The sequence below is a fragment of the Dendropsophus ebraccatus genome, chromosome 14 (assembly GCF_027789765.1).
Source record: "Dendropsophus ebraccatus isolate aDenEbr1 chromosome 14, aDenEbr1.pat, whole genome shotgun sequence".
Classification (NCBI taxonomy): Eukaryota; Metazoa; Chordata; class Amphibia; order Anura; family Hylidae; genus Dendropsophus; species Dendropsophus ebraccatus.
The window spans coordinates 28,996,551-29,068,639 of record NC_091467.1 but is presented as its reverse complement, the minus strand read 5'-3'; the positions used below and the strand labels follow the sequence as shown (position 1 = coordinate 29,068,639).

At 41.7% G+C, this 72,089-nt stretch overlaps 2 protein-coding genes and 2 long non-coding RNA genes across 7 annotated transcripts; 3 read left to right on the top strand and 1 right to left on the bottom strand.

Moving 5' to 3' along the window:
- Positions 1-5: 5 nt before the first annotated feature.
- Positions 6-5,423, bottom strand: LOC138772304 (uncharacterized). The gene is made up of 3 exons (XR_011359740.1): positions 5,353-5,423; positions 5,172-5,219; positions 6-150 (listed from the first exon to the last, which is right to left on the bottom strand). It is a non-coding gene; the product is annotated as an uncharacterized lncRNA (long non-coding RNA).
- LOC138772947 (uncharacterized) lies at positions 2,190-4,874 on the top strand. The gene is made up of 4 exons (XR_011359853.1): positions 2,190-2,208; positions 3,170-3,336; positions 4,429-4,490; positions 4,710-4,874. It is a non-coding gene; the product is annotated as an uncharacterized lncRNA (long non-coding RNA).
- An 11,954-nt stretch (positions 5,424-17,377) lies between the features above and the next one.
- On the top strand, positions 17,378-36,145 carry MPP2 (MAGUK p55 scaffold protein 2). Of its 4 annotated transcripts, none has more exons than XM_069953160.1 (13): positions 17,378-17,463; positions 22,113-22,236; positions 26,129-26,217; positions 26,324-26,476; positions 26,700-26,849; positions 26,929-27,156; positions 28,766-28,897; positions 29,819-29,903; positions 30,066-30,134; positions 30,693-30,854; positions 31,299-31,501; positions 32,194-32,322; positions 32,913-36,145. In XM_069953160.1, exons 2-13 carry the CDS (start codon positions 22,200-22,202, stop codon positions 33,087-33,089), a joined length of 1,614 nt encoding a protein of 537 aa, XP_069809261.1. In that variant the 5' UTR covers positions 17,378-17,463; positions 22,113-22,199; the 3' UTR covers positions 33,090-36,145. The 4 variants fall into 4 exon arrangements, with proteins under 4 accessions (XP_069809261.1, XP_069809258.1, XP_069809259.1 ...); XM_069953157.1 differs by having other exon boundaries at positions 29,819-29,924; XM_069953158.1 differs by having other exon boundaries at positions 17,384-17,463; positions 22,186-22,236; positions 29,819-29,924.
- A 2,939-nt stretch (positions 36,146-39,084) lies between these two features.
- Positions 39,085-52,984, top strand: LOC138772632 (all-trans-retinol 13,14-reductase-like). Its single transcript, XM_069953156.1, has 11 exons — positions 39,085-39,484; positions 42,019-42,201; positions 42,280-42,509; positions 42,640-42,835; positions 47,901-48,095; positions 48,342-48,461; positions 48,907-49,045; positions 49,741-49,850; positions 50,842-51,008; positions 51,271-51,430; positions 52,518-52,984. Exons 1-11 carry the CDS (start codon positions 39,322-39,324, stop codon positions 52,661-52,663), a joined length of 1,809 nt encoding a protein of 602 aa, XP_069809257.1. The 5' UTR covers positions 39,085-39,321; the 3' UTR covers positions 52,664-52,984.
- The last annotated feature ends 19,105 nt before the right edge of the window (positions 52,985-72,089 follow it).

The following is a 72,089-nucleotide window of genomic DNA, read 5'->3' as shown; positions in this document are numbered from 1 at the left end:
TTTTAGGTGAAGAGATGCACAAAGGGAAGCATTACTGTATGGGGGTATGAATTGTTTGTATTACTAAACTATGGGCAGGCAGAGTGCTAGAAAATTCTGGAGCCTAAGATGCCAAGATGCTGGAAGTCATCACGACAGTCTGGGACAGATCTAGAAGAAAAAAATAAAAAGGGATGACTCTGATCAGTGAAGACATCACCTATGCGTCACTGTACTGTAATCACTATAGACAGGTCAATCGTATAGATCAATTCAGTGCATTCATCTATTTAAGCAATCCAATGATTGGTTATATAAGTCCCCTAGGGGGAACTAGTATAAACAGTATAAAAAAATGATAAATATTTTTTAATGATTATTTCCATTCACACTACAAATAACTACAAATACATGTCTAGTATAAGAGTACCTGATTTTATATTAGCATTTCTCTATAGTCGTTATTTGGCTTTCAGAAAATAACACAATGCCAGGAAGATCAGGTTTTTACACGCCTGTATGTGATGGTCGCCCTCTGGAGGTTAACCCTGTTATAACACTGTCGCAATTTTCTATGCTATAGAATAGTAATATCTAACTGCTGGGGCTCCATTTGTTGCAAAAACACCAGTACTGATGAAAGTACTGATATAGCAGCACCTACTATCAATTGGGATTCTACCATTGCCCTTCTGAACCAAGTATAGTAGGGTGGAGTTTATCTGTCTATAGTCCTATATCTGGAATCTCTGTCCACACCATAACATCATAGCACCCCAAATTCCACTATGTCTGACACTTACATTAGGGAGTGCACTGGGAGAACCAAGACCATCACCAATAGTGCTCCCCCCAGGGGGCTGAACCAACCCAGAGAGCATGGGATGGCCTGCGGAGCCCTTCAAGCCTGTCTGCCTCTGAACCGGTGTGATACTAAAAGCCACAGCCAGTCTGCTGGTTTTGTTCTTTAAAAGAGTCTAATTCTGGTTCCTTCAAGCCTGCAGCCTATGAGTTACCAAAATAGGATCCAGTGTAGGCTGTAAGCCCTCGTGAAGGATCCTATGTGGCATCTCATAGGCTACAAAGAGGAGTATCAGGGGAATAAGGTAAAGTGAGTATTAGTTTTTTTTTTGCTACAGCGCAGGGGGGTCAGTATTACTAAAAAGTTGTCAATAAGGGGGCACTATTACTAAGTTAGGCGCAACATTACTAAGTGGGACCAATGAGGGGACATGCATTGTAAATGAGGTACACTAAGGGGCATCATTACTGAGTGAGAGCACTAATAGGGTAAAGTACTGAATACCATGCACACAGGGGCAATATTATTTAGTGGGCAGATACTAAAGGGGTATTATTATTGAGTGGGGACACTATAACTAAGCAGGGGCTCTGATATGTAGTGGGCACTAAGTTGGCACCAATTCTAGAGGAAACACTTCTATATGTTTGGATGAACTATTAGTGTGGGTTGAATTAAAGGGGGCCCAATACTGTGGTTGGCACTAATACTGTGAAGGACACAAAGGGGGCACTACTACTGTGGGAGAGGCAGCACAGAGCCATACTTTTGTGTGCACTAAGTGGTGGCCAGGAGAAGTCTTCATGGCGGTCTAGGCTGGATGGAGAGGAAAAGGATAGAGAATAACCATTTATACACATTAGTGTTTGCCATGGGGTAAATTATTTGGGGACAAGACCGATGTACCAAGAATTCCAATTCCCTAAAAGTTGTTTTATTGCTTTATAACTATGCTGTCTTTTAGATTTTTGATTGACATATGATTTATGTCTTAGGGCTCATGCTCCTGATCTTTATAGATCCTAGTTACATCCCTGCTATATGGTCTTGCCGATATACTGTAGGTAAGTATTGCACACATATATTTTTTATAGATTAATAAAAACATGGAAACGTAAGGTTGCGGTACCATTAAATCATTGCAAAGTAGTTTAGGAAGTGTCAGGGTGGTCATGGAAAATCCTGCATCTCTCCTAATAATTGCCAAGTCAAGAGGCGCCCAAGCGTGAATGTCCAGTTGGTTGTGGAAGTGAATGTAAAGCCATTGACTTGGAAAGGTGACATGTTAGCATTGAGTAATGGAGGGGGCGAACATGGAAACAAGGGGGAAGGATGAACTGATGACGACAGGTGGGGAGGGGGATGGAATGTAGATAAAATCTACGCCCGAAATTCAGGGTCAGCTAGACACCACCCGACTCGCCAAGGTAAGATAACATCCTCCATATCCCGTATCTCCATTTTTTTAGTCCTTGGAAAAAGTTATAGCAGGATCATTAAAAGGCTATTTCTTCAGCCTGGTGACAGGAGAGGGCAGGTGGCGGAGGCACAAAGGGGACCTGTGTTCTTCAGACCTAAGACTAATGTATTGTATATAGCAATGACTGGTATAGGATGAATTCTTATTATAACCTGTTACTCTGATTGATACTAAGGATGTATTGGGATATATATAAGATACATACGTCTCATACATATGTTTCATACTTCTAGACCACAGGTGTTAAACTCAGGCCCTCCAGCTGTTACAAAACTACAATTCCCATCCTGCCTGGACAGCCAAAGCTAAAGCTTCAAGCTGCCCAGGCATGATGGGAATTGTAGTTTTGCAACAGCTGGAAGCCTTGAGTTTGACACCCCTGTTCTAGACACTCGTTTTACTCTGCTAGTACTTATTCACGTTCTCTTAAAGGAGCCATGATTAATATGAGGAGTCTATTTTCAAACAGATTCCACCACATCCCTATAGATCCCATTGACTTATAATGGGTCTAACAGTTTTTTTCGATCAAGGCTTGACAGGAGTAGCTCTATAGATTGCATTATTCAGGCTATGGAATATGGCCTCTATTTTTTTGGTTGGGATAGAAGTTTATGAAACATAAAGAAAAGTGGTAAAGGGAACAGGACAAGAAAACGCAGATAATAGAGGCATGACCTATAATGCTCCATAGGCCAATTTGGTCTCTAAGTCAACACATTATTCCCTCACACCCATGAGTTCTCTAGTCACTTTCTATATGGCCTATTTGGGGAGCACATAGGACCTTCCTTTTATGAACCAGAGCCAAGAGGTAACATTGAGCGCCCACATGGACACTCACGTCATTCATGGTGGAAACAGTCTCTTTCCATACTTTATGTTTACAGTGTTGCTCTTCTATACAGATGCTCAGATTCCTCTCCGCTGTCTTCTTCATCCTTCTGGCTCTGAGCTACATGTCTTCAGCCGCTCCCAGTGAACCTCAACATCCAGGAGATCAGGCATCTCCGGAGCAGCTGGCCCAGTATTACTCAGACCTGTGGCAATATATCACCTTCGTCACTCGTCCCAGGTAAGAGTTACCAAGCTAAAGGTGGCCATACCCATTAGAAAGAAGTAGGTCGATGGTTGAACAACTGTTTATCGAGCAATTGTCTGATTGCAGATACAACCATACACATTTTAGTCTATATTGTCCATAGTTGTTCAAACAAAACATACATGATCAATGACACTGGGCGACAAAGGAACAATCTTTTTGGGAATTTTCTAGAAAAGTTCTTTCCCGAATAATGATTAGTGAAAGAAAGATCCTTCATGAACTAAAGGTTGTAAGACCAACTTTAATAAATTAGGTATATGGGCTCTAGAGATGAGCGAACTTGCAGAAAGTTCAAGTTCGCATAAACCCAACTGATCGGTATTTGTATCTCGCTGCCTGGATAAGGTGGATGTAGACCGAGGACTGCCTAGAAAACCATAAGCTCTATCTTCTTCCAATGCCGATCATCGAACTTTCGGCAAGTTTGCTTATCTGTAAACAAGATGCCAGGTGTATTTAAAGGGACAAGTATTGATATAAGAGAGATTACCACCAGTGAAATATTTCTATTAACCCTGGCTTATTTCATTGTTAAGTTTTCTTAAACATTTTTGGTGTTTTCCAAGTTGATATTCAATACTATCTGGCAAATCCAATTGGTGGGGTCTTGTCCATATTGTAAATGTTTCTAGGTAGGGTGGAAGGATTTCTTATGGATTTCTTATGAAGTTCAAGTTATGCCTCTGAATAATATTTTATATTCATGTACCCTACACTAGTAAATGGTGCTTTTGCTTAGTGCCATGCTTGGTCTGATAATGGGATTTTAAGATTTGTAGGTAATATACTGTATGCTAGAGATGAGCGCCAATTGAGCATGCTCGAGTCTAATCTTTTGCCATTTGATTACCAGTGGCTTGGATGTTGCCCTAAGAAGTCCTGGAAAACTTGGATACAGCCATAGGTTATATATGCCTGACATGAGAATTGTACAGTGGTGGCAGGCTATGTAATGTTTCATCTATGAGTTATATATAAGGAACTGTATTGTTACAATAACAGAAAATATAGTAGTAATGGTTAGAAATGTTAATTGTACTATTACTGATTTGGTTTCTATAGATTTGGAAAGAGATGGTCTGAAGTCGGAGTGGAAGACGTCCCCAGTTACTAAAACCTTTAAAGTAAGTCATATATTTTAGGGACATTAAAGAGAAGAATTAAATAAGTCAAATGAAGCCGTCCATTTTTGCTCCCTCTCTTTCTCCACATCTAATCTGCAGTGGAGATAAAGAAGACGGAAGGGTTTCCTATTTAGTCCTAGTTAGACCCCAGCTAAGGGGTCAGAGAGCTGATGGACTTAAGTACTATTCTCTATCTAATTACATGTTATTTCTCCTCAGGTCCGGGACTAAATCTAGGAGACATGGGCAATGAAGGGTCACCCTGAAGACTATTAAGACTATCTATATTATATGTTTTATCATAATCCATATCTTATGTTTCAGTCATATGATGTAACAGAAAACCTCAATCATTAGTTGAATAAAACTTTGTTACTAACTTCACCTGACTGAAACTTTTTGTGAGTACTGAGTGAGTACACGTGTAGCTTTGTCCTATGGTGAGATACTATCGGAGTTGTAATTTTGGCAATTCACGGATATCATTGGTTTACGAAGATTTGTCCTTGAAGAATCTGAACATACTGTAACCACTAAGGATAAGTGAACTCAACAAGGTTTCTTTTAAATGGGGTTGTCATAGTCATTTCAGATTTAATGTTGGCTCAGATTGGGCTCCACACTGCCTGGGCTAGGTGGACCTGACAAATAGAGTGTGAGGAGCTAAGCATGGCCACTTACCTCTATGGGCAATGTAGTAAAAAGCCAAGCATAGTGCATTACAGTTTACTGTAAAAAAAAAAAAAGCAAGGACTTCTGTTAAAATGAAAGGTGTGCCTGCTCTCTAGATAGGCCATAGGCCATAGAAACTATATACTGAGCAGAAGTCCTGTGCCTTTCCTTGTGGTGGAATAATACTCACCAGCTCATGCGGTGGTCTGATCCACATCAGGGTTTTCCTTTGTGACTGCCAGTGACCCCAAGAAAACACTGGTCCAGACCTGGCCACAGACAGAAGCAGAGAGTATTTAATTACGAATATTCTATATTTCGGTCAGAAGGTACAAGAACAGGGACTCCTGTCTCTGACTATCTCCCTGTGGTTATATAGCCTGTGGCAAGATGAATTTTTTGGGACATTACACTAGTTGTAGTTTGCAACAGCTGGAGATCCAAAGGGTAAGGGCCCTATTACACAGAGCGACAATTTGCCAAATCAGGCCACCCACCACATATTGCTACTAGAGATGAGCGAAAAGTGAAATATTAGATTATTTGAAATTCGATTCGAATGGCTCCCGATATTCGTATATTCAAACCAATATCGAATCCCATTATAGTCTATGGGAGAAAAATACTTGGGATCTGGAAATCAATATTCGACCACTAGGAGGTCACCAAGTGCCCAATGACACCTCAGTAAATGATGCCACGACCTCTGGATGCATATGGGACAGCAGGGGAAGCATGCCTGGCTGCATCTAACACTAGTGATGAGCGAACATCCCAATTTTCCCAAGTGTACGCCGAAGATTCACGAACAAATTCTGTATGTAAGTGTACGTTTCGGTCTAGCAGTACACACTTGCATATGTATCAGGTCAGGTGCAGTGTAAAATACGTAATAACGAAAATTAATGATAACTACAAATCAGTAGTAGCAAGAAAACAGGTATTATCCTGCAATCACAGTATACAGCTGTATACCAGACATATAATTGGTTGTTAAAATAATAAAATTAAGGGGCTGGTCAATGCCTTTACAGGATGCAGACTGCGCACATCAGTAGTAGCAAGATAACAGGTGTTATGCCACACTCACAGTATACAGCTGTATACACTATCATTAGATGTCTAAACACACTGCCTGTCTCACAACAGCTTCTAAATATATGGTTTTTACACGTTTAGCCTTAACATCACCTAAAAGCACTCTCTCCCTTTACTGCATTGGCGTTCAAATATTCAAAAGCATTCGAATAGCGTAGTATTCGCTCATCACTAATTGCTACGTGCAATAGCAATGTGCGGCCAATGGCTGATGAAACTGTAACAAAAATAAACGTATTCATATCTCTGCGCTCCCTGATGTCCTGCTAGCTTTGGCCCATTCCCCACAGTGTCTGAAATGGCAAGCCGCTTAGCCAATCACTGGCTGCGGCACTGTCCCGGTGATTGGCTGAGCGTCTTGTCACTTCAGACACTTCCAGGGGCAGGCAAAAGCTAGCAGGTCATCAGGGAGTGTGAACAGGTATTTTACACTTATTAGGCAAGGGCTGCACCAATGTCACTAACAATGTCTGTGCAGCCCTTACTGCACGATTATCCGCCCCCGTGTATGGGCTCATTAGATCTAGCAGATTAGTGCTTGCTTCAATCAAGTCATCGGGCCATGTAATACGGTCCTAAGGAGATTTACAGTGGTCACTCATTGTATACCTAGATTGTTGCTAGGCAACAGCCCTGACACATTCTTCATAAACCTACAAGACACAGCAGTGACACATATTAAACTATGAATTTTACGATAGCTTCCCTCTACATTTTCCAAGGTTACTTATCCCCACTATATTTTAGAATTGTATGAACGTCTAATATCGTCCTTTGGGTTCTTCTGTCGCTTGGAGCCATCACTGACACAAAATACCCTAAAACACCATGGTTACCATAAAAGCCCCCAAACTGAACATCGTGGCTATAGGCTCTTGTCCAGCCATTTCCATGCGGCACGTGTCATGAAGCATCATAACGGCATGCAGATCGGGCTACTTTGAAGTTTGGCTGCATTAAAATCAGGCAGGAAAGTTTTTAGGGCGAAACGCGTCTGACCTTGGACGTGAGACACAATTGGAGCTCTGTAATTGATTATATGGCATCTGTGGCCACAATTTCTGATTAATTCAGGGCTTATTTGTTTAGGAGGCACTTTAAGATAAGAGCCCTCCATCCGTGTACTGGGAATAAGGGAACAGCTGTTTCTAAAAAGTAGTTTTGGCCGGGATGTGGTTATATTTTAGAGGAGCGCTTTATGAATAGTCTAATAATTCGGTTCTATTATACTTAGGATGCAGTTATATGTTTAACAGATGTGGTTTCCGCTGGATTGTTGTACATTTTTATTTTCAATAATTTAAAGGGGAACTATCACCACCGTAGCACATAGAGACCTTGTATTCTGGTGTGGTGATAGCTGCAAGGGCCTTATATGCAAATTAGTTCATTTGGTGCACCGAAAGCAGTCCCAAGCCCCCTAGTGCACCACTACTCCTGCCCACTATGCCCGACTCCTCATAAATATGCAGGAAAGGCTCTGACGCTAACATTGGTCCTTAATCAGCCAAATTCAACATGTGTGCAACAGGCAGGAGTAGCATTGCATCCAGGGCTTGGGACCACCTTCAGTGCACCAAACAATCTGATTTGCACATATGGTTTTTACAGCATAACTTGTAAATGGAGCAGCGGATTAAAATACCCAAAACATTGATATGTATTCAGGAACCCAGCAGCTATCACACCATATGGCAAGGTCTGGATGTGCCATGGTGGTAATAAACTCCCTTCAATTCTTGTACCTCTACGTAGAATTTATAAAGGGAAGAGAAGCTGGCACATAAAATACCTATGACTCGAAGTGAAGGGGTTAAGTGCTAGAAAAAAATATTACTATAGAGAACAATGGAGTGTGGGGGCAATCAGGACAATATTGGGGTATGATGGGTAGACTGGATCAAGATGGACTGGAATCTATAGGGGTTGTAGAGATGTCCATTACATGCAGGTCCAGGTGTCACAGGTGCAATAGCTTAATTCCACTAAAAATACCTTATGACTTGTGATGAGCGAACGAGCTCGTCCGAGCTTGGTACTCGTTCGAGTATTAGGGTACTCGATGGTACTCGTTACTTGGACGATACTCGAGAAAATCTCATCATCCGTTTCCTGTAAGTTTCAGTGCTTTTTCTCAGCCAATAAACATGCAGGAGACTCTTTGGTACATCCTGCGATGACGTGGGACCCATACATGTCAATAGCAGCGATTGGTTGGCCAGATCAGATGACCCTGCCATATAAAAATCTCGGCTGCCGAGGCTCGGCTCACATGCATGCTGAAAGAGATTAGGGACAGAGCTGCTGCTGGTCAGGGAGAGCGTTAGGGAGGGAATTAGCGTTCCAGTAGGCAGGGAATACTAGCGAAAGAACCAAACAGCCCTTGTAAGGGCTTTAAATCGTTTTAAAATTGTATTACTACAGACTGCTGGCTGGGACTTGCAGTGCAGCTACCACGATTTCAGCAGCACACTGTGGTGATCGGCTGCTGGCAGAAAGGGGACATTAGGTGTTGCACACAGACCCCTAAGAAGTGCTCAGTACTATTTTTTTGAGCCCTCTACTATATTTTCTGATTTCTGTATTCCTTACGCAAAGGCATATCTAAGTTCACTACTGCTTGTTCAGAGTAAAGGGGGTGTCACAGAGTGTGTATAGGTGCAGCCACCAACAGATTGTATCCCACAGCTGTTGCCCAGAATTTGGCGTAATGGTGCGATTAGGCAGCCTTATAGGCATGCATACATGCTGCCCCTGCTGTTTCCTGTCCATTTCCGTGGTGTTTCCATCATTTTCTGAGGTTGACAGGTTTTCACACGACCTTCCCTCTACCAAACTTGGGTCCCCTCGAAAAATTCTCGAGTTTCCCATTGATTTCAATGGGGGTCGTTACGAGAAACGAGCACTCGAGTATCGGGAGATATTCGTCTGGAGTAATGAGCACCCGAGCATTTTAGCACTTGCTCATCACTACTTATGACCTATTAACTTTTTTTGCCAGTTTTAATGGAGTAAAATATTAAGTATGAAGTTGTCACCCAATGTACAGTGAATTTGCACCTCCTCTTCAATGCACTTTTTTGACATGTGGTTTGTACGCCACCTATTGGAAAGTATTTATCAATGCTTGCATGGCCATTTTCCTGGCCATATTCACACATTTCTGTGCAGGGGAATTGTTTAAGTTTTCAAACATTTTTTTTCGACACAATTATTGTATTAAACTTTTTAAAAGTCACTAAACTTCTATGCCACATGACACAAAAGGGGTAATACGCATCACATGACAAAAAAGTGCATTGAAAAAAATGTTCTAATGGCTGTCAATCACTGATACGTACCTCCTAGTTGACTACCTAGTCCAGAATGAGCAGAGATTTATATTATTAAATTTATTAAAGTTATTCTGGTGCTTTCCCCATAAATCTACATATTAGTCTGCTTATCAAATCCTGCTAGTGACGTTGGCAGATTGTACTTTAACCCTTAGGGGACACAGCCAGTTTTCATTTTTGCGCTTTCGTTTTTCCCTCCTCGTGTATATAAGGCCATAGCGCCTGCATTTTTCCACCTAGAGACCCAAATGAGCCCTAATTTTTTGCACAACTAATTGTACTTTGCTATGGCAGATGTAATTTTTGCCTAAAATGTGCCGGGAAACCAGAAAAAAATCATATGTGTGGTGAAATTGAAATAAAAAATGTTTTTTTATTTTATTTGGGGGGGGTTGTTTTTACTCCGCTTGCCCTAGGGTAAAACTGACTTGTTATATATGTTCCTTAAGTTGTTATGATTACAACGATATGTAACATGTATAACTTTTATTTGATTTGATGGCTTGTAAAAAATTAAAACCTTTTAAAGAAAATATATGTTCCTTAAAATCGCTCCATTCCCAGGCTTATAGCGCTTTTATCCTTTGGTCTATGGGGCTGTGTGAGGTGTCATTTTTTGCGCCATGTTGTGATCTTTCTATCGGTACCTTGATTGCGCATATACAACTTTTTGATCGCTTTTTATTACAATTATTCTGGATTTGATGCGACCAAAAATGCACAATTTTGCACTTTGGGATTTTTTGCGCTTACACCGTTTACCGTGTGAGATCAGGAATGTTATTAATTAATAGTTCGGGCGATAAAGCACGCGGCAATACAAAACATGTTTGTTTATTTATTTATTTATTTTTATTTATAAAATGGGGAAAGGGGGGTGATTCAGACTTTTATTAGGGGAGGGGATTTTGTGTTATTAAAAATAAATTTTTCTTTTACTTTACACATATACTAGAAGCCGCCCTGGGGGACTTCTAGTATATGCACTCTGATCTCTCATAGAGATCCATGCAGTATAGTTATACAGCATGAATCCATGAGATCGGTGTTCTATTGCTTTTGGCTGCTCCAGCCAAAAGCAATAGAATGCCGAGCTGGGATCAGCGCCATTACGGCACAGACCCCTGCCCGGGATGGATGCAGGGATCGCCCCCCCCCCCCCCCCTGCATCCCTGATGGAGATGAACAAGTATTTAGAAGCAGCTGTCAACTTTGAGTGTATGGAGCACGGGTGGTCTACCTGAGTGGGCTTTCCTGTGCTCCAGGAAGGAATGGTTGGTGGGAAGGGCTCTGTTGGGCAGAACGGCTCCAGAGATGGGGCGGTTCGGCCAGAGAGGGTACCCTGAATGGATGGAATTACCAGGTGGATAAAGAACAGAAGTATATATCTGTAATCTTGTAATTTCGTTTATTTTTATTTTACTTAATTATCTTTTTTTTTTTTTTCCTTTTCTCTTTCCCCTTCTTTGGGGGGTGAAATGTAGACAAGGGGAGCGGAGCTCTGCTGAGGGACAACCGAGTCTGCTGGCTAAATGTTGACTTTATAATTTTTTTTATAAGTTAGTTTGTTGTGCTCTCCCGACGGTGTCGGGATTCTGCGGTTAGTATAGTGGTAAGATATAGTGGTGGTGTTAGTAAACTGGGATATACTGTTGGTAAGGGGAAGAGTTTAGATCAGTACCAGTTCCTGGTAAAGGGATGGATTGAGCCCCCTGGTGAAATCCCCTCCGGACCATAATGCTGTTTGGTTATGGTTTATAATGGATGGTAATGAACTAGACCGGGTATATTTAGCTGATGGAGAGGTTATGGGGTAGGATGTGGATCATTGAGGTTTTTACATGATTTTGTACTATTGAAAATGTAATAAAGAGATATAAAAAAAAAAAATAGCCGCGATCCCAGGCTACATGCGGCACCCGGGATCGCGGCAGTTCAGAGGGGGGTCGCCGTGCGACCACCCTCTGAACTCCCATAGCGGCACGAGGACGTTCAGTAACGTCCTGGTGCAGCTATGGGTTAATTTTAATGTCACAGGTTCACTTTAAGAGTTGCATATCAATTATAAGATTTTCATAATGTTAATTTTAAGTGAAAACTCAGCAACATGATTTGCCTTTTGCATTCAACAAAATAGTCAGTCAACGTCAGGGATTTGTGGATCAATAAACCTGTAAAGCTGCCCATTTACAACTAGTAATGAGCGAACATCCCAATGTTCGGTTCAGATCCCAAACATGAAGATAAAAAAAAATTGATCAGGCTCAGTTCGTGTTCGCCGAACATTCACGAACAAATAACGAACATACAGCAGAAGCAAACGTTTTGATCTACGCAGTTGCGCACGCATTATTTGCATTCATTTGCGCACAGATTGCGTACGTTTCGGTCTACAGCTACACACAGGTGCACAGAGTATTAAGAGCAAAACGTATATTACGCAGTGGCATACATTTGCAAGCTCGAATATGTTCGAAAATTAACCATTCCGAACATCAAACAAATTGTTCGTAATCTGCAAACATGAACAATTAACGTCATATTCATACTAACATGCGATCATTTACAAACATGTTAGCTCATCAATTTCTGAGCGATCAATTGACTAATGTGAATGCAAGTGTCCCATTTTCTCCCTCTGACAGCAGATTTTGGGGTAGAGAAGGAGTAGGTACTGAAAACCTATGTGTGCCAGGCAGAGTATAAGAGAGCCAGGAAGAAAGGAGTGTGGCCATCAGCTATTGGATGTGTATGGACGCCTTTGGAGTATATTCACACATGACAGGTTTTTCCAGTAATTTCTGTAATGGGAAATCAGTTCTATATATCTGAATGTGGTTGCAGGCTCCATTCTCTTAAATGGGGCAGTCGCAGAAATTTCTGCAAAAAAAAAAATTATTGCATTCAGCCTTTTAGGAATTTTTGCAGGAAATAAAAACAAACAAAAAAATAAATATATATATATATATATATATATATATATATATATATATATATATACACTACCGTTCAAAAGTTTGGGGTCACATTGAAATGTCCTTATTTTGAAGGAAAAGCACTGCACTTTTCAATGAAGATACTATAAACTAGTCCTAACTTTAAACAAATACACTCTATACATTGCTAATGTGGTAAATGACTATTCTAGCTGCAAATGTCTGGTTTTTGGTGCAATATCTACATAGGTGTATAGAGGTCCATTTCCAGCAACTATCACTCCAGTGTTCTAATGGTACAATGTGTTTGCTCATTGGCTCAGAAGGCTAATTGATGATTTAAAAACCCTTGTGCAATCATGTTCACACATCTGAAAACAGTCTAGCTTGTCACAGAAGCTACAAAACTGACCTTCCTTTGAGAAGGTTGTGTTTCTGGAGCATCACATTTGTAGGGTCAATTAAACGCTCAAAATGGCCAGAAAAAGAGAACTTTTATCTGAAACTCGACAGTCTATTCTTGTTCTTAGAAATGAAGGCTATTCCATGCCAGAAATTGCTAAGAAATTGAAGATTTCCTACAACGGTGTGTACTACTCCCTTCAGAGGACAGCACAAACAGGCTCTAACCAGAGTAGAAAAAGAAGTGGGAGGCCGCGTTGCACAACTAAGCAAGAAGATAAGCACATTAGAGTCTCTAGTTTGGGAAACAGACGCCTCACAGGTCCCCAACTGGCATCTTCATTAAATAGTCCCCGCAAAACACCAGTGTCAACATCTACAGTGAAGAGGCGGCTGCGGGATTTTGGGCTTCAGGGCAGAGTGGCAAAGAAAAAGCCATATCTGAGACTGGCCAATAAAAGAAAAAGATTAAGATGGGCAAAAGAACACAGACATTGGACAGAGGAAGACTGGAAAAAAGTGTTGTGGACGGATGAATCCAAGTTTGAGGTGTTTGGATCACAAAGAAGAACGTTTGTGAGACGCAGAACAAATGAAAAGATGCTGGAAGAATGCCTGGCGCCATCTATTAAGCATGGTGGAGGTAATGGGATGGTCTGGGGTTGCTTTGGTGCTGGTAAGGTGGGAGATTTGTACAGGGTAAAAGGGATTCTGAATAAGGAAGGCTATCACTCTGCAACGCCATGCCGTACCCAGTGGACCTCGCTTGATTGGAGCCAATTTCATCCTACAACAGGACAATGACCCTAAACACACCTCCAAATTGTGCAAGAACTATTTACAGCAGAAGCAGCAGCTGGTATTCTATCATAGGTAATGGAGTGGCCAGCGCAGTCACCAGATCTGAACCCCATTGAGCTGTTGTGGGAGCAGCTTGACCGTATGGTACGCCAGAAGTGCCCATCCAACCAATCCAACTTGTGGGAGCTGCTTCTAGAAGCGTGGGGTGCAATTTCTCCAGCTTACCTCAACAGATTAATAGCTAGAATACCAAAGGTGTGCAATGCTGTAATTGCTGCAAAAGGAGGATTCTTTGACGAAAGCAAAGTGTGATGTAAAAACAATGTTATTTCAAATACAAATCATTATTTCTAACCTTGTCAATGTCTTGACTCTATTTTCTATTCATTTCACAACGGATGGTGGTGAGTAAGTGTGACTTTTCATGGAAAACACAAAATTGTTTGGGTGACCCCCAAACTTTTGAACGGTAGTGTTTATATATATGAAAAGAGTGGTACTCACTTCCTCTGATCCCCTTGCAGTTGCCATTCCAATGCTTCCAGTTCCTGCTCATTACTGCCTGTTCCTGTAATTGTGTTGTCCCCCAGGAACATGGAAGAAGTGGTGACAAGCAGGGACTAGGAGCATCGGAGGGTAAAGCTAGCTGGTAGTACCCTTCCTTCCCAACCTAGCATTAGTCAGTAGAAAGCGGCTAACTTGCACTGTGCTCTACTGTGGTACAGTCTTAGTGTTCTTCCGGGGGAATTCACCCTGATTGACTCAGTGTGAACATACCCTAAAATTGTTTGAAGTAGGACGCCACATCTACAGGTTCAGTTGCCGTGTGTCCGGAGATGGGTGTTACTACTCCTGCCCACTGTGACAAGTAGCCCCCTAAAGACCACAGCCCAACAGTAGGTTCAATACCAGCCACTGCAACCTGGATCACGGCACTTGATCCTTCTCTCCCCTAATATTAGGGGAAAGTTGAGAGGCCCCATACCCATCAGATGATCAACCACTTCTAGTGAAAATGGTGAGTTTGACCATCTTAATTGTAATATGTATGACCAGATTTAGACTTCATGCATGGATCCTATTTCGGCTAGGATCACCCAAGGTGGAGAACACAGATCACCCGCCCCATGTTCTCTCTATATTATTCAGTCCTCTCCAATTCCATCAGATAGAAATGAAGGATTGTGTTATTATTAATTTCTCCCACACTGACTGTGTTGGCTATATCTTATTAACCCTTCAATAGCATCCATCCAATATTCTATCCACTAAATTTCACCATGCGGGAAATTACTTTGTCGTATTACAGTATTCCGGGTGCTGCATTAACCCTATTACAGTACGGGCCCCGCTGGCTTCTTCTACCTCTCAGGAGACCCACAGGTTGATGGGATAATCATATAACTGAGTCTAAATAATAACCTTATGTTACCTAGCTCACCAGATGCGCTCTTCTGAGGGGGTGTAATTCAATAACCGGCTTAATCACTTTCGGGTGAATTGCTTATGTACACAGGGCTAATGCTGTTAATGTGCTCCTGTCCTTACAAAATAGCATTTTCTCATTGAACAGTAAATCAAAAAGCTGCCCTAATATCTTACTCACCATTTACTCGGGGGCCTGATCTGAAGATTTTTTTCTCTCCATGGAGATGGCAGGAAGAGATGGACGGTAAAGAGGAAGGGTACTGTAGCAGAATCCAACTGGGGGCTGTGGGCCGAGAGCAATGACAAATAAGGAGGACAGAGGCCATGTAGCAATGATCGATATGGGTTTCCATTATGGTGCTCACCCAGGACGGAAAAAAGATGGGGGCCATGTAGCAATGATTGATATGGGTATCCATTATGGTGCTCACCCAATACAGAAAGAAGACGGGGGCCATGTAGCAATGATCGATATGGGCCCCTATTATGTTGCTCACCCAGGAAGGAAAGAAGACGGGGGCCATGTAGCAATGATTGATATGGGTATCCATTATGATGCTCACCCAATACGGTAAGAAGACGGGGCAATATAACAATGATCAATATGGGCCCCCAATTTGATGCTCACCCAGAAAGGAAAGAAGATGGGGGCCATGTAGCAATGATCGATATGAGTATCCGTTATGGTGCTCACCCAGGAAGGAAAGAAGACGAGGACCATGTAGCAATGATCGATATGGGTATCCGTTATGGTGCTCACCCAATACAGAAAGAAGATGGGGGCCACGTAGCAATGATCGATATGGGTATCCATTATGGTGCTCACCCAATAGGGTAAGAAGACGGGGCCATATAACAATGAATAATATGGGTCCCCATTATGGTACTCACCCAGAAAGGAAAGAAGACAGGGGCCATGTAGCAATGATTAATATGGGCCCCATTATGGTACTCACCCTGGAAGAAAAGAAGATGTGGACCAATGATAAATGGGGGTCCCCATTATGGTGCTCATCCAGGAGGGAAGCCTGATGATTCTCTCCTCTTGTACACCCTTCCATGACCCTTGGGTCAATTCCCCAACCCCCTTGTTATCTTATAAATCTGGGATAGAAGTCCATGGGCCACCTAATGCGAAATTCCAGGGTAGACATGTTCCTTTATGGTGCATATGACCTTAATTGACAGCTCCCTCTTGTTGCTCTCAAGGCCCACCCTCTACTTCACCTTACCGACACACCTGTGTAAAGAGCATCGCTGCCCTGGATACCCCATTAACCTATAGCACTGGCATGGTAACAATCTGCAAGCTGGCAACAAATGGCTGGCATGTCATACTATATTTCACCTGTAGTGGCCACTGTAGGGAGAATGTCTAGCAAGCCACAGTCACTCTTGGCAATCATCTGATTCAGTCTGCTTCATTTGCCTTAAATGGATTATCATGGAATAGAAAAAGAAAACATGGCTGTTTACTTCCAAAAACAGCGCTGCACCTGTTCTCAGTTTATGTGTGGTATTGCAGCTCAGTTTCACTGGATTGAATCTTGGATAATCCGTTTTAAGGGTTTATTGAGGATTAGAAAAACAAAGCTGCTTTCTTCTAAAAACAGCGCCACACCTGTTCTCAGGTCTTGTGTGGTATTACAACAAAGCTCCATTTACTTTAATGGAACTCAGCTGCAATACTACACACAAACTGAGGACAAGAGTGGCACTGTTTCTGGAAGAAATCTACTATAGAACCTATACAGAAGTGATACTACCCACAGATAATCTTGCACCATGTAGGTAATCCTCTAGGTCAGGTGGTGATGGTGGTCATTATGCTTTTCCAGAAACAGAATTTATGGAAAATCTAAGAAATAACTTAGAGAAGGACAAATGAAAAAGAGCAAATATTCATATGATTCACATTGCCCTTGGAGAGTGCACAGAATTGGATTATTCTGGTGGTTACGGCGATTCTTGCCAAATTGCATTGTTTGCAGAATACATGGGAATGAGAGTGCTCCAAGTAATTACAATATGGTCAGATTATCCTGTGCAGCAGCCCTGCTCATTTACATAGACTCTAAAGCCATATCATAATTACCATGGGAGTTGTCCCACGGTTGTATGTTGCAGTACCCCCTACATACCCCCCCCCTGGAATTGACTCGCACTGTTTCTGGCGTTTCCCTTTTAAGAACCAGCGGATTCTAAGCTGCGCTACATCTGGGTGATAAGAGATATACCAAAGATAGACCACAACATAGAGACCCCCAAACCTCCATATTCTGACATCTATATCAAGAGGAGGTGGGTACAGCATATGGAAGACGTGCCAATGGCGTGTACATTTTCAAGGGATGTGTGTGTGTGTGTGTGTGTGTATATGAGAGCCTCGATTTTTTTTGTGCTTATATTTGTGTGTATTTATTTGTATGTTTGTGTATGTCTATGTGTGGACAGCGTTTGTGTACACATATACATCTGTATGTTCGTGATTACGTGTCTGAATATATATGTTCCTGTACGTACAAGTCACTGTATAGCTTGGTCCCCACAATGTCTTTTTTGTGTCCTTTTGAGGCCAAATAACTGGCCTCATAATAACAGTTGTCATTTGTAAAATAACGGACGTTAATCTGAAATAACAACCATTTGGCCTCAAACGGCTAAAAAAAAGGGATTGTGGGAACATAGCTTGTGTGTATCTATGTGTTGTGGTTAATGTTTTGTTTATATATGTGTGTATATGTATTTGTACATGTATGTGAACGTGTGCCTGAGTATGTGCTTATATCAGTGTGTATATGTACATGTATGCATTTGTATGTGTATGTATATTCATGTGTGTATATATAAGTATGCATGTATATATGTGTGTGTGTGTATGTACATGAACATATACGTGTATGTTTATACATTCATTTGTATATTTATGTGTGTATGTATATATGTGTACATGTATGCATTTATGTTAATAAATTTGTGTTTGAGTGTGAATGAATGTGTATGTGTATGAAAGCGTTTCCCTGTGTGTTTATGTGTGTATACCTGCGTTTACATGTGTATGTATATGTATGATCATTCAGATTAATGTGTGACTATTTTTATTATGCATATTTTTCATAATATATGTATGTATTTATGTGGTTACTTTTAGGCTATGTCCACACTACGTAAGTTTCCGGCCGTAGCGCGTTCCATGAATAAGCGGCCAGAGATTTACGTAGTTTGCGTACAATGGAAAGTATACGATCTACGGCTGCACAGTTCACTCTACGTAAGACCTTAGGCCCGGATCGTATGCGGTGCTGTAAAAAATTAACCAGACCATTGTTTCAGGACTGAAATGCTGTAACTTACGCCCGTAGCGTAACATGCGGTCTCGTACGGAGTGGTGATTTCTTCATTTTTGCACTTTGATTTGCCGATCCAAAAGGTTCTGTGGGGTGTCCGGGGCTAGCCGAAGATATTCAAGTAAAAGACCGCAGTCAGATCGCTACGTACGGCGCTCGGGAAGCTTAAGTAGACTACATGCGTAAGTTCGCGGACTGTACGTTTGCCGGCCGCAACTTACGTAAATCCCCAGCCGGAGTTTCACACGTATATGTCCGGCCACATAAAATATGCGGCTGGACATATACGTAGTGTGAACATAGCCTTATACTTTATATGTATGTGGTATATTTTGCATATCTATCTATCTATCTATCTATCTCCTATCTATCTCTCTCCTATCTATCTATCTTTCTAATATCTATCTTCTATCTATTATCTATCTTCTATCTAATATCTATCTTCTATCTATTATCTATCTTCTATCTATTATCTATCTTCTATCTATTATCTATCTATCTCCTATCTATCTATTATCTATCTATCTATCTATCTATCTATCTATCTTCTATCTATCTATCTATCTATCTATCTATCTATCTATCTATCTATCTATTATCTATCTATCTATCTATCTATCTATCTATTATCTATCTATCTATCTATCTATCTATCATACTGTAGATATAATTATAATAATTATATGTTCCCATTTATCTATGTATATAGGGTTATGTTCACACACATAATTTTGGGCCTTATTTTCAGCCTCATTTTCACTTGTTTTTCTTGACAGTATTTTCAGCATTTTTTGCATTGGGTCCATTTTTCCAGCCATTTCTGGACATGGCCTAGTGGTCATATATACAGTATATGTGAACCATATGCTGGTGTTACATTTAATATGAACATATAAATATATATAATGCCGTCTCTACGTTGTTCCGCCATCACCTGTTACATACATGTTGTGTGATGTTACTGATAAAGGCAGTGTCATTCCCTTCTGCTGTCAGTCATTGTAGCATCATACACAGGGTAATCTCCAGGGTTATAAGGCGATCGAGCTCACACTAATCTCACCATTATCAAGCATCATAAAATCTGAGAGGTTAAATGGACGCTAAACCTGATATCTATCTGATCTACGGCGATTGCTGTACAGTTTAATATAATCTCTTGTTTCCTGTTATCACTCATTTCATTGCCAGATGTTTTTTCTCCAATTGGTCCAGAAAACTCTTTTACTGCATGAAATCCCAGCCCCGGACCATCTATTCCTAGGACATTCAACCTTTCCAACTCATGGGAGAGTTGAAAGGCCACCATACACATTAAAGTTCATTTTGTTGCTGACCACCCAATGTATATGGCGGCCTCCCAACTTCCCTGACATCTGCTGGTGGTGGATAATGGAAAGGCCATCTTACATGTTAGGTAGTCTGCCATTTCTGCTAAAATCTTGGTCTGTTGTGTTAGAGTTCAAAATATCCAATTCCTTTACTCCGAACCTTGGCCACCAACTATCTACAATCTATGTCCAGCCTTGTTGTGCAGTTCCTCTGCCAAAATCCTTGTGTACCTCCAGCCTTAAAGGGGCTTTTAACACAAAATTAGCAATTGAGGAGGAAAAACCTAGATAACTCGAATATGTCTATAAGGTGGTATACAGGTAAAAAGTATGCACGTGATCGGTACTATTCAATAAGCCACTAATATCTGGAAATTATACTATACATACCTTCTCTGCCACATTGGAGGGCTTAAAGTTAGGACTCCACAGGCCTTGCTGTATGTAGAGTGTATTAAGCTGTAGAGGAAACCAATAGCACTAGTAATAGTGCTTTACTCGTAGTTTCCTCAACCATCAGTAAGACATGATCCCTACTGATAATTGTATTGTATGTCATGTCAGTTTCAGCAAGTTTCATTTATTATTAGGACTTTATACCTTTCATATTTATTGATATTTAGGCCTAAGAAAATTATGTTCTTCAAGGTTCCTGATCTAGACCATTGCTCTGTAGATAACATGACCCTTTTGGTTTTGACCAGAAACTTTCATGATATCTTAAAAATGATTTCCTCTGGTACTACCACCCACAGGATGACTCACACATTAGGTTAAAATCTTAATTTTAACAGAACCTGCAATCCCCTTCCTGGTGAATTCTCCCTGGGGCCCACCAGCTATGATTGATGGTTCTCTCTGTGTTTGGGCTTAGGAACATATTTCTCAATCAAGGATGGTGGGGTGGATGGTGGTGGTGGTAGGGGGGTGTCACCTCAATGACTCCATGATTCAGACATCATAATGGTGATGAAAGGTTCACTGTAAAGCTTGGGGATGCCAAAAGGCTCAACCAGTAGGGGTAGAGTAGGATTTGTTGGTTTTTGTAGAAATAAGATATCTGATGGAGGAGTCTGCTCTGGGTTTTATATACCTGGGGGTCCTGGTCTGAAGTTTATAGATGGAGGTTTGATCTGATGTCTGTAAAATGGAAATGTTGGGTCTGGTCTGGGGTCTGGATAGATGGATGTCAGGTCTGGTATAGTCTTGAGTCTATAGATATGGGGTCAAGTCTGGGGTCTGTATACATAGTGGCCTCTGGTCAGAGAGGGTGTATAGATGGTGAGGTGTGGGGTCTGTACAGATCTACTTTTGTCTGTATAGATAAGAAGATCTGGTCTAGGATCTGTATGGATAGGAAGATCTGGTCTAGGATCTGTATGGATAGAAAGATCTGGTCTAGGATCTGTATGGATAGGAAGATCTGGTTCAGAGTCTGTATAGATAGGAAGATCTTGTCTAGGATTTGTATGGATAGGAAGATCTGGTCTAGGATCTGTTTGGATAGGAAGATCTGGTCTGGAGTCTGTATAGATAGGAAGATCTGTTCTAGGATCTGTATGGATAGGAAGATCTGGTCTAGGATCTGTATGTATAGGCAGATCTGGTGTAGGATCTGTATGGATAGGAAGATCTGGTCTAGAATCTGTATGGATAGGAAGATCTGGTCTAGGATCTGTATGGATAGGAAGATCTGGTCTAGGATCTGTATGTATAGGAAGATCTGGTCTAGGATCTGTATGGATAGGAAGATCTGGTCTAGGATCTGTATGTATAGGAAGATCTGGTGTAGGATCTGTATGGATAGGAAGATCTGGTGTAGGATCTCTATGTATAGAAAGATCTGGTGTAGGATCTGTATGTATAGGAAGATCTGGTCTAGAGTCTTTATAGATGTAGGTCTGGTCAAGGATCTGTATAGATGGGTCTAGGCAAAGGACTATATAGATGGAAGATCTGGTCTAGGATCTGTATAGATGGGTCTAGGCGAAGTTCTATATAGATGGGGGTCAGGTCTTGGATCTGTAAAGATGAGTTTAGGCAAAGGTCTATATAGAGTTTACAGGGTCAATGTATTACACCTCAGCTTAATGTATTAGAATGGGGAGTAACCTGCAATACTAAATATGACCTGGGCAAGGAGTGGTGCTGTTTCTCATACAACCCCTGATTCTCAGCCCTATAATATAACATGATACCTACTGGAACTACATTGTTATCTAATCCAAAGTAATAAAACCCTAACCGTGTCCATCATTCTCTTTACCCCCAGGAGCCCCTAGTTGCCCCTTAGTTCTCTGCTGTGATAATCTCCCAAGATACAATCTGGCCTGTCTCTTCCACAGCTGCCGGGTCCTCAATGCCTGTCGCTGTTCCATCCGTCAACTCTGACTCTGGTAAGTCACTGACTCGGTATAGGTAAGTAAATAGGTCATGTGACACTGGCAGGAATATGGAGGCCCAATCACAACCTCTAGGTATATGCGGAAGGAATTACATAACTGACCAATGCATTGATTTGTTTCCCCGATAATTACAACTTGTATGATTAGTAGTTATTGATTTAGAATTTTTCTTATATATAATGATGTTAAAACCTTAAGCTCATATTACTGTATACTTGTCTCACTTATCTGTTTTCATGGGTGGTATAACCACAAAATATGTGCTATAGATGGGGAACTAGCAGAGAACAGGGCTAAAAAGAAAGGTGGCCTCACATCTCTTTTTTTTTTTATTGAAGTCTATCAGATCCAATCTAACAGGTCAGGGGACCTTGGTGCTCTCAAAAGATTAAGGCTGGGTTCACACTACGTATATTTCAGTCAGTATTGTGGTCCTCATATTGCAACCAAAACCAGGAGTGGATTAAAAACACAGAAAGGATCTGTTCACACAATGTTGAAATTGAGTGGATGGCCGCCATATATAACAGTAAATAACGGCCATTATTTCAATATAACAGCCGTTGTTCTAAAATAACAGCAAATATTTGCCATTAAATGGCGGCCATCCACTCAATTTCAACATTGTGTGAACAGATCCTTTCTGTGTTTTTAATCTACTCCTGGTTTTTGGTTGCAATATGAGGACCACAATACTGACTGAAATATACGTAGTGTGAACCCAGCCTAATAAAACGCATTGTTTGATTTTTAAAATGGCCGCTTTTTGTGCCTATTTTACTGCTGTATTATAGTTTTTATTTTACAGTGTGTGAACCCAGCATTGCTTTCCCTTACTGTTCTATATTATCTATCTATCTATCTATCTATCTATCTATCTATCTATCTATCTATCTATCTATCCATCTACCTGTCTCCTATCTATTATTTATCAACTATCTATCTATCTATCTATCTATCATCTATCTATCTATCTGTCACCTAGTTATCTCAATACCTATCTATCTATCTATCTATCTATCTCCTATCTATCTATCTCCTATCTATCTATCTATCTATCTATCTATCTATCTATCTATCTATCTATCTATCTATCTTTCTATTTATCTATTATCTATCATCTATCTATCTATCTATCTATCTATCTGTCTTTCTATCGATCTATCTATCTATCTATCTTCTATCTATCTATCTATCTATCTATCTATCTATCTATCTATCTATCTATCTTTCTATCTCCTATCTATCTATCTATCTATCTATCTAGCTATCTATCTTTCAATCTCCTATCTATCTATCTATCTATCTATCTATCTCCTATCTATCTATCTATCTATCTATCTATCTATCTATCTATCTACCTATCTATCTCCCACCCACCCATGCATCTATCTTGTCCCCTTCTGTTTGCACCCCTCACCCCATGTCGCTGCTCATGGCTCCCTGTATTTCCGTAGCCTGTAGTTATCTCCTGTCTCCCCTCGCTGTGTTCTGTGTGAATGTCACTTTGTGCAGGCTCGCTGTATGACGTCCCCCCACCCCCCGCCGCCTTACACAGGAGGCGGGGATAGACCCTTTCATACATGAATACATTTGCCCTATATAATTGTTGCATTTTCTCACTTACTATATTACACACATACTATAGTAAACTCTTACTATGTCCCACATTTACTATATGATTCGCATCCTATAGCTGAGCAGATGCAGATGGATCTATCCTCCCCGTATATTTCGTACACAGCTTCCCTGGTATAGTAGGAGCAGCCATGTATAGCAATGCTGATACTACAGTGCGGATGGTGACAGGATCTAATGATATAACTGGAGAGTCTATTGTGCTCAGGCAGAGAAGGGGTTAACCATCGCAGCATCCAGGCTGGTACCCATCCTGTGTAATCCTCCAGTTACTATGGAAACTAGAGAGTGATTTTCAAAGCGCCAAGCCTTAAAGGGGTCTTACAGCACTACAATAGCAGGCGGTGGGATTTGCAAATAATCATGCAGAAAACCCACCTGGTTGCCCCCTCCTATCCTGCCCATAGTATTTGCACCTTTTGGCCCGGGCCAACCACTATGTTGCGTGGCTTCTGTTGCGTTTCTACTGGTTAAGTCATTCTATTAGTTATTAACCCTGTGTGTGTATAGAAATGTTGTATAAGGATGAAATGGTTTCCATGGACGCCACTGCCCATGTCTTGGGGTCATGATGATGCTCTTGTCAGCTGCGGCATCTGAACCTAATTCGGTCAGACTGATGTGGAGGTGACACGGAGAGAAGGGATGGAGCAGAGGCAAGGCGAGATAGAACAGGAGTAGAGTAGGGAGGGAGCAGCCAAGACACTGTAGAAGAGAAGCTTGGTAGAACGAGACACTATAACCAGAGGTCCAGCTCTAGTTGGTGTGGTTCATGGACTCTATGGAAGAATCTAGTTCACCAAAGGAAGGTAACTTCTCAACATGACCTGATGACATCATCATCATCATCTTCTTCATCCACATCATAACCTCCACAATCCCATCCTGATAAAAAAAAAACAGAATTCTCCAAGAACAAACTAGTTACTTTATATGTATTTCTTATTGAAGTTTATGTTTTATCTTAAGATTCTTCTCTTTCTTAGTCCACAATCTATAGGGTTCACATAGATGTTTGATAGATGTATTTCATATTTTATGGTCACTAAGGGCAGTATAGACCTTCTCAGCCATTTATAGACTTAATGCATAGATAGAGTCTAGGGTCTGTATAGTTAGGGGGTCTGATCAGTGGTCTGTATAGTGGATTGTCTTATCTGTGGTCTGTGTAAATGGATAGTCTGTAGAGATGAGCGAACCTGGAGCATGCTCGAGTCGATCCGAACCCGAACTTTCGGCACTTGATTAGCGGTGGCAGCTGAAGTTGGATAAAGCCCTAAGGCTATGTGGAAAACATGGATATATTCATTGGCTGTATCCATGTTTTCCAGACAACCTTAGAGCTTTATCCAAGTTCAGCAGCCCCAGATAATCAAATACCGAACGTTCGGGTTCAGATCGACTCGAAACCGAACCCGGTTCGCTCGTCTCTAATAGTCTGGTATGGGGTATATATATATATATATATATATGGGGGTCTATAAAAATGAAGGGTCTGGTCTGGATGAGAGATGTTGTCTTGGGCCAGCATTAGATGGGGGGTCTGGTCTAGGGTCTGTACAGATAGCAGGATTTGGTCTGGGTTCTGTATAGATGAAGGGTCTGGTCTAGGGTCTGTATAGATAAGGTGGTTGATCTGGTCTGGGGTCTAAAAAGATTAAGGGTCTGGTCTGCAGTCTGTATAGATGAGGGTCTGGTCTAGGGTCTGTATAGATAAAGGGATGAATCTGGTCTGTGGTCTGTATAGGAGAGTCTGCTCTGGGGTATGTGGAGGAGGGGATCTAGTCTGTGATTTGTGTTGATTAGGGTTCTAGTCTGGGGGGGCGGTCTAGAGTTTTTATAAATGGGGTTCTGATTTAGGTTCTGTATAGATAAGGGGATTAATCTGGTCTGGGATGTGTATAGATAAAGGGGTTAATATGGTCTAGGGTCTGTACAAATGAAGGGTCTGGTCTGGAGTTTGTATAGATAGAGAATCTGCTTTGGGGTCTGTGGTCTTGGATCTGTGTTAATGAAGGGTCTCTCTTGGGGTCTCTGTAGTTTTGTATATATGGAGTCCTGATCTGCGTTCTGCATAGAAAGGGGAACTGTAGGATTCTGTAATTCCTGTTCCAATGTCATACATATTCTGTAGGGCAATGTAATGTTCCAATCAGTGCTGCCAATACTTATGTTGTGTCACTTTAAGGTTGTTCTCAGTAGTCTCTCTGGAGAATACAGACAAGATCTTCTCTCTTTCTTACAGCCATGCAGCAAGTCATGCAGACATTTGATCTCCCTCCATCCTCTGATCTGGACCTAATCTTCCTTAAAGGGATCATGGAGAGTCCTATGGTAATTCTTTTCTTTGAACAAACCACACACAACTTTCTAACATTGTTGCTTTTTTGCCACTGTTGGACGGAAACATTCTTGTTAGCATGTTCTATATTTACCACAGGCTCATGAACGGATGGAGGAGACCAGGTTGGAAGCGGTGAGGGAGAACAACCTGCAGCTGGTGCAGGAGATTCTGCAGGACATGGCTGGGGTAAGAGACCCAAGTGGAGCAGCAGTTGAGTTGCAGAAGATCCTACAAGAACCTCATTTCCAGGTAGTATCGTTTTTCCTTACTTGCCTGTAGCTTACTTGCTATATAATCACTGCTTCCCTGAGTATTTCAGAATGCATGCAATTGTGTAAATCAGTGGTCCATTTACTAAGGTGAGGGCCCAGATGCTCCAATAAATCAATAAAAGTCCATGAAAGATCAAACCATGAAGACGTTAACCAGTGATATCATCATTTACTTTGTTTCTATTTTCCGTCTCCTTCAGTCTCTCTTACAGACTCATGATTCTGTGGCATCCAAAAATTATGAGACCCCTCCTCCCAGTCCTCTCATGGACCCTACTCTGAGCAACCAACCAGTGCCCCCAGATGCAGTGCGTATGGTGGGAGTAAGAAAGAATGCTGGAGAACATTTGGTAAGTCAAGCCTACCATCACCAGAACTCGCACTTGTGTCCATGTGTCGTCACTTTTCTTCTCGTCTTCTGTCAACTAGGGAGTGACTTTCCGTGTAGAGGGGGGCGAACTGGTGATTGCCAGGATTCTGCATGGTGGCGTGATTGACCAACAAGGTCTTCTCCATGTGGGAGACGTCATCAGGGAGGTGAATGGTCGGGAAGTGGGAAGTGACCCACAGGCTCTGCAGGAAATGCTTCGGGAAGCCAGCGGGAGCGTGGTCCTGAAAATACTGCCAAGCTACCAAGAGCAACACCCTCTACGGCAGGTACCAAAGAGGAGGGACTGGTTCTAATACTACATAAGAGAGGTTACAAGAGAGAAAGGTCCTTTTTTTTTAGAAATAGTGCCGCTCTTGCTTATGATCTGTTTTAATAGTGCAGGTCAGCATTATTCAAATTAAAGTTTCTAGGCTTAAAGGGGCATTACAGCAAAAAACGTTAACCAAACACTGTTGCAGTAACCTGGGGTTGCTAGGTTTTAGAATTAGCAGTGGGCTATGTGTTGGGTATACCGAATAGGCACGTGTCATGGTGGCCAGGAGTGGTATGCCAACCCCCGGGTACACTGATACATGATTTTGAAGGTAGAACAGGTGCAGGTATGAGGATGGAGTAACCACAGAGTCCAAGTTAAACAGTTTACTAAATTTCAGTGCAATACAGAAAAATGGCAATAAGGTGCAAAAATAATGTTTCTTCTTGGGGGCAACACAGATAACTTGACCTGGGGAGATATATAGAAATATAGGAGAGTATCTGTGTACTTGGGTTTCTTAGTGAGTTGGGTTAAGGTAAGTTAGATTTGACAGGTTAGTAGAAGAGTTCACCTTAATACTGGCTTAAACGTCTCAGCTGGCAAATCATGTGGACTTGTGAGATTTGCTAAAGGGTGCTCCTCTCATATAAACAGATTTACAAACAGTCCAATATTAGAAAGAAGATGAGGGCACTCACCCATAAGTTGCAAAATCTTTCATTTATTTAAACATGGTGCAGTTAAAATATCCATGGAGTATCTCTCATGTGGACAGACGCCATACCGCTTCACAGCGTAGACATGATGGCCATTTCACGCGCATGCGTGCTTCATCGGATCCGATGAAGCACGCATGCGCCTGAAATGGCCATCATGTCTACGCTGTGAAGCGGTATGGCGTCTGTCCACATGAGAGATACTCCATGGATATTTTAACTGCACCATGTTTGAATAAATGAAAGATTTTGCAACTTATGGTTGAGTGCCCTCATCTTCTTTTTAAGTTAGATTTGACTTGGTTTGTAGGGCTTGGTTTCACGAACATCTCCGCTGCTCCTATAGACTTCATTCTATGGTTTGCCAGATTCCGCCGTTAGCCTGAAGAATGGTTCATTCTTCGGGCGATAGGCAGAATCTGGCAAACCGTAGAATAAAGCCTATGGAAGCAGCGGAGATACGCGCGTCCAACAGCGTCTGCGAACAGATGCGAGCTGCGGAATATGCGCTGGGTGTTCCGTCGGGATTCTGGAGTGCGCACATACCCTAATACTGATGGCTAAAGTATTTTATTTGTGCTTTTCTTAAAGGAGATGTCCACTTTGCGAAAACTCTTTTTGTAAACACTTATCTTATCATGAACTAGTGTCAGATAAGACAACAGTCAATTGATAGATGATGGGTCCAGGCATTGGTTGGAGTTCACTGGTCTGTCCTCAGGAAGTAGAGGGAAATCTCCGGCTTTCTAAGATAAAAAAGATAAATTAGATAATTTATTATATTGTGCCCCCCATGCCTGTGGGCTGTGTCTGGTATTACAGTATAGTTCTCTTCAAAATTAGATAATTAAGTGTTTTCTCAGTATGGGTGTTAGAGAATAATAAAGTTTTGATGTTTTTTAGGTATTTGTGAAATGCCACTTTAGCTATGAACCATCCAATGACAGTCTGATCCCATGTAAAGAAGCAGGGTTGGCTTTCCGAGCAGGAGACCTTCTGCAGATTGTCAACCAGGAGGACCCCAACTGGTGGCAGGTGAGAATTATTTAACCATATATTTTAGCCCGTAAAGCCTTTAAGGCAGGGATGGGAAAGCTTCAGCCCTCCGGCTGTTGCAAAACTACAATTACCATTATGCCTGGATAGTCAGAGCTTTGTCTTTGGGTGTCAAGGCATGATGGGAATTGTAGTTTTGCAACAGCTGGGGGCCGAAGGTTAATAGAAGGCAGTACTTGCATGCTTACACAAATAATCTTGGCAGGTGGTAAAGGGTTGTCACCTGTCATTCCCTTTGATATTGTATTCTTGCTCATCTTAAAAGGATTGTCTACTTTAGGACAAGTTGATTACAAAGTTTTGGTGTTAAAACTCCCTTTGATTGCCTGTATCTTTGGGGAACTCACAGCAGGTGTTTAATTACCCTGCAGCACCCCATAGGAGGAAAGAAGTATTTCACAATTTCTACTAAAATCAATGAGCTGTGCATGTAATACATAGACTGGTCCATAGCAAGAAAAACTCTTTGGAACTGCAGCTTATAGTGTATTTGGCTTTTCTAAATAAGACAACCCCTTTAACTCTTTCAGTAGGTGTAGTCCTGCAAGTTAACACATAAGGACCATACTTCCTTATTCCTTATCCAGTTTTAGGGTTGGTTCACACTACGGAATCCGCGCGGATAAGTCCTGTCGGATTCCGTTACTCGTTCCTGTTCGCGGTAGTGAGCCTCTCCACCGGCTCCATAGACACCATTCTATGGACGGGCCGATTCCGCTGTCCGCCGAAATAATTTACATATCAGTTCTTTTGACGGAAAGCCAGAATGGTGTCTATGGGACGGCCGGAGAGGCGCACCGCCGCGAACAGGAATGACCGACAGAATCTGCCGGAACTTATCCACACGGATTCTGTAGTGTGAACCTACCTGTAATTCCCACCTTTCTCCCTCTCTCTCAGGCATGCTTAGTGAAGGGAGGATCCGCTGGACTCATTCCTAGCCAGTTACTGGAGGAGAAGAGAAAAGCATTTGTTAAAAGAGATGGTGAGCTAGGCCCAAACTCCAGTGAGTAGCCAATTACTTGTTTTGGAGTGTCACTTTAATTCCAGTGGGTTGTATAAATAACAATAGTGGCACAGTTTAAGAAAACAGAAGGTCCGATCCTCCTTCTCATGGAAGTTTGCTTCATGTAAAAATGTTTCCTAGGTGCCCTATGCGGGAGTATGGGAGGGAAGAAAAAGAAGAGGATCATGTACGTGACCACCAAAAACGCAGGTAAAATGTTGTTCTAAAAGTTCAATGTCTTAGTTATTAAAATGATTACATCATTACATGGCTGCCAAACAATAGGTGATCAGCTGTAAAGTATAGGACACGTGTTCTATTATCCTGCAGCGCCACCACATGGAGAAAAAAAGCATTACACAATTTATATTGAAATTGGTTATTCAATCAGTAAAGCATGGACACACTGGGTTCCCATTGTGGGGAAAGATGTGAAAAAACTCAAGGTGCCCATACACATTATACTGAAGTCAGCCGAACCCACCCCAACTGAAGGGTTCAGTGGTCAGTATATAGTGTATGGGGGCTTCCTGACTGTTGGTGAAGATAAAATTGTCAGGTATGATGAATTTCTGCTGCCTAAGCCTTTTTGTTCTGGGGTTGATAAGCCGCCACCACCAGAGCTGTATGGCTATAGCTCCAGAGCTATATGGCTATAGTTAACCCCTCCCATAGAGGACATACGAGTGGCTGACCGTGCCAAACGTTCCTTTAGATATCAGTGAAGTTTTCCTGCATTAGTAACCCTAATATTTTTCTTCTCTACAGAGTTTGACCGCCATGAACTTCTCATATATGAAGAGGTGGCAAAGATGCCCCCCTTTCGAAGAAAGACCCTCATTCTGATTGGAGCACAGGGAGTGGGAAGGAGAAGCCTGAAGAACAAGCTACTAACCTCGGACTCATTAAGATATGGCACCACCACACCTTGTGAGTTTATGGCTACCATGACTGAACCTTCTCTGACCAGAATCTGGTGCTGAGAAATTTGAGTTTTGTTCTCATACAAAACAGCGCCCAGAGACAAATGACTCGATATACAATATGAAACATTCACTGTATATATGGCCCAACAATTATAAAGAATACAAATACAAATGACTTCCTCAGGTCCCCCATCTTTTGAGTTATACCCAGGTCCTCCTGTATTCATGTCCATTAGTACTGGTAATCCTATATAGAAGATATAATTGGAAATCGGTGCCTATTAATCTGTACCAACATGCCCATCCCTTGGTCCATAGTGTGACTTTACCCTATAGAATGTATAAAAGTGCAGAAATGTTGTTGTCACCCTCTGGCTCTCCAAAACCAAACTGCAAAAATAAAATGCTAAAAATGTTTTGTATCTTCTCTTTCCTGACACCTCTACAGACACGTCTAGAAAGAGGAAAGAAGGAGAGTGGGATGGTCAGTCTTATTCCTTTGTGTCCCGTACGGAAATGGAGCAGGACATAAAGGCCGGACGGTATCTAGAGCATGGAGAGTATGAGGGCAATCTGTATGGTACAAAGATCAGCTCCATACAGGAAGTGGTGGCATCGGGAAAAATGTGCGTGCTGGATGTAAACCCCCAGGTAAGGAGGCAATGAAGTCACATAGTATAGTAATAGACAGACTATCTATCTATTTATCTATCTCCTATCTATTTATCTATCTATCTATCTATCTATCTATCTATCTATCTATCTATCTATCTTTCTATCTATTGCCCAGCTGGACAACTCAGAATGCCACTGGTAGGCTGGGCTCTGGGGTGCCATAGTCTTGTCACACACCAGTTGGCTCCTGCCAGATAATTCTGACACACAGATGCTCTACAATGCCACTTCAGCCACTTTATTGACCAGGCCCAGTGTGAAGACCTAACAGGTGCTGGAATAAAGTGTAGACCAATTTTCATCTTCCCTTGATGACTTTGAAGACATATGTGGTCCTCTCGACCACTGGCAATCTTTATGAATAATGCTTGACAAATATATGTAGACTGAGTTACAGGCAATATTTGTTGGGCTGAGGTCTATTACGTCTCGGGATCTCTCTAAAACTCAAGAGCTGATCGGTGGACTGAGCATGGGCCTTGCAGATTTTAGGGCTTTCTATCTCCGTGGAGAGCAGCTTACTACTGAAAGAGACCAACCATGTTACAAAAGAACCACTAGGAGGCATCATAAATGAATAGCAGTAGTTGGGGGCGGGGGGGGGGCTTAATCTGTCCAACACATCTATCTGTCTTATCTCATCTCTCCATATCTGTATTTCTTTACAGGCGGTGAAAGTTCTGAGAACGGCTGAGTTTGTACCATATGTGGTTTTTATTGGGGCTCCAGATTACGAAACCCTTAAATCCAATAATCTGGCTGCAGTGGAGGCGGGCATGACAGCTAAGCAGCTATCAGTAAGTGGCATTATTATATCTTGATATATTGTTGTGCACAATGGATGAAATCACCAGCCTACCTCTATGAATAGTAAAGCCCTGTGACCATTTTTATGGTTGACGTAGATTGTGCTGTGGAAGTTTAGTGTCATCATTGAGATAATGGACCTGAAAGATCAAATCTGATTACTTGCTAAAAAGTCGATTGTCCTTGTCCGTGTAAAGGTCCTTCTACATGGCCTGATATGGTGCTGTCTACGGAAGCAAGCGAGCACTGATCTGTGAGATCGGTGCTCGTTTGCAATGCCTTCAGAAGGCACAATCAATCCTGCTGCCCGGCCAAATGAATCACTGTATCGATCGCGTGGCCATTTAAATATGTTGCTGTCGGCCACACATCCGGTCTACATAGAGACATGTGTGGCAAAAAGTGACCTATTTCATTGGACATTTTCTTTTACACAGGCCAATTATTGGCCAAAGGAAAATTTCTAGCAACACTCCTTGCCTATAATTGAAGGCCCCTTATCATGGGGACACAAGTGCAAAATTAAAAAAAGGTTTCTCTCCATAGTATACATTTTATATACCCACCCTTCTCCCTACAGGACGGTGAACTCCTGCGCATCATAGAAGAGAGTGAACGGCTTCAGCAGGCATATGGCCATTACTTTGATCTCAGTCTGGTCAACTGTGATCTGGATGAAACATTTCAAGAACTTCAAATAGCCCTGGAGAAACTGCGTACAGAACCCCAGTGGGTACCCGTCAGCTGGGTCTACTAGAAGTCCTCCTGCCTACACGACCTATCCCTAGACATTCCTGGTGCCAGACAATATGTATGGACACTATTATTACCTCCTGGGTTTTACCCTAAGAAACTCAACTCCCCTTGTGTCAAGCGCTCCTCCATTCCTACTCCTTCCCTTATCTTATTTCTATCATGGTGATCCCCTCAATCCTTACCCTTTTGTATTTGTTGGAAGCGAATCTTGATTTTCGAAGGAGATGAAGCGGTGTCTTTAAAAATTCTTTCCAACTATGAAGGATGTATCTTCTGACCCAATAAGAAAACATTTGGTCAATTATGTAGACAGTAATGTTGAGTAATACGACTGAGTTGTCCATGTGGTCACCATTGTTGGTCAACCTACATTTAGACACTAGTAACACTGCCAAAAACATGTCCATACTGTCTTTCCCTGAACAACAAGGCACAGAATACACAAGGGCAACCTAAGAAGACTTATAAGAAGAAGAATTCAGTAGGTCCACTTGTGTGGCTATAATACGTATATATACTGGATGAACAAGGAGACCTCCCATCTCCAGTTATACTAATATAGCATAAGCACCTTCTTGAATGTAAGAAAACGGAGCTCACCCTTCAAATGGTTGTCCAGGATTAGAGAAATTAACAGTTTTTTTTTTACCTAACATCACCACTCCTATTACCCAGCCATTTGTGGAATCGGCAATCAACCCTATTGCTTCCATATCTTGCCCCACTACCCCTCCCCTAACTCAACATAACAACATTCCAATGGAATGAAATGAAGATTCAGATTTTTAGAAGACAATTTCTAACCCCAATCAATAATGATAGATCTGCTTCCCCTTCTTCCATATTCCATCCATCACAAGCTCTGTCATGAAGGATATCGCACCCTTAGCCCATCGACAAAAGTGGTGCTGTTTTGAGTGGAAAAAAATATTCCCTTTTTCTAATTCTGGGCAACCCCAATAGAGCTATAAAACCTCAACAATTAATAATTGACTAAAAACGATGACCATTAAAACCATGAACTGACCCCAGGGTGGCTCCGGACAAGCCATAATTAAAGGGGAACATCACATTTAGATACAAGACTCGACATTTTCTAAAGGTTGTCACCCCCTCACCTCCCCCATCCCCGTATTTGTTATGGTGCAAGTTCTTCTACAAAGTATCAGTATTAGCATTAGATGAATTGTCTGACGTGCTTTGTAGAACTTTATAATCTGAATATTATTTTTCTATAGATATATAACGTCTTACTTGTTAAACAGAAGACTGACTTCTACCAGATATTTTATTGTCTATTTAAAGCCATTGTTATAGTGATAATTCCGTGAGAATTCTAAAACATTTGGTAAAAACAATAAACTATATATTGTCGGGAGTTTTTGCACCAGTTTACATGATGTTCCTGGAAACTTGATGGAGTGAAGGTGGATATGGTTAAAAGGGTCCTCCAGTCAGATAGGCCCCGTGGGGGTCCTCAGGCCTAGCCCTAATGAGTAGGAGACCACGGTTAGACATCATCAATGTTTATGGAGGTATAACCTAAACCTCCAAACCCTGCTCACTTTTATAGAACAGGGTGGAAGATGAGAATGACTGAGAAGATTTTTGGGGTGTCCCAATCTCTACCCAAAACTGAGAGTTTTGTGTCATTCCTGGGGCCAAGCTTAAGTCTCCTGGTTATGGAAACTTAAAGGGGTATTCTGAAATAGTACAACATAGCTGCTTTCTTCCAAAAATAGCATCACAACTGTCCTCAGATTGTGTGTGGTATTACAACCCAACTCTGATCCCTTCAGAGGAACTGAGCCGCACTACCACACACAAGAGTGGTCGGGTTCTGGAAGAAAGCGGCCATGTTTTTATCTAATCCTGGATAACCTCTTTAATGTTGGTATGAATGTATATAACATAACGTGTACATATAGACTAGTTATTTTTATTGGCAAACAAACAAGGGGGGCACCATCAGATTTACTTAGGCCAATGATAAGGGGATTCTGTTCTCCATTCTACACTCTACTGTCCAGTTTGTAACCCATTGTGTTTATTTGGTGAAAGGTCTTTGGGGATTATGTGATCTTGCAGTATGTAGTATATAGACTATGTTACAATATATGGGCCCCTATGAGGGATATAATATTAATGCAGTCTTTAGGACCATACCCTATACTGGATGAGCCCATGGGGTAAGGTGGAACAGGACTAACTCAGACCCATGCACCTATTGAATGGAGCGTGCTTATTCCATTTAGTAATGGATACAGAAGGTGATAGGGGAGGGTGGGCCCCATTTTTGGGACTAACACCTAACACTGGTCTTACGTGGTAAGATTACTTACAAATAAGAAAATAGACAAACATGAATCTCGGTAGAAATCTGGACATGAATTAAAGCATCCCTGTGTCTGGTATTGCAGCTCCTATTCAAGAAAATAACAATTACCTGCAATACCAGATATGACCTATGACATGACCTGCAATACCAGACATGACCTAAGGGTGGTGCTGGTTTCAAAAATTATTTTTAGCCACCTCATCCCATCTATGATTGGATCCAATGTAGCATTGCTTCTTTCTACTCTACAGTCCATATACCATGTGCTTTCTTGCATTTATTAGACTATTGCTCATATGGCCATTATAAAAATAAAGATTCACAGTAGTCTCCACATACAGCAACACCTGCAGAGGCCAAAAATAAGGAGAGGACCATAACATAAAGGTATCAGTAGTTCAAAGTAAATCTGTCAATATGACCGCCCAGATTACATTGCCACCTATAATGGGACCAATACAGAAGACATTGAGTAAGCGGTCATGTGCACCTACACCAGTGACCCCCCCCCCCCCTTTTAAGATATTGCAATTTTTATAATCTCTAATCTCCCAATTAAAACTTTATTATGTCTTAGTCGTAAAAGAGATGGATTTTTATTTTATTTTTGCTGTTTTGTAAAACTAATGTGTGGATGACGATAACACTGATGTTCCTATGCAGGCATCTCAGTGTATAGGACCAGAATTATATTAACTTGATTAATCTACAGCATAACACTGCCAATATATATATATATATATATATATATATATATATATATATATACATACAAATAAAGTCCCAGGCATGTACTTACTGTGTATTGTGATGTACAGAAGAATAAATGTGCAAAAAAAATATATTTTTCTGTTGTATTATTTACTATTACCATAGATATGAAATAGATTTATAGTCCTTCATCTCTTGGATACTCACGTATCCAGGTAATGAAGGGATGGAAGCATTTGTGTAACGCTGAATCTCCTTATGAATTTTCCCTATACAATGAGTGAACGCAGTGAATGGACATGGCTACACAGAGGAAAACGTATAGTGCTGTGCAGTGTACAGAAACAAATGTGTCACTGCTAGGTATCTGTACGTAGTCAGTCGGAGGTTTCTAAGTCCCCTGTATTGTTTTTCTCAGAACTGTAGTAATCACTTTTGGCCACAAGATGCCAGTATTTCAAAGGCTATACCTATGTATAAAAAAGCCAGCACATTGAAAGTCCATTGGGGAATATTGTATCATATATTTACGCACTTTGAGTAGGACCCGGGAGGCATTTTTCAAAATTGACTGCGCCACTGGATCACTGCGCCTGTGCACACACGGTAATGTAAAAAAAAAAATTGTATTACCACATGATACATCCACTTTAAGATGCAGCTAAAGCCGAAGTACTCTGCTGACTACTGCTTGATCTCCTTGGGTAATCTCAAGGGATTAGCTCTGCCTCGGTTGTACAAGCCCGGGGCCTGTATTCCTGGATCTGGCACTCCGTGATCTCTTCTGGCATGAGGCGGTATTCTCCAAACCATGAGTACAAGTACTATTTTATTAAGTCTTAAGGCCACCCTGACTGTACTGCCTAGAGAGGTCCCCCTGGGAGCCCCCTATCACTCTATAAGTCTTCCTACCTACACCTACTAAAGAGACTCTTGTAACTCAAGTATCTCCTATTCCAAAGCTATCTTTAAGTATACTCCAAAACAAACCACTGTGTCTAAACCTGGGCAAAGGTTACTGTGTAATGTCGCTTTAAGAACTGTTCAGTAAAGTATTCAAGTGGTTATGTTATCCTATCCTATCCTACATCGTCAGTCGGCACTACAGGGACTACACCCTCATCTTTAAAGAGCGTGTGTTTCGGACCCGGGAGGCTGTGACAAGCGCTTAGCAGTACGCCAACTCCTGCCCTTGCAAGATCCACCTAGCAACCTCCGGGTCACCACAGCTGCATACCCATTATTCTCAGGGTGGTTAAGTTGTCAGAGGGTAAAAATAATATGAGGGACAGCATCTGCACGAAGTGTCGGAGAACACATAGACGAAAACTTCTCATACTAAGAGGAATTCAGCTCAGGGAGACTTATCCTGGTAATCTCCACCATACACTGTGTCATGTGATTGTAGCTCACAATGCTCGAATGAGTACAGTATGCACTTTCTTGGATTTTGGTGAAGTTGTCTTTATGCTTGTGTAAGGCTGGGTTCACACTGTGTTTTTACAATTTTTTTTAATGAGTTTTTTTTACTTCCATTATTAAAAAAAAAAAGTTCAAAATGCATGCATTTTTTTAACATACACAAAAACATAGTAGACCACATTTTTGTGTACGTTAAAAAAAGGATGCTTTTTTATATGATTTTTTTTATATAATGGAGGTCAATGAAAAAAAAACAGATCGAAATGGATGCACACAAATGCATCCATTTTTCCATCTGTTTTTTCATCTGTTTTTTGCAAAAACGGTTGAAAAAAACAGATTTTAAAAACATAGTGTGAACCCAGCCTTAGGCTATGTTCACAGAAAGTATGTGTTGTATAAATCATGGCCGTTGCAACAACAGCCATGATTTAGACAGCACATACGTTGTATGTGAAAGCATAGAATCCCAGCCGGAGTGTATACACATAGTATACACTCCGTTTGGGATCCCTAGCGGCGCCACAAGAAACTGACATGTCAGAAAACTGCTGCCGCACGCTCCATTGTGAGCAGCAGGGAATTCGGATGCGGGCGCACATGGATGCACCCGCATCCGAATTCACCCGCGGTTAAGATCATCCGGCCTGGGGTTTGTGCTATCCACCTAGGACAGGTTCTATCATACTAGGAGGCAGAATGCGGTCAGACTTAGTCTAAACATGAGTACGAGTGTCACTTGTCTACTTACTACAATTCTGGCAGAGTACAGGATTTACATTGGGCAGGGCTCCTCTGGTAATTCCTCTCCTTTTACAGTAAACTGTTCTTTTTTTATACGAAACGCAAGGGACTCTGTCTCCTCCGTTTGCACCTGCACCTACTGTATACACACACCACTGTCTACCTTGGGTTATTTTTCCCCTTCTCTGTGGGTGGTGGTACCGACATCCCGGGTGGGTCAGCTACCACTCCACATTGCCACGACAAGAGCCCAAGGGACCCGCAACAAGCCCGGAGCTTACTGACCATTTGGGGTTATAAATCGGCCATACAAAAAGCAGGTACCAACATCACACCTGTGCCCTACTACAGTGCTGGCGTCACGACAAATAACATCAACATCACTGGCCGAGTACCACAGAGGCACTATTCAATGGCAACAGGAATAGCATTGTTATTTTGACCCCATACCTGTTAAAGTTATTATTTAAACACTATTGCTGGTACTAGTATGGCTGGCACTGTTATTTGGACTCTACATCTAAAGTTATTATAACAGTACTGTGTCTGGCACCATTATTTACACACTAAGGCTATGTTCAGACAGACGCAGTTCCGTGACAATTGTAGTATAATTTGGTGACCGCTGATGGTACTGCTATGAATACAGCTGCTTTATAGGTTCCTACAAGTAACAAGAATAACATGTTGTGGATTAGGAGTCTATATAGCAGGGATTGGCTCTGCAGTCCTCATAGGGTACTGTGATAACAAGGAACCTTTGTACTGTAGTTCTGAAACTTTTAGTAGCAGATTGATTCCACTGTCTGCTGTGTGTTCGCAGTCTGTGTATGTCTCCCTGCTGAAGCCTGGCTCGTGTGTATACAGATTGATAGTATCCGGGTATATTATGTCTTTGTGTAGGACTGTGTAGTGCCTGTCTGTGTATTCTGTGTACTGTGCAGCTGACTGCTATAGTAGTATCTATCCAGTTATCATCTATTTCTTCTATCAGCTATATAGCCCATTGTCCCGAATAATGTTACTATGGCTCTTGCTTCCTTTGCTCTTGTCTATTTTGTTATTCTATTTCTATCTGCGCTTATATTACGGATGGGGGAGCATCTTTAAAGAAGAATGTGTTCTGCCTCCAAGACCGCTAGTCACAGAGAAGAGAACTAGAGACAAGGTTCTTAAGCAAGGTAAGTGACTATGATGTCCCGTAGTCAGTGCATGCAGTAATGCAGTTTCTGTGATACATATTTATGTTCTTCTAATCCTGGAAAGCCCCTTTAAGGACTGATTATGACTTATCCAGTGCTACAAAAACATGGCCACTTTCCCCCCTACTCTTGTCTCCAGTTCAGGTGTGGTTTGCAATTAAGCTCCATTTACTTCAATGGAACTGACTTTCAAAACCCCACCCAAACTGGAGACAAGAGAGGGGGAAAAGTGGCCATGTTTTTGTAGCGCTGGATAACCCCTTTAATAAAGTGTCCCTTTAATTCAAAAAATACTTTTAACGTGTTACAGAGAGATGTAAATAGTTGTGACCAATCAGGCAAAAGTTGTGACCAATCAGGCAAAAGTTGTGACCGTCCAGGCTCTGGGTGTTTAGATCCCTACTGATTGCTATAATGAGCCGTAAGAAGCTTGCGGACAAGTTCTCTCCTTGACTCATTGCTCTTCCTGTCTCGCTGAAGGAGATGGATTCTATGGTAAGTCTAAAGGGCCTATTCCACGGAACGATTATCGTCCGTATTCGGCCAATATCAGCCGCTACGGACAATAATCGTCCCGTGGAATAGAGTGCAACGATCAGCCGACATCGATCATGTCGGCTGATCGTTGCAGTCGCTTGTTTTTCAACATGTTGAAAAACAAGCGACTGATATAGCAGCGATCTGCTGCCGTCGCTCCGTTGAATAGGAGCGTCAGCAGCAGATGCTGCTATATCCTATGGGCTGCCTGGGTGATCAGCGATCACCCGGGCAGCGCCCCCGCAGCTCCCCACCGCCCCCTCCCGCACTCACCCGCTCTCTGCTGCCGCGATGAATAGCGGCGGCAACGAGCGGGGAATGAGGAGCAAACGAGCGCTGAGAGCGCTGGTTTGCTTTTCTTAAAGACCCGTGGAATAGGCCCATAAGGAGCCCATCTCCTGCAGCCAGAGGAGGAGACAAGGGAGCCGAGGAGATGATCATTTAGCTGGGCTCTTCTCCCGTTTTGTCTAATGGCCAAATGGTCTAATGGGGTTTAATAAGTTGGATCTTATTTTGGTTCCTGATGGGAAATGGGGATTTACATTTGACCAAAAAGGGTAACTTGAAGCTTCTGGGCACCCATGCAAAATCTGTAAAGGGACCAAAGTACTGGCCTTATGGTCCCCATCACCTCTGTACCCCCTATAGCTGTGTCCTTGCCTTTGACAGTAGAAGATAATTACATGGAAATGGCTATCCTAATTTGTCCCCTTGGATGAGGATGGTGGCGTAGTGTTAAGGGCTGGATCTGAAAGATAATTTGATCTTTCTTTTGAAAAACCATGCCAGCAAAAGTACAGATGTACAATGTATTGATATTTTAGTTATTGCCTACAACAGTGGAGTACCTGCCTCAGTATCTATGTCAATCCTTGATAGTAAAGGTGGGCATCCTTTTTACCTACACCTGCCTTTAGTAGAAAGTTAGAACATACTGGCTACAAAGTCATGTGAGACAGCATTCTGCTTCCAGCGTATTGTTTGTGACAGTAAAGAGTTCTCGGCACTCACCAAGTTAATTCAGCAATTTATGCACATTAAGGCTATGTTCACACTACATAAGATAACGGCCGTTGTCAGCGCCTCAAAACTACAGCCGTTGTTTTGAGGTTCCCTATAATGACTGAAATGCGAAGTAACTATAGCCGTTGAATTCACACTACGTATCAGATAACGGCCGTTGTTTATACGGCCCCGTGAAAAATGAACAGTCAATTATTTCCGGCCGGTAATACTGCAACAACGGTCGTGGATTTCAATGCGGCCGCGAACGTAAAATTTATATCTGCCGAATTAAACTTGATTTTGATGTAAAAAAACTTCTGAGTGGTTTCTCGGGCTGGGCGCAGTATTTAAAGTAAATGACCTGTTTCATCCCGTTTATAAACATGCTAGGAATCAAAATTAAACAACGGCCGTAGTTTCACGACTAGCCCGTATGATAGTAATTCTACGGCAGTTGTTTTGGCCTCAAAATAATGGCCGTTATTTTACGCAGTGTGAACATAGCCTAAAACATGGATGTTTCGTCACACAGGCCTTCTTCAACAAGCTAGTTGATTAAGGCCTGTGTGCTGGAACACATCCTATGACTGTAACCTCCATGTTTTAATGTGCATAAGTTGCAGAATTAACTTGGTGAGTGCCGGAAACTCTTCACTAGAACATATTGGCTAGTCCTTTGGCCAACTTACCGTACTTATAGGTATCATCATATTAAAATCTTATATCCTATGGGTGACTGATCCATGGTATATACAGTTTCAGGGGGATTTATCAAACACGGTGTAAAGTGAAACAGGCTCAGTTGCCCCTAGAAACCAATCAGATTCCACTTTTCATTCCTCACAGACGCTTTGGAAAATAAAAGGTGGAATCTGATTGGTTGCTAGGGGCAACTGAGCCAGTTTCACTTTACACCATGTTTGATAAATCCCCCCCCTATGTGTTTTTGTTCTCTCTTTGATCTGGTGCAGGATTCTCCCAAGACAAAATCCCACCTAACCTGGATGCTGTAGTTATTGGAAGTGGTGTTGGGGGTCTATCAGCAGCTTCGGCTCTTGCAAAGGCCGGGAAAAGAGTCCTTGTCCTAGAACAACATGATCAAGCAGGTGGTAGCTGTCACACGTTCCAAGAGCACGGCTATGAGTTTGATGTTGGTAAGTATCGTACCACAACGTTATAGCTTGAGAATATCGACAAACATGTAATTGCCATAACTGTTTGTAATTGAACAGGTCTCCACTATGTTGGACAGATGCATGAAGGGGGAATGTTCAGGGTGATCATGGACCAGCTGACAGATGGACAACTCCAGTGGGTCCGCTTGGCAAACCAGTATGAATCCATCATCATAGGACATAAGGTGTATAACGTTTATGCTGGAAAATGTGAATTTCCCGAGGCTTTAAAGAAGCAGTTTCCAGGAGAGGAGGAAGCCATTGACAAATTTGTGATGTTGATGAAGGTGAGGACTTTTTTTTTTTTTTTTTGCATGACCCAGATATCACACAGAACAGAAATTGCTCAAATGTATTTTATGTTACGGAGTGAGATAAATCATAGTAAGGTTACCTACCATTTTTATCCATCTACAGAAGGTGGCTCGTCATGTGCCGCTGGTGGCAATGCTGAAGATCATGCCTCAATCCTTGTCCCTATTGCTTGTGAAGTCTGGCCTCCTTCACCGACTGTCTCCAGTTTTCCACCTTGCAGAGTCCAATCACCAGGATATTGTGGAAAGCCTAACTAGCAATAAAGATCTCCAGACTGTGTTCAGCTACCTATTCTATGGTTGGTGAGAATCTTGGCTTTGTTATATTGTGACTCCACCATTGATTTGAATGATGGGTTCTCCAAGGTACCTACAGATGTATCAAACTTTAACGTGACCTTGTCAAGTTGAAGTTTGCTACATCTGTAGGTACGCGTCGCTTCAGTTAACGTGATGTTATGCTCTTTGATCCAGATATCCACCAATTCCCTCCTATAGAGTTAACTCCTTATCATATCTGTTATGTTTCTTGTTTGAACCATCACCTCATCTTCAGCTATGGTGGACGTTATCAGCTCTATATAATTAGTGTATCAATCCTTGGATAAGGCGACTGATAAAGCAATTAGTGAAAACTGGAAATTAGACATTGTACATTGAATCCAAAGGACAAGTACAGCCTAGTACTAGTACTGCACTTTGTTGTAGATAGGATGCAAAGCATTCTAATCTGTTAAAGGGGTTCTCTAGCAACATTTTTCTTCCTTTTTTTTAATCAACTGGTGTCAGAAACTTATATAGCTTTGTCATTAACTTCTATTTAAAAAATCTCAGGTCTTCCAGTATGTAGCAGCTGCTGTATGTCCTGCAGGAAGGGGTGTATTCTTTCCAGTCTGACACAGTGCTCTTTATGCCACCTCTGTCCGTGACAGGATTTTCTACTGCAATTCTTCTGTCTGCTCAAATTTACTATTCCTTGTATGTCCCTAGTAGCTTGTTCTAGTCTTGCTCGTAGTTCTTCAGTTTGTTCTTGGTTCTTCCTGGTGTCATCCTGTTCTTTGTATCTTGAGGAATCTGCTGATTGCAATTTTTGGTGTTTTCATTTTCTGGCTTTCTATAACTTTCTTGTTTTTTTTGTAGGGAATTAGTCCAATATTTTCAATAGGGACATTTGCAGAGACAGTAAGGTTTTTTTCTGTGGTTAATTTACAGTTTAGGGGGATATCCAGGGAAAGATTAGGAACAGCTACAGTAGTTAGGGTGAGTCCTTCTGTTCATCATCATCTGCCTTCATTTCTGACTCCCATCATCATCATCATTCATCTGTGCCATCCTCCCTTTTATCACGTTCAGTTCTAGTGGTCTATAACTGAGTTGCTGTTCTTGTTATTTATTAATATTATTACCTGCCAATATTTATATATATTTTGTATACTTTTCTTCAAACTGCCTGCTTGCCGTACCATTCCACTCTACTGTAAATCCTAGGGGAATCTGAGTACTTGGAGCCACAGCTAGTAATCAGGCAATGTGACTGCTATATGTGCCGTGGCCCGGGGTGCTGTGAGTTGTTGGTACAGCAGGGTGGGCTGGGGTACACTTGGACACTAGTCACAGTGGCCAGGAGTGGTGTTAGTACCCACCCCCGGACACACAGCAATGTGCTTGAAAAAGAGGGTAGTCCAAGTTTAAGGTGTAGGTGCAGGTGCGGGGACATAAAAGTAGGACAGAGTCCAGCACTTAACCAAGATGACCGTTTACTTGAATAGCTTCAGTGCGATACAAATCAAAATAACTTCTGACAGCAGGTACAGGTGACAGAGAGTGGAGATTAGGTTGAAGAAGGAGAAGCAGCTTTTAAGAAGTGTAGGGACCGTCTTGGGTAGGTAGCTATTGTACTCTGCCAGGATAGTGTTTAGTAGAAGAAGACGGTTGAGGAAAATCTGACCGGCTTCTGCCCTAACCAGTTCAATAAGTGCCAGATTGTGTAGTACAAGCCCCAGGCCTTTACTACTGGGTATAGCAGACTTTCCAAGATCTCCCGAAATAGCAGTGCACGTTCTGTAAGGTACCTCAGCTGCAGCTCTTTGTCTTACTGTGGGCAAGTTTCTGCTTGGGTAACTGTCCCGACTGTCAAGAAGAGTGATTCCTGGCATGGATAGGGGAGAACCCAGAGGACGGTTAGCCCTTCTTGAGTTTAGCACTACATGCTGCAACAACTACTGCAGCAGAAGAATCTCTCTAAATTGTGTGTCTCAAGGCCCTATTACACAGAATGATTATCATCCCGTGTAATAGAAAGCAACGACTGTGATAGCAGCGATCCGCTGCCGTCGCTCCGTGGAATAGGAGTGGCGGCAGCAGACCGCCTCTATCCTCTATGGGCTGCCTGGATGATCACCCCTTACGCCCCCCCCCCCTGCTGCAGCTCCCCACGGCCTCCCCTGCACTTACCTGCTCGCTGTGATAGGGGCTTTAGTCCCTCCACATCACTACTGACAAAAGCAGGATATGAGAAAAATAGCAGACGGCACTGCTTCACTCTCAGCTGCAGTTCGGACCGTACCGGTGTGACCATGCGTTATATAGCCAATGTGGTGCTCAATCCCAGAAACCAGCAAAAAGAAGGCATAAAACAAAAAAGCATAGGATGGCACTCACCAGACTTGTAGTGAATCAATGTCCAATTTTATTCAGGCATGTGGGGAGCGGGGGAGAGCAGGAACCGAATGACCGCAGTTTCGCGGCAAGCGCCACTTCGTCAAACTGGTTTGACAAAGCGGCGCTTGCCGCGAAACTGCGGTCATTCGATTCCTGCTCTCCCCCGCTCCCCACATGCCTGAATAAGATTGGACATTGATTCACTACAAGTCTGGTGAGTGCCATCCTATGCTCTTTTGTTTTATGACTACTGACAAAAGATCTAAGACCTCTCACCAGGAACTGACCTCCCTTTTATAGGGGAAAGTGAGTTTTTCTGTGATTGGTAGGGTTGTGGTTGGATTCTTAGATAGGGGAGAGGAAGGGTAATAGGTAGAAAAGTGAAGGAAAACACCCGCACTTGTGTCTGGACATTACAGTAACACATGACAACAATAACGTAACTCATCACTTTCCTTCGGCTGTGCTCAATAAAAAACATATTTATATATATATATATATATATATATATATATATATATATATATATATATATATATACATATCTATATCGATAGATAGATAGATAGATAGATAGATAACAGAGAGTGACACCTAGTGGGGAGACACATAACAACACCTTCATCCCCTTTCGAGCGATACCTGACAGAGGTACTTTACCCAGGTGGTATAAGGCTTAGTGGACCACCCCTACCAGGGCATTACACATGTGAAGCCCAATTTAGCTGTTAAGTGGCCAGCTGACAACAGTGTAGCCCTAGGCAGCCACCTGTTTGATCCATCCCTTATCCTAGTCCTAAGCGACACAAACAACACTGGTAGATGAAGACTATCACATATCATTGACTTATACAACAGTAGCCAATCTACTCATAGAACAAAAACTAACTTACAAAATCTAAACCTGGTCAAAGCTTTCAGGAGCCCAGGAAACTTTAATATAATATAATGGAGAAATAACTATTACATGCTGATTTGTACATGATATTATGGGGGTTATGGAGTTAATATTTAGCTCATTCCTCTCCTTTCACACCTATTGCATCTTCTGTTTCCCTTGCATTTACCTTCTAGGTAATCCATTAACTCTTAGTAATTAGTTTATTGATGAGCTGATTATATGTCCGATAAACCAATTATGAACAAGACGCATTATCTGCATTCCAGAGTACAAGGTATTATCTGGGAACAATGTATAGGAGGGATTGAGAGCCATGTGTCCTGGGTTCTGGGTCAGGGAGGCAGCAAGGTGTCTGATTAAATGTTGGGGGTCCCCACCGATCAGCTAGTTATCTCCTATCCTGTGGAACTGTGGATGACCCTCTTTAAAAGAAATCGTGTTATCCCTAGTATACAATTTTCTACCTAGTGAGAAAGAAATTTAGCAAACCAGCCAAAGAGCCTATGTCCATGCGGGAGTCCCTAATAAAATCTATAGTGGAACCACATGACTCCCAAATGACTCCAGCCGATAATCGGCCCATGTAAAAGTGACAGTGATCACATCTGTTGGACTGCTTTAATATGTATCGCTATCAACCACACATCTTTCTGTGTAAACAGGGGATGTGCAGCCAATAGCAAAGGGAAACGGACAGCGGAGATATGCAAATATCTGTGCTGTCAGTTTCCAGATCACACAAGCACAGCATACTTACCTTCTGCACTGCTGTGTGATCCAGTATCCTGCTTTCCAGCTCTTCCGTCCTGCTCCCTGGCCGCCGCCTCCTCCAGAAACTTTGACAGCGCTAGGGTGGCAATCAGTGGGAAGAGCAAGAGAGCGGGATGCCGGATCACACAGCAGCGCACAGGGTATGTATTCACACTGCATGTGTGATTTGGTAACCAACAGCATGGATAATTGCATATTTGTATTGTCAGTTTCCATTGCCGCATGAATGATACAAGGTGTATGGGCCATGGTGGCGTCCTGTGCTCCGGGCCGCCACCATACTCGCTCCTACAGCTTACAGCTTGTGGTGGACACCGGAGACCACGTGCAGGGGCCTGGCGCCGCCATCTCTTTAGTCCTCCTGGGCACCTTAAGTATCCCTGCTTGGGTCTCCTGCTTCCTCGGCCAGCGCACGCGCCCTAGGAGGCTGCTCTGAATTTAAAGGGCCAGTTCCCCCTTAATTGGCTGCTGCATGCTGCCAGTCCCTATTTATTCCCAACATGCTCCAGGCTCCCCTGTTGAAGCCTCTGCATGCTTTCTTAGCATGTAGTCCCAGCCTGCCCATGATTCCTGCCCATGATTCCTGCCCTGTGTCTGCTGCCCACAGTTCCAGCCGTGAGACCTGCTGTCGTCCTGCCTGCCACCTATATGTCACCAGCTGCACCTTTCCCCACCACTGCTAGCAAGCCAAGCCAGGGGTAGCAACCTGGGGGGTCACCTGCGACAGCAAATCCAACCCACCTTGTGGTGGGGTCTGATGAAGACTCCGCTCCCTGAGTAGCTGAGAAGTCTAATATAAGATGATGTATAAGATTGATATACTATACAAAGTATGGAACAGATATGTCTAGTTCGCCAATGTAATTCAGCCATTCAGTGGTACAACATAAATGTCAACATAACCGTGAGACATTTACATCATGGGATCTCACCCAAAAGCTTTAGAAACATTGACATAATGCCGCAGAATACCCATATTTCTATGAACGGACCAATTGTTCTAATGGTAGGAAAATCCCTTTCTCCTCTAGGAGTTCCTCCCAATGACTCCAGCTTCATGATCAATGCCCTTCTTCTCCATCACTACAAAAGAGGAGCCTGGTATCCTCGAGGAGGAAGCAGCGAAATTGCCTTCCATATGATTCCCATTATAGAGCGTGTTGGGGGCAAGGTTCTCGTAAGGGCTCCAGTTACACGAATCTTGTTAAACAATGGGAGAGCCACAGGTAAGTTATGAAGGACAATAGAATGAGTACATTTAGATGGGCATTGGTGGTAGGGCACGATTCTGAGGCTGTGGTGTATAGTGGGAGCTTCTTGGCCTACTTTATGATGCCAATGATGTCTTGTGAGCATAGAATTAAAACGTTACTATAGTCAGTTTATCTATCTGTCTATTGGCATGCGTTGCTGAATATAGAGGTCGAGGATGTTAACGGTGATGGCTTGGAACATCTACATTTTCTCCTCAGGGGTGGCTGTACAACAAAAAGACAAGGAGATATGTATTCATGCTCCAGTGGTCATATCAGATGCCGGCATGTTCAACACCTACGAGCAGCTTCTACCTCCTGCGGTCAGAAACACACCAGGTACGTTATGACCACGTGGAACGGCCATGTATTGTTTCTGTCTGAAAAACTCCCAATCTATCCCTAATTGTACAACTCTTAAGGCCCTATTACACCAAACAATTATCGTCTGTATTTGGCCAATTATCGGTGATTACGCCCGATAATCGTTTGGTGTAGTAGCTACTGTTAAAAGACAACGATCAGCCGATGTTGGCTGATCATTGTCTTTCAACCTGTTGAAATTTTTCTTAACGATAACGTGTAATACGAGCAGTGGCAGCAGACAGCCGCTATCTCCTATGGGCTCTTTAGATCGTCTAGGGAGCCCCCACACCTCCCCGTGCTTGCTTGCTCATCCTGATCGGCCCATGTAATAGGGACTTTAGTTTTATAGTAAATAAAAAATCACTATATAAAGGTTTTTTTTTGTTCATCACCCATTTGTTCTTCTCTTCCTTGCTAGAAGTGGAGTCCATGCTGTCTAGTCTGCAGTATGGGATGGGTTGCTTCTTAGTGTTTGTAGGCATACGTGGGACGAGTGATGAGCTGGGACTGAAGTCTACAAACCTCTGGATCTACTCGGAGAGTGACCTCAACAGCATGTAAGTCTTGGTAGAGAAAAACTGGCAAATCAAACCCGAAATCTCAACTCACAGAACTCAAAACTGGAACGTGGATCACCAAGTGGTGCCAGTGCCCATCACCATTGTTCTTACCTCTCGTTCAAAAACTAGAGCCATAGATTTTGCAATATTTTGGCAAATTCAACTCCTTACATCTATACAAAGTGGTTGTAATGCTGGCCATACATCTAAGATAGCTGTTGGCCAAAAGCTTCATTCGGTCTTTCAGTGAACCTTAGAGATGATCGCAACTCGAGTATGCTCATGTTTAATCGGTCAACATTTAAATACCATTGACTGAAGAGGAGCCCTATGGCATCCAACTTCTTCAGCCACCGGTATTTAAATGCGGAAAGTTTGTGCTCTGCTCCAGTTGCACTTATCTCTGGTGAACATACATGCTCAGATCTGATAAGTTTTCATTGGAGAGAGGGGGATAAATCACCACAAGCCCCTCTTATGCCAGTTTATCTCTTGGGGGGAACAAAAAAAGCAGGCATGTTAAAATTCATTATGTGGAGCTATCCCACCATCCTCCACCCCCCCCCCCTCCCCCCCTGCCATGCCTCTGAAGTGTTCCCTCCAACTTATTTAAAGGAATAGGAGATAACGACTAATAAGAATAGGGAAACAAAAGAGTATCCGTTTTTGTATTCTTTTCGTTATTAATTCAGGATGGAGAAATTCTCAAGTTTGGAATGGGAAGAGGTTTGCGAACAATTACCCTTAATGTTCATCACATTTCCATCTGCGAAAGATCCCACCTACAGCCAGAGACATCCAGGTCAGAACTATATGAATATGTATCTTTTAATAAATAAATAAAAAATAATAAAGGAAAGAAAGCAAAGTCCAGATGGCTTCTAAAAATCTGACCAGACTAGGGAAAACACTATTGTGCAGCTGAATCACTAGCCGCTAATTCTCCTCATAGAGATACTTGAAGGGGGTATTCTAGCCAAAAACATCAGTGATGAGGGGGTGAACAGGTATAAGTCGGACTCTAACTTTGATGCCTAAAAGGATCCAGAGGCCTATTGAAAGACACCATTATCATACTGTACGATAAAGACCACATTCAAGGTGGGCTCATATTGAATTGGGTCCTAGAAGCCACAAATTATTTCTCCATTATTTATCAGATTAGCGGGGGTCCATCTCTGGTACCCTTACAATCAATGGTTATGTAGTCAGACACTGAATTCCAGGGTAGTTGACTATAAATACTTTTTTAAATTGTCTAGTAGCAGAGAGTTATTCTACAATGTGAGCATGTTTATGGGGAGATTAAAAGGGTTCTTCAGCAAAAAAAAAATATTCTTTTCTTTTAAATCAACTGGTTTCAGAAAGTTATATAGACTTGTAATTCATTTCTATTTACGAGCTGCTGTATGCCCTGCAGGAAGTGGTGTATTCTCTCCAATCAGACACAGTGCTCTCTGCTGCCACCTCTTTCCATGACAGGAACTGTCCAGAGCAGGAGAGGTTTTCGGTGGGGATTTGCTGCTGCTCTGAACAGTTCCTGACTCGGACAGAGGTGGCAGCAGAGAGCACTGTGTCAGACTCATCCTGCGTGACATACAGCAGCTGATAAGTATGGGGAAACTTGAGATTTTTAAATAAAAGTAAATTACAAATCTATATAACTTTCTGAAACCAGTTGATTTGAAAGAAAAATATTTTCACTGGACAACCCCTTCAACCCAGATGATCATTTGCTCTGTCAATCCTTATTTTAATATAACTTTACAAAGCCTACCTTTCCGTCCCTACAGGCCGATCGTCTATGACCCTGCTGACCATGGCCCCTTATAGTTGGTTCCAACAGTGGAGTGGTCAACAGCCACGGCACCGCGGAGATGAGTACCATGCTATGAAGATGAAACTGGCAGAGCATATGGTTGAAAGAGCAATAAAGGAAAATCCACAACTAGAAGGCAAGGTGAGGGCACAGCCCAGAGGGTTGTGTGTGCATGGAAACACTGTATTACACCAGTGCAGATCCCAAGGGGCGCGAGCATGACATAGGGTGCTCTTTATGGACCGTTCCTTTAAAAGTCTCCCTTCCCCTCCATGCCCTATGATTTGGGATTCAGATGGTGACCATGATATTGATAGGGCACTGATCATAAGAGGTTCCATTGACCATAAGACTCCTTACATGTGAGCATTTACTGTTGTCTGCATTTGTCTGTCATCCTTAGATTGAATACATGGAAGCCGCCACCCCGGTGAGTAATGAATATTACCTCCGGGCACCGAGGGGATCTATGTATGGTGCTGAGCAGAACTGTAGTAGATACCAATGTGAGATTATCAGCAGAATGAGGACGCAGACTGTAGTGCCAGGCTTATACCTGACAGGTGAGAAGCCACAGATCTACCTGTCAACAAATATCCTTATTATGTGCATAGCCCACCCGGGTAAGCATGAGGAAACTCGCACAAAAATGCCCACTTTTGGGAACATTTGTATAAGCTTTACCCAGGGAAGTATGTACTGTAACAGAGTACATAGAAAGAGGCTGCCTTAAACCGGTTGTTCACCCAAAAAAATTTTTTGTTTTAAATCAACTTATGCAAGAGATTTGTGATTTACTTCTGTTAATAAATCTGAAGTGGTCCAGTACTTATCAGCTGTTGTATGTCCTGCAGGAAGTGGTGCATTCTTTCCAGTCTGGAGAACAGGTATGGTTTTCTATTGGGATTTGCTACTGCTCTGGACAGTTCCTGACATGGACAGAGGTGGCAGCAGAGAGCACTATGGAAAGAATACACCACTTCCTGCAGCACATACAGCAGCTGTTTAGTACTGGAAGACTGAATTTTTTTTTAATCTCTGACACTTTCTGGGACCAGTTGAAAGAAAGAAAAAACAATTGGTGAACTACTCTTTTAAAGGGATTATCCCATGAAAAATGTGTATTTCAATGGTATTCTTGAAAATAAATGTTTAATCCATAACAATTGATTGAAAATTCTGTTTCTCTTACGTGATATCTTACATGATTGTCAGTGGTAGCGCCCCCTGCTGTTCATGGATACTTTTGTCCACTTGTATGTTATATACTTTGTATATAAACTTCCATACGCCGGCTGCTTGCTGGTCACATGATCAATTATCACTGATGGTCACGGGTGCCCAGCCACTGAAAGTAGAAGAACTATGGGGGAGATTTATCAAACTGGTGTAAAGTAGAATTGTCTTAGTTGTCCCTAGCAACCAATCAGATTCCACCTTTCATTCCTCACAGATTCTTTGAAAAATGAAAGGTGGAATCTGATTGGTTGCTAGGGGCAACAGGGCCAATTCTACTTTACACCAGTTTGATAAATCGCCCCCTATGTTTCCATTCATGGACTTCTGACCCATTGAATTTAACATGTACATTACCCAGAGTTTCCATTACATAGAAGAATATTCTAATCCTACATGTCTCCTCTGTTCCAGGTCAGGACGTCTTCAGCAGTGGGGTGGCAGGTGCCGTACATGGAGGATTGCTTTGTGCCTCTGCTGTCCTCGGTAAAATCCTCTACATTGACTTAATGATGCTGAAAAAGAGGCTGAAACGTCGGATAAGACAGAGGCGCTCATAGAGAGAGGGGACTGGTGGCCATGAAGGGCTGACCTCATCTGTCACTGCCGTAGTACCAAATATTCTTATTATTGTACCTATGGTATCCAGCGAGGACAATGACAATGAGAGCTACATGATGGAATGAATACAAATGTTCAGATAACATATGTTCAATATATACAGTCCGCCAATCTTACATTTCGTTTTTGAAAAAAAAAAAAACAACAGTTTATTTGGGTCTAGAGTGTCACAATACCCCCCCCCCCAAAAAAAAAGCTCTATATGTTATTAAATCTAATTAAATATATTATTAAATATATCTTTTTCATTTTACAATGTATTATCGAGTATCCCTCGTATATAAATATTGTTCCTTCATAAATTAACATATTAACAAATATAACAAATTAACAATATTACAAAATCCATACAGATAACTCCTCTTTTTTAGACCACATGTCCCCTATATCTCCTCCTATTACTCCATATACCTTCCCCTATATCTCCCCCTATTACTCCATATACCCTCCCTATATCTCCTCCTATTACTCCATATATCCTCCCTATATCTCCTCCTATTACTCCATATACCCTCCCCTATATCTCCTCCTATTACTCCATATAACCCTCCTATATCTCCTCCTATTACTCCATATAACCTCCCTATATCTCCTCCTATTACTCCATATACCCTCCCCTATATCTCCTCCTATTACTCCATATAACCCTCCTATATCTCCTCCTATTACTCCATATAACCTCCCTATATCTCCTCCTATTACTCCATATATCCTCCCTATATCGCCTCCTATTACTCCATATAACCCCCCAATATCTCCCCCTATTACTCCATATAACCTCCTATATCTCTTCCTATTACTCCATTTAACCTCTCCTATATCTCCTCCTATTACTCCATATAACCTCCCCTATATCTCCTCTTATTACTCCATAACCCCCCCCTATATCTCCCCTATTACTCCATATACCCTCCCTATATCTCCTCCTATTACTCCATATAACCTCCCCTATATCTCCTCCTATTACTCCATGTATCCTCCCCTATATCTCTTCCTATTACTCCATATAACCTCCTCTATATCTCCTCCTATTACTCTATATACCCTCCCAATATCTCCTGCTATTACTCCATATATCCTCCCCTATATCTCCTCCTATTACTCCATGTAACCTCCCTATATCTCCTCCTATTACTCCATATAACCTTCCCTATATCTCCTCCTATTACTCCATATACCCTCCCTCTATCTCTTCCTATTACTCCATATAACCTCCCTATATCTCCTCCTATTACTCTATATACCCTCCCTATATCTCCTCCTATTACTCCATATAACCTCCCCTATATATCCTCCTATTACTCAATATAACCTTTTTCCCATCACTAGTAATAGACTATGTCACTGTCTGGGTGCCTCTTTGACCCCCATGTGGTCTTCTTCTTCTTCATCGTCTCTATTCTGCAGTGCTCCAGGTCAGTGCTCCATGTTGTAGCTCCACACATCCCTCCTACTGATCTGTGTGACATCCATGAGGAAACCTTTGTAGTTTCCAGGGCCTCTGTCATCAGCTTTGTACCCCAACAACAGGAGGCGCAGGGTCCGGGCTGTTCAGCATCACACTGCTGTAGGACGGTGGACTGGAGGTACTGGGAGGGTATAGAAATGGCTTGGCCGTCACCTACAGATGGGGGAAAATGTTCAGTGCTGAGTCACATCTCCATACATGCAGCATTGAGATTATATGAATAATACTCTATACTAAACTGATTGTTTACAGAAGACAATTTTTTTTTTCTTAGGAGGTTCCTGATGGCAAAACCTCAGGATAAGATTTGATTGGTGGCGATCTGACACCTGGCACCCCTGCCAAAGCCATGAAGCCTGCATACACAGAGAACATAGCGGTGGGTTACTACAGCTCAGTTCCTATTGAAGTGAATGGGAGTTGAGCTGCGGTCACTCAGCACAATCATTACCAAATGTACGGATCCCCACTAATCAGCTATTGATGGCCTATCCCAGCCTTGGCCATTAATAAAAATTAAATTAAAAAAAGTCACAGAAAACCCCTATAATAATGACTATACTTCTTATTGGTTAGCTTCTTCCATATGCTCTTCAGATTATTATTTAATGAAGCTTAGTTTTACAAAAATATGGCTGCTTTCTTCCAAAAACAGCACAACACCTGTCTGTGGGTCTCAAGTTAGCTCAGGTTGAGCTCAGGGTCTCATCTCCTGTGAGGTGAGATTAGCATCTTGCCTCAGGCAATAGATTGCAGTATCCTTGAGAGGCAGCACTGCAGACATCTAAGTATATAAGTACTAAACAATTTATAGCACTGCTCCTGTCAACCTGTATAGATACTGCACAGTACCACTTCTACCGGCCTATATAAACACTAAGGGGGGCATTTATTAAGTCCGGCGTTTTTTACGCCGGACTTATAAATACCCCCGCAGCTGCGGAGCTACGGGGATTTATGTAGAGGCGGACTGCCGAAAACCTACGCCAGCTGAGGACTGGAGTAGGTTTTCGGCGTACATTTGGGCGGAACAGATGGTAAATCGCGCGGACTCTGAGTCCGCGCCCTCTGTTCCGCCCAGTACACGCCCCCTTTCCGCCCCCCCTGGCGTACTCGGCGGAAAGTGCCGATTTGCAAATATTTTATTTGCAGATCGGCAATTTGCGTATAAAAAAATACGCAAATCGGCACTTTCCGCCGAAAATCATCCTTTTGCCGGATGATACATGTGGCCCTAACAGTACAAAGTCTGTTTCCCTCTATAGACTTCTACCCTGTATATAAACTTTCCTGTATCACTTCTCTTGCCCCATATGTAAACACTGCACAATACTACCCCTCTAGTCCTGTATGCTGAGTGTGACTGTCAGTATCTGCTATGATTCTATACATATAGAAAGTGCACAGTACGACTTCTCTTGTCCTGTATGCTGAGTGTGACTGTCAGTATCTGCTATGATTTTATACATATAGAAAGTGCACAGTACGACTTCTCTTGTCCTGTATGCTGAGTATGACTGTGAGTATCTGCTATGATTCTATACATATAGAAAGTGCACAGTACGACTTCTCTTGTCCTGTATGCTGAGTGTGACTGTCAGTATCTGCTAGGATTCTATACATATAGAAAGTGCACAGTACGACTTCTCCTGTCCTGTATGCTGAGTGTGACTGTCAGTATCTGCTATAATTCTGTATAGATAGAAAGTGCACAGTACGACTTCTCTTGTCCTGTATGCTGAGCTTTATTTACAGAAAAGCAAGAATTAGCCCTGGATGCGCCGAAACACCAGGGACAACCCGTGGACTGTCAGTATCTGCTATGATTCTATACATATAGAAAGTGCACAGTACGACTTCTCTTGTCCTGTATGCTGAGTGTGACTGTCAGTATCTGCTATGATTTTATACATATAGAAAGTGCACAGTACGACTTCTCTTGTCCTGTATGCTGAGTATGACTGTGAGTATCTGCTATGATTCTATACATATAGAAAGTGCACAGTACGACTTCTCTTGTCCTGTATGCTGAGTGTGACTGTCAGTATCTGCTAGGATTCTATACATATAGAAAGTGCACAGTACGACTTCTCCTGTCCTGTATGCTGAGTGTGACTGTCAGTATCTGCTATAATTCTGTATAGATAGAAAGTGCACAGTACGACTTCTCTTGTCCTGTATGCTGAGCTTTATTTACAGAAAAGCAAGAATTAGCCCTGGATGCACTGAAACACCAGGGACAACCCATGGACAGGTGTGCCTTTGTTTTTTTTTTACTAGCCATATTTTTTCTAATTTTGGACAACCCCTTGTCAACCCCTTAAGATGCACTGTGACTTACCTCTTCATATGGCGGCGGTGCACCCATGTTTATTAGAGGTGTCTCCCGTGGGGACGGCGGTGTGGACCGACTTCGAAATCGACAAACATTATTACAGATACCACAAAGGCACAGGACTGAGAACACGATCAACATACAGATAAACAGCGGCCTGCAGAACAAAAGAATAAGATGTATATGCCGTATCCAGCTCTAGCCATCGTCGGAGTGTCCATTACACTTTTTGTTAAAAATTCGGATAAATTGCAGAATATTAAATGATTTATCGCTGAATGTAAAGCCCCTTTGAGATTCCTGACAAATGGGGGCATGACTATAGGAATGGGGGGGGGGTTATAGCCCTACTGTTGTGACTTTATAGTTGTACAGATTTAAGACAGGTGGTGCTGCTTTAAAAGGGATGTAAATATGTGTCGCTAGTGTATTACTTTAAGGGGGGGGGGGGTTGGTAATATATGTAACTTCCTTTCTTATCTCTCTCTCTCTTCCTCTTATCTATTGTTTTACGTGTGCATGCAAAAAAAAATATAATAAATAAAAAAATAAATACATGACATATTTTATTCACTGTCACATCTTTGGTTTTGCAGGGAAGTCAAGTGGAAATTGCAGATAAGTTATAGCAGACTTATTTCAACCGAAAGAGGATGATAAACCTCAAGCTGGTGAACAAGCTGAGCCTTGGAAGTGCTCCCCCTTAACCATGTTAGAATGGTTATGGCATTCTGGGGAAGGCATGGTCATTAATAGGGTTGGTCACCAAAATTTTTTTCTTTTAATACTGGTGCCATAAATTGCCAGAGATATGTAATTTAATTCTATTAAAAAGTCTTTTAGTACTTATCAGCTGCTGTATGTCCTGCAGGAAGTGGTGTATTCTCTCTAGTTTTACACTGTGCTCTCTGCTCTCACCTCTGTCCATGTCAGGAACTGTCCAGAGCAGTAGCAAATCCCCATAGAATACCTCTCCAGCTCTCCAGGCTGGAAAGAATAAACCACATTCTGCTGGACATACAGCAACTGATAAGTACTGGAAGACAAGATTTTTTTTTATAGAAATAAATTACAAATCTCTGCCACTTTCTGGCACCGGTTGATTTGAAAGAAAAACTTTCTTGGTGAACTACTCCTTTAAGCACAAGTGTGATGGCCTTTTAGGAAAATTGGGGCTCCTGCACATTGCTACTGTACCTCCCCGCGTCAGATGAGAAGCTGGATTCATGAAGATCATCAGCAATTCCAGCAATTAGCTTTTTCCTAATGTATCATAATCTTTACAGTAAGCCTCGGGAACAGTTTGACCTAAGTAATACAGTATATTTTCCTTTCAGTACCGAGCACTATCTAGTGTCTAGAGCATGCAATACTCTAAAGGTGGCCATACACCTTCAATCAATGTTGGCTGAACATTAAAGGGGTACTCCAACAAAAATCTTTTTCTTTCAAATCAACTGGTTTTGGAAAGTTATATAGATTTGTAATTTACTTCTATTTAAAAATCTCAAATCTTATCATACTTATTAGCTGCTGTATGTCCTGCAGGAAATGGTGTATTCTTTTCAGTCTGACACTGTGCTGCCACCTCTGTCCGAGACAGGAACTGTCCAGAGCAGCAGCAAATTCCCATAGAAAACCTCTCCTCCAACAAAAATCTTTCTTCTTTCAAATAAACAGTTCCTGTCATGGACAGAGGTGGCAGCAGAGAGCACTTTGTCAGAATGAAAACAAAACACCACTTCCTACAGGACATACAGCAGCTGATGGGAAGTATGGGAAGACTAAAGATTTTTAAATAGAAGTAAACTACAAATCTATATAACTTTTAAAACCATTTGATTTGAAAGAAAAAGATTTTCGCTGACAATCTGACAGTTATCTCCCCCAACCTCCTCAATTACACTAGCCAAACGTCAAGTGTTCTCTATGGAGAGGAGTAAGCTATAGCTACAGCCTGCTCTGGCACTGGCTTATCCCTCCTAAACAAAAAGAGTAAGGTGGTATAAATTCAACACACCCAACCCTTTTCTCCATAGACATAGTTTCATGCCCTGAGACATGTCAAAAGTTACTAATCGGACCACCTCTCTCTCTCTCCTGAGATCCCCTAAGACCCTAAGGGGGCCTTTACACAGAGATTTATCTGACAGATTTTTGAAGCCAAAGCCAGGAACAAACTTTAAAAAGGTCATAAAGGAAAGACTGAGATTTCTCCTCTTCTTAAATCCAATCCTGGCTCCGGCTTCAAAAATCTGTCAGATAAATCTGTCTGTGTAAAGGCCCCCCTAAAAGTGTTACAGATTGTGAGAACGAGTTCCTTCTCCCACAATGAGGGCTGATGCTGCACACTGTGCTATATTACGGAGAGAGAACCGCAAGTGAAAGTCCAATGACATTCGTGAACGATCGCGGTAAATCATTTACACTTTGTTTTCGTATTAACTTTTCGTGTTCTAGACCTTTCCTCGGGCCCAGACAGAAAGAAGAAGGGCTGTAGCCTTGGAATACAGCAGTATTGCACTGTATAGCAGCATATTGCTCTTCAGCTGTAGAGAAGCTACAGACCTAGTCTGGCCCTACAATCTGTGCCTGTGAAGGAATGCTGGGAGTTGTAGTGTCACAGTGGTTGGAGAGCCCAGGCTTGCTCAGACATACCCCAGTTATTATACCAGCCTGTACTACTGTACCAGTGAGCTGACCTCCTTATTGTAGGTATTACAGGGTGACGGCTACACACTGGCATAAATGTGCCATGTTATTTATCAGGTTTCCTATAGACGCACATGGTGATGGTGCGAGTCATTGTTCTAGGAATATAAACACTTGCGTCTGTATTTGTTGTTGGTGCTGCTCTGGGCACTGTTTATGTTAGTGCCCTTTATTTCAGTTGGAAGAACACCCTCCCACTCAGTTGCTGGCGGGCATCATAGTAAATACCAACACACTGGTGCCTGACTGGCAAAGTAACATTGTATAAATTGGTCACTATAGGGTGGTATAATTTATTTGGTCTACGTATTTCAGCTTTGTATCAACTGGTCATCATACGACAGTATCATTATTATTATTATTATTATTTTTGTCAATGTATTTCAGCATTGTACCGGTTATTTAGCACATGGCGGTATTATTTATTTGGTTTCTGTATTTCAGCATTATTTAATTGGTGACTGTATGGCAGCATTATTTATTTGCTGACTTCATGACAACAATTTTTATTAGAATAATAGATGACAGTATTATATATTTAGCAACTGTATGGCAGTATTATTTTCCTTTTTTAAAACACTGTATGGTGGTATTATTAATTCAGTCATTGTGTGGCTGTAATATGCGTTCTTTTTATGGTGCACATATTTATACCTAATTCATGTGGGAGAGATAGCTACATAGATCTTTTTTTTCTACTGCTATTATTTATTTTGTGGCTATATGGCAATATATGGCAGTATTATTTATTTGATCCGTGTGTAATATTTTTTATTTGATAACAGTATGAGAGTTTATTTGATAAACTTGTCTGACAACTGTTAGACATGAGCAAACATTTTCAAAGTATTGCCCCGCAGGTTTGCTGAACTCTCAGGCAAAGTTCATGTTCGCCCAAACCGAACCGAACCTTTAAGGCACCACACTAGTACAGACAAATGATTGCAAGCGTTTAGATGTTTTAGTGCAGTTCAGCAAGTTCGCTCATCAATACTTACCTGTCTGCGCTGCCTCGGAATCCCTGCTGATTGCAGTCAACTCCACTTACAGCCTGCTCGTTCAATCACTGACTGACTGAGACAGGACAGCACTGCGGCAAGTGATTGGCTGAGCGGGCTGTCACTCTTGACTCATTCAGGTAGTGGAGTCGGCTGCGATCAGTGGGAGACACTAGAGACACTTAGGAGGACAAAGGGGAAGTGCAGACAAGTAAGTATAGGCTTTTTTTTTTTTTTCTATGTGTATTAAATTCTGTGGCTGCCATCTTAGACCGGTTCGTTATGAACTTTGCAAAAAAGTTCATATCGAATTTCAGCTTGTTAAGTTTGGTTTGCTTATCTCTAACTATATAGCAGCATCACATTTGTCACTGTAAGTCGGTATCATTTATTAATCGTTATGCAGCTTTCATTTTCAGCCATTTTATGGCACTCATTTATATTTACATTAAAGGGTCATGGCATCATTTATTTTTATGACTACATTATTTGGCGAATGCATGCCTATATTATTTATCTGGTCAATGTATGACAGACTTTTTTTATGATGGCACTTATAGTGTGGTAACTAGTTGTGTTATTTCTTTGATTCAGATTTGATATTTAATTGATTACTATATGGCAGTACTACTTATTTTGTCTGATGGTATTTATTTCATCACTGTATAGCAGTATTTTAGATTTTGGTCACTGTATGTTGGTATTATTGGTCATTGTGTGTCTATTATAAAATTCCGTCCTTTTATGGTACTTTTTCATGTTTACATTGATGCCTGTCAGCATTATATTTATATATATCACAACACTTATTTATTTGGTAACTGTATTAGTAGCGGGTGAGTGCGGGAGGGGCCACGGGAAGCTGCGGGGAGCTGCCCGGGTGATTGCTAGATCGTCCGGGCAGCCCATAGAGAAGAGTGGCGGTCCTATTCCACGGAGCAACAGCAGCAGGTCACTACTATAACAGTCGTTCGTTTTTCAACATGGTTGAAAGACAAACGACAGCAACGATCAGCCGACATGAACGATGTCGACTGATCATTGCCTTCTATTCCACGGGACGATTACTGTCCGTAACTGCCGATATTAGCAAAATACGGACAATAATCGTTCTGTGGAATAGGGCTTTAAGTCACTTTTGTTTTTATAACTGCATTATTTATTTGGTGACTACATGGTATTATCTTGTATTTAGTCAATGTATGACAGCATAGGTTATATGTAAGATGACATTGATCAATTGCTAATTGTAATGTGGTATTCTTTCCAGTCTGACACAGTGCTCTCTTCTGCCACCTCTGTCCATGCCAGGAACTGTCCAGAGCAGGAGAGGTTTTCTATGGAGATTTGCTACTGCTCTGAACAGTTCCTGACATGGACAGAGGTGGCAACAAAGAGCACTGTGTCACACTGGAAAGAACACACCACTTCCTGCAGGACATGCAGCAGATGATAGCTACAGGAAGACTTGAGATTTTAGAATAGACATAATTTACTAATCTGTATAACTTTCTGAAACCAGAGGAAGTACCCCATTTGAGGTATTGCAATACTATATTGTACTGTATAATCATTGTACTGTATTTATTTGCTCTTCCTACTGCTCTGGCATTACATGATGCTTTTTTGATTTGCACTATTTATATGTAAGATCACAGTAATTACTTAGTGACTATATGGTGGTAATATATATGTGGTCAATGTACGGCAGAAATATTTTATTGTCACTGTATAATGGTATTATTTATTCCTTTCTATGGCTGTAGCTTTCTTTCACTGTATGGTAATATTCTGATCACTTACTAGAAGTACCTTTAAATTGTCATTTGATTTCAGGTTTGACCATAGTTTTACTTTTCATTTCCCCACCCAAAGCATTGTTTCAAGTGGTGACTGTGTGTACTGGCGTCATTGCCAACCAAATCAAATAACATGATGTTTGCTGTAAGTGTCAGCCACACCACTGATCTTCCAGTATTGGCAAGGTTATCAGATAAGGAAAGCTTCTGGCTCAGGATAGACACTTAACCTGATATTATGCACATTCTGCCAGAGTTGTTGTGTGGTTAATAGGACGTGACCAGTGATATTACAGCATTATAAATGTACCTTTGCATAACAATTTATTTCGTTATTGCAATTTATGTAAACCTGTTATTATGACGCACAGGAAGAGACGTACCCATACCAGCTGTAGTCCAGGTAGACTTTACCCTGAGTGTCACAACAGGAAGATCCATCCAGACACCTACACGAGACATGTAATACGTGAATGACGCCTCCTATAGCCAATGACGTAATGAAAAAAAGTATCCACAATAATTATATCAACTGCTGATATACTGTGTAATCTATACTAATAAAAGGGATTATTAAAGGAATAATACTCATTTATATATATGTCAGTGTATCAACTACATAGTATAGGTTATATGGAGTAATAGGAGGAGATATAGGGAGGTTATATGGAGTAATAGGAGGAGATATAGGGAGGTTATATGGAGTAATAGGAGGAGATATAGGGGAGGTTATATGAAGTAATAGGAGGAGATATAGGGAGGTTATATGGAGTAATAGGAGGAGATATAGGGAGTATATGGAGTAATAGGAGGAGATATAGGGGGTTATATGGGGTAATAGGAGGAGATATAGGGGAGGTTATATGGAGTAATAGGAGGAGATATAGGGAGGGTATATAGAGTAATAGGAGGAGATATAGGAAGGATATATGGAGTAATAGGACGAGATATAGGGAGGTTATATGGAGTAATAGGAGGAGATATAGGGGAGGGTATATGGAGCAATAGGAGGAAATATAGGGAGGTTATATGGAGTAATAGGAGGAGATATAGGGGAGGGTATATGGAGTAATAGGAGGAAATATAGGGAGGTTATATGGAGTAATAGGACGAGATATAGGGAAGGTATATGCAGTAATAGGAGGAGATATAGGGAGGTTATATGGAGTAATAGGAGGAGATATAGGGGAGGGTATATGGAGTAATAGGAGGAGATATAGGGGAAGGTATATGGAGTAATAGGAGGAGATATAGGGGAGGTTATATGAAGTAATAGGAGGAGATATAGGGAAGGTATATGCAGTAATAGGAGGAGATATAGGGAGGTTATATGGAGTAATAGGAGGAGATATAGGGGAGGGTATATGGAGTAATAGGAGAAGATATAGGGGAGGTATATGCAGTAATAGGAGGAGATATAGGGAGGTTATATGGAGTAATAGGAGGAGATATAGGGGAGGTTATAGGGAGTAATAGGAGGAGATATAGGGAGGGTATATGGAGTAATAGGAGGAGATATAGGGGAGGGTATATGGAGTAATAGGAGGAGATCTAGGAGGAGATATAGGGGAGGTTATATGGAGTAATAGAAGGAGATATAGGGGGTTATATGGAGTAATGGGAGGAGATATAGGGGGTATATGGAGTAATAGGAGGAGATATAGGAGGTAATATGGAGTAATAGGAGGATATATAGGGGAGGTTATATGGAGTAATAGGAGGAGATATAGGGGAGGATATATAAAGTAATATGCAAAACAAGAGTCCTTGGAGTCTCAGTTGTGAGTCTCAAAACACGGGATAGCCATATATGTCTGTTGCCACGGGGTGCCTCCATGATGGGGAGAGCACCACACCACCCTGATAAATAGCCCCTCAGGCAACAGGCTAGAGATGTCTGGCTATCCCGTATTTTGAGACTCGCAACCAAGACTCCACGGACTCCTGTTTTGCATATTTAAATTTTTGGGGGCATCAGTGGAGACTCTTGATTAAGTACTTCATTGGAGTTTTTTTTTTCACTGTTGTCCTTGAGTTCAGTGATTACTGTGTTTTATATGGAGTAATAGAAGGAGATATATGGGAGGTTATATGGAGTAATAGGAGGAGATATAGGGGAGGTTATATGGAGTAATAGGAGGAGATATATGGGAGGTTATATGGAGTAATAGGAGGAAATATAGGGAGGTTATATGGAGTAATAGAAGGAGATATAGGGAGGTTATATGGAGTAATAGGAGGAGATATAGGGAGGTTATATGGAGTAATAGGAGGAGATATAGGGGAGGTTATATGGAGTAATAGGAGGAGATATAGGAGGGTATATGGAGTAATAGGAGGAGATATAGGGAGGTTATATGGAGTAATAGAAGGAGATATAGGGAGGTTATATGGAGTAATAGGAGGAGATATAGGGAGGTTATATGGAGTAATAGGACGAGATATAGGGAGGTTATATGAAGTAATAGGAGGAGATATAGGGAGGTTATATGAAGTAATAGGAGGAGATATAGGGAGGTTATATGGAGTAATAGGAGGAGATATAGGGGAGGATATATGGAGTAATAGGAGGAGATATAGGGAGGTTATATGGAGTAATAGGAGGAGATATAGGGGAGGATATATGGAGTAATAGGAGGAGATATAGGAAGGATATATGGAGTAATAGGACAAGATATAGGGAGGTTATATGGAGTAATAGGAGGAAATATAGGGAGGTTATATGGAGTAAGAGGACGAGATATAGGGGAGGTTATATGGAGTAATAGGAGGAGATATAGGGAGGTTATATGGAGTAATAGGAGGACATATAGGGGAGTTATATGGAGTAATAGGAGAAGATATAGGGAGGGTATATGAAGTAATAGGAGGAGATATAGGAGGGTATATGGAGTAATAGGAGGAGATATAGGGGAGGTTATATGGAGTAATAGGAGGAGATATAGGGAGGTTATATGGAGTAATAGGAGGAGATATAGGGGAGGATATATGGAGTAATAGGAGGAGATATAGGGGAGGATATATGGAGTAATAGGAGGAGATATAGGGAGGTTATATGGAGTAATAGGACGAGATATAGGGAGGTTATATGGAGTAATAGGAAGAAATATAGGGAGGTTATATGGAGTAATAGGACGAGATATAGGGGAAGGTATATGGAGTAATAGGAGGAGATATAGGGGAAGGTATATGGAGTAATAGGAGGAGATATAGGGGAGGGTATATGGAGTAATAGGAGGAGATATAGGGGGGGTTATATGGAGTAATAGGAGGAGATATAGGGGAGGGTATATGGAGTAATAGGAGATATAGGGAGGGTATATGGAGTAATAGGAGATATAGGGAGGGTATATGGAGCAATAAGAGGAGATATCTGAGTGGTTATTTAGAGTAATAGGAGGAGATATAGGGGAGGGTATATGGAGTAATAGGAGGAGATATAGGGAGGTTATATGGAGTAATAGGAGGAGATATAGGGAGGTTATATGGAGTAATAGGAGGAGATATAGGGAGGTTATATGGAGTAATAGAAGGAGATATAGGGAGGTTATATGGAGTAATAGGACGAGATATAGGGAGGTTATATGGAGTAATAGGAGGAGATATAGGGAGGTTATATGGAGTAATAGGAGGAGATATAGGGAGGTTATATGGAGTAATAGGAGGAGATACAGGGGAAGTTATATGGAGTAACAGGAGGAGATATAGGGAGGTTATATGGAGTAATAAAAGTAGATATAGGGGAGGGTATATGGAGTAATAGGAGGAGATATAGGGGAGGATATATGGAGTAATAGAAGAAGATATAGGGAGGTTATATGGAGTAATAGGAGGAGATATAGGGGAGGGTATATGGAGTAATAGGAGGAGATATAGGGGGGTTATATGGAGTAATAGGAGGAGATATAGGGGAGGTTATATGGAGTAATAGGAGGAGATATAGGGGAGGGTATATGGAGTAATAGGAGGAGATAAGGGGGGAGGTTATATGGAGTAATAAGAGTAGATATAGGGGAGGGTATATGGAGTAATAGGAGGAGATATAGGGAGGTTATATGGAGTAATAGGAGGAGATATAGGAGAGGTTATATGGAGTAATAGGAGGAGATATAGGGGAGGGTATATGGAGTAATAGGAGGAGATATAGGGAGGATATATGGAGTAATAGGAGATATAGGGGAGGTTATATGGAGTAATAGGAGGTGATATAGGGAGGTTATATGGAGTAATAGGAGGAGATATAGGAGAGGTTATATGGAGTAATAGGAGGAGATATAGGGGAGGTTATATGGAGTAATAGGAGGAGATATAGGGGAAGGTTATATGGAGTAATAGGAGGAGATATAGGGGGTTATATGGAGTAATAGGAGGAGATATAGGGAGGGTATATGGAGTAATAGGAGGAGATATAGGGGAGGGTATATGGAGTAATAGGAGGAGATATAGGAGGTTATATGGAGTAATAGGAGGAGATATAGGAGGATATATGGAGCAGGGGCTGGCTGGCAGATTTTAGCCTGGGGGGCAAGCACACGGCACTGGCCCTTGACTGGCAGGCTAGCGGCCCATCCACCACCCTGGCCCTTACCTGGTATTACCCTCCCCAAATAAGTGCGGGAAAGGAAGATTACACATGCGCCACAGAATTATAGTATTGTGGCCAGTGTTCCCAGCCACGAAAAGCCCTTGTGATATACATCTATTGGATTAAAGGGAACCTAGCTCCAGGTGCACAGCATAGTACCTTAGGGTGCCTTTAAACAGAGAGATTTATCTGACCGATGTTTGAAGCCAAAGCCAGGAACAGACTATAAGCAGAGAACAGGTAATAAAGGAAAAACTGAGATTTCTCCTCTTTTCAACTCCATTCCTGCTGTGTACCCGGTGACCCTGTTATCAGTGCTATAATGCCCTTTTGGTTCTCTTATCATGTTAAAACCATCAGCCCTGAATCTCTGCAGCTCCAGCTGTTATCAGAGGATGTACTACAACTCCCAGCATATCCTGAGGGCTGCAGACTGTAAGTAAATGCTGGGAGTTGTAGTGTTTGCAGCTGTTGTACTTGGAGGATTCCTGGTGTATTGTATACTGGAGGCTTTGTGAGAGATCAGTATACAGAGTTCTGTGGGGGATCAGTATGTGGATGTGACCCCAGAACAGAACTAATAGGGGATAGAAGAAATATACCGTTACTGACCAAATCCAATACACCAGTATATAAGAAACATATATTGTCACTGTGACCACAACCATTACCACCCCATACTAACTAATACCACCACACCATAACTGAGATCCAGTATACCCAGACCAATAATACCAGTATAAAAGAAACAAATATCACAACCCCTTCACCACCACCGCCATTACTAACTAACATCCACTGTACAAATACCAGGATCATCCACATAGAAGGTTCTCATTATTATAATGTGTCTGCTGGTTGTGATCTCATGTGTAATCAAAGATACATAATGAACTGCTAGATAGCTATTTCCTACTGGATATCTATCTATCTATCTCCTATGTATCTATCTCCTATCTATCTATCTATCTATCTATCTATCTATCTATCTATCTATCTATCTATCTATCCATTATCTATCTATCTATCCATTATCTATCTATCTATCTATCTCCTATCTATCTATCTATCTATCTATCTATCTATCTATCTATCTATCTATCTCCTATCTATCTATCTATCTATCTATCTATCTCCTATCTATCTATCTCCTATCTATCTATCTATCTATCTATCTCCTACCTATCTATCTCCTATCTATCTATCTATCTATCTATCTATCGCCTATCTATCTCCTATCTATCTCCTATCTATCTCCGGTATAAGAACACTGACAAATGGAGTAATAGGAGGAGATATAGGGGAGGGTATATGGAGTAATAGGAGATATAGGGAGGTTATATGGAGTAATAGGAGGAGATATAGGGGAGGGTATATGGAGTAATAGGAGATATAGGGAGGGTATATGGAGTAATAGGAGGAGATATAGGGAGGGTATATGGAGTAATAGGAGGAGATATAGGGGAGGGTATATGGAGTAATAGGAGGAGATATAGGAGGATATATGGAGTAATAGGAGGAGATATAGGGTAGGGTATATGGAGTAATAGGAGGAGATATAGGGAGGTTATATGGAGTAATAGGAGGAGATATAGGGGAGGTTATATGGAGTAATAGGAAGAGATATAGGGGGGATATATGGAGTAATAGGAGGAGGTATAGGGAGGTTATATGGAGTAATAGGAGGAGATATAGGAGAGGTTATATGGAGTAATAGGACGAGATATAGGGAGGTTATATGGAGTAATAGGAGGAGATATAGGGAGGATATATGGAGTAATAGGAGGAGATATAGGGGAGAATATATGGAGTAATAGGAGATATTGAGAAGGTTATATGGAGTAATACAAGGAGAGGAGAATCCATATATAGTGAATGAATGAAGAGATAACTTACTCTGTCACCCGACATAGTTTCTAGAAGAAAACAAAAAGAAAGACCTGTAAGAAATTATAAGCCATAATAACCTTCTTTTAAACCCAGGACAGATCATTCAGCTCCTGGGCCCCCTCTCTCCTGCCATATATTACCCTGGTGACTGCTATGGCCCCAGTGTGGTTCCCTCCTCCGCACCCCTATACTTTTCCCCCTGTTCTATACATCTATGACATCCTCCTCCTCTTGTATAGTGTCTTCCTGCCTGGTATACATCACTCCATTTGCTGCTGATTCCTATGACATTATTGCGGTCGTCACGTCCATGAGTAGACACCTAATAACTATGTATCTGTACAGGACGGAGTATCCGCATACCTCGTTGTATATAGTAAGTAGGTTACCTATTACTTAGCTTGTTTGTATACACAATGTAGCTGCTATGTATCAGCTCTGTATACACACACATCCCTATACATAACTTGTTACCCCCATCACACCCTTAAAGGCGATGTCTTATTTTTAGTAAATAATGCAAGTTGTTTATATACTTTTCTTTCAGTTTGTTGCTAATTTCCAGATCTGCCTGTTGTCGGTGAACAAAGTCACGATATTGCCAGGATAGGTAGGACAGGCAGGAGAACATTTGTGTTCACTTTTATTAAAGAGGTTGTTCACCCCAATTTTTTTTTCTTTCAAATCAATTTGTAAATTTTAAAAAAGTCTTCCAGTACTTATCAGCTGCTGTATGTCCTGCAGGGAGTAGTGGATTCTTTCCAGTCTGACACAGTGCTCTCTGCTGCCACCTCAGTCCATGTCAAGAACTGTCCAGAGCAACAGCAAATCCCCATAGAAAACCCTCTCCTGCTCTCCAGATGGAAGAGAATCCCATTCCCTGCAGGACATACAGCAGCTGATAAGTACTGGATGACTTGAGATTTTTTTTTTTTAATAAAGTAAATTGCAAATATTTGGCACTTTCTGGCTCCAGTTGATTTAAAAGAATTTTTTCTGTTAAAGGGGTTATCCAGCGCTACAAAAACATGGCCACTTTCCCCCTTACTGTTGTCTCCAGTTCAGGTGTGGTTTGCAATTAGCCTCCATTTACTTCAATGGAACTGAGTTTCAAAACCCCACCCAAACTGGAGACAACAGTAGGGGGAAAGTGGTCATGTTTTTGTAGCGTTGGATAACCCCTTTAACTACCCCTTTAAGGATTTCCTGCACTTGTACACTGTAGCAAACACAATGGTTGGGAAAAATTTGCAAACAAAGAATATTTCCGTTCACTGGTAGCAAGCAGGAATCTCCACAATGAGGAGAAATGGAAACACACAAGTAATAGAAACCTTATCCTAGCAATATAGCTGAAGACCTTTGCTAAGACATAGTGGCTTGTTGGGCCCCCTGGGAGAAGTGGTCCTGAGCTCTATCCCTGGCAATCCTCTGACAGCAGTACCCTAACCCTTCTGTCTTTCATAGTACACGTCTGTGGATAAGTCACCAGTGATCTGTGCAGGTCCATCACCAGAGAGCTGGAGCGCCACAACCTCTTCATTACAATAACCTAAACAGCGCTACCATGTGCATGTGGCTGTATTTGGTACTGCAGCATTTAAGGGAATAGGACTGAGCTGCAATCACAGACAGCTCAGTGTCCTATACTGTGTTACCCACTGATAACCCCTAAACGTTGGTAACGCATATACATTACACATGCTGCAATATGTATATACATACATACACAATGTTACTAATACATACAAACATGTTATGTATAAACAAGGATGACTATAATAAATATTGCATGGGGGCCCTAGGAGTGTCAGTCCCTGACCCAGATTTAGTGTTGTAAATCGGGATCAATCTCACTCCATTAGTTTTAGGCACTTTTCCACTGTGTCTGACAGAAGGGCGTGGCTTACGTGAAAAGGGCGTGACCTAAATGCACAAACATGTGTACGCCAACCAAGTAGGCCAGCTAACAATGGGTTTTAACTAAGTGTTCTACTACATACAGGGATTATTGCCCTGTGTAATAGGATGGCAAACAGCTGATCGGGTCCAAAAATCATTGCCTGTCAGCCGCACATTTCACCATGTAGTGGAGATTCTAGACCAAGAGTTTTTAAAGTTTCAATTAAGGTTTTCTTTCAAATCAACTGGTGTCAGAAAGTTTAATAGATCTGTAATTTACTTCTATTTAAAAATCTCCAGTCTTCCAGTACTTATCAGCTGCTGTATGTCCTGCGGGATGTGGCATATTCTTTCTTTTTTTTCACTGTCAAGCACCCGCTAAACTAGTGTGTAGTGGCTTATTCTTTCCAGTCTAACACAGTGCTCTCTGCTGACACCTCTATCCATATCAGGAACTGTCCAGAGCAGGACAGGTTTTCTTGGAGATTTGCTCTGAACAGTTCCTGATATGGGCAGAGATGGCAGCAGAGAGCACTGTGTCAGACTGAAAAGAATACACCACTTCCTGCAGGGCATACAGCAGCTGATAAGTATTAGAAATTTTGAGATTTTAAATGGAAGTAAATTACACATCTGTATAACTTTCTGACACCAATTGATTTAAAACATTTTTTTTGCTGGAGTTCCCCTTTAAGACAGACATAATGGGACCTGCCAATGTCAGCTGGGAAAACCAGAGATCATACAGATTCTTTGTTTCCCCTGAAATAATGGAAACAATAAGAATCAATGAGAATTTAAAAAAAAAATCCCATATCTATGGCCAACCTTGCCGTCAATGATGAATTGTGATCCCCATATGTCCAAATTATGGCAGACATGGGGGGAAAGAACAATCGGGCAATGTTGGAGTTCGCTATGTCCAGAGCTTTGTTCCCCCAGGAGATAAGATAACTGGCCGTCATGTCCGATTATTCCGCTACAATGAGAATGTAGATGTGTCTCATATCTATCTGATAGATCACTTCTAAGGAATGAGAGATAAGGGACTGGATGGCAATCTACATTACAAGAAGTCCTTATCTGTTCCATTGCTGCCAGACAGGGTCCCATAATGTATAAAAGTCGTCCTGCAGGATATTCTAGTGTACAGCTGAAGGCATCTGTGCTCAGGATAAGTCGCCTAGAGAGGAGAAGGCTTTATACCTTGTGTAGTTTACCTATGGATCATGTACAGGGCAGCCTAGCACCCCACAACACACGTGCCTATAATATAACATGCTGGGCTACATGGCAGCGTCCTTGTTCACCAGTGTGTGACAGCGAGCAGGATGTGAGTCAGGATCCTGCGTACTGCTAGTGTGAAATCCAGGTTTAGGCAATATGTGTCCTCTAACCTGGGTGATACTACCTGATGTCCGGGCTACATGTATTCCATGGCCCTGGAGTAGTATATGCGGAGCCTCCTGAGTAGTGTATGGGACATGTACATGGAGGTTCCTTCATATCTGGAACTTCTGGTCTCTTATCAAAGCGTTACTATCACTTTAAAAAACATGTCATGCAGTCATGTCAAAATGTTCGATCACTCAGGATCTGGGTGTTGAGATTTGCGTCCATCTCTAGGTAGGGCAAAAAGAAGCACAGGGTTGAGCACTTCTCTCCCAGGCTCAGTC

Excerpts from the sequence above, each read along its gene's own strand:
- MPP2 (XM_069953157.1), top strand. The coding sequence starts at position 22,200 with ATGCCTGTCGCTGTTCCATCCGTCAACTCTGACTCTG. Across the intron at positions 26,477-26,699 it reads TACAAGAACCTCATTTCCAG|TCTCTCTTACAGACTCATGA; the intron begins GTAGTATCGTTT and ends CGTCTCCTTCAG. Across the intron at positions 26,850-26,928 it reads AGAATGCTGGAGAACATTTG|GGAGTGACTTTCCGTGTAGA; the intron begins GTAAGTCAAGCC and ends TCTGTCAACTAG.
- LOC138772632 (XM_069953156.1), top strand. The coding sequence starts at position 39,322 with ATGTTACTATGGCTCTTGCTTCCTTTGCTCTTGTCTATTTTGTTATTC. Across the intron at positions 48,096-48,341 it reads AAACAATGGGAGAGCCACAG|GGGTGGCTGTACAACAAAAA; the intron begins GTAAGTTATGAA and ends TTTTCTCCTCAG. Across the intron at positions 51,009-51,270 it reads ATCCACAACTAGAAGGCAAG|ATTGAATACATGGAAGCCGC; the intron begins GTGAGGGCACAG and ends TGTCATCCTTAG.